Source organism: Coffea arabica, chromosome 3c, assembly GCF_036785885.1.
Source record: "Coffea arabica cultivar ET-39 chromosome 3c, Coffea Arabica ET-39 HiFi, whole genome shotgun sequence".
NCBI lineage: Eukaryota > Viridiplantae > Streptophyta > Magnoliopsida > Gentianales > Rubiaceae > Coffea > Coffea arabica.
This window is the reverse complement of record NC_092314.1, coordinates 11,767,177-11,820,380: the sequence shown is the minus strand read 5'-3', so window position 1 is coordinate 11,820,380 and position 53,204 is coordinate 11,767,177. Positions and strand designations below refer to the sequence as shown.

The following is a 53,204-nucleotide window of genomic DNA, read 5'->3' as shown; positions in this document are numbered from 1 at the left end:
ACGTATTTTTGGTTATGTGTTATCCTAATCTAAGATTACTATTGAAAATTCTTTTTTTTTTTTTATTTCCAAGATCCGCTTTAGTTTCTAAATGTATTATATATATATATATATATATATATATATATATATATATATATATATATATATATTGCATAAGGATTTTTTAGTTGGAAGCCTTCCTAGACCTCCAAGCACTTAATTCCTTTTTCGTAGATTTTCTATTTATTTTAATTCTTAAAATGTAATGAGTTGATTTCAAAATCTTGATTGTCGACTATATGCTCATCATTTAAAAATTTTAATTATTTCAAAACCAACAATTTGATGATAATACACAACTTCAACATTAGAGAGGAAAAAGAGATTTTTTTGATACACATGTATTTTTGTATTATCCAAATCTAAAATTACAAATGTAAACTCTTTTTTCTTTATCTCCAGCATTCACTCTGGTTTCTACATGTATTATATGCGTTTTCTGATATCTATAGCTACATAAATTGCATAAGGGTACATATTATAATACATGTCAAAAATTAATATACAAGAAAATATTCAACATAAAGAAATTGAAAACTAGTACTTATTATAATGCAAGCATATATTTTTCTCATATCATGTACTTTCCATGCTATAATGCAAGCATAAAATTAGACAAATATCCTAAATAATCTAATATCCAAACATCATCTATATCTATATGTATTGCAGAGAGGGTTTTTAGCAGAGACCTTCTCAATAACTTCCAAACTTTTCATTCTTTTTTCTAAATTTTTGTATTTGTTTTAATACATAAAATCCAAATAAAAACTTTAAAATAGTGGGTTATAACTAATTCTATCACTAGTCAAATTTAAAATTTAAAACTTTCTCACTATCTCCTTTATAAACCGTTTATAGTTTGTTATTTATACTTTAAGTCCTTTTTACTCATTAATTAAATAAAATACATTTGTCAAGTCAAAATTCTCAGGGATAATTGATTAGTCTCATTTAAAAATTATTCACCCCATTATATCTTTATCACTTTAGCTCCTTTTATTCCTTCATTAAAGAGGATTAACTTATCTAGCCAAATCCTCGAGATAATGTGATTAGTCATATTTTTTAGCTATTCACCCAATTATTTCTTTAGCACTTTCCTTCTGGGTACTATAATCATTTGTCAACATCTTCTAATGATATACTCGATTACTCTTATTTTTTAATAATTTATGTTACAATTACTAAATCAATTTTCTTGCAGTCTTAAACTTATCCTTTTTCTTTTGTATTCAGCAAGCTTAGGACACTTTAATAGGTTTGTTTTTTATAATTTTTATAATTTTTATGTTGGATTTTATTCAGTGGGTTTGTTTTTTTAAAGTTTTAAAACTTGAATGTTGAAATTATACTCTAACATTAAATTGGAGCATGTAAATAACAATATGACATTTTATTTGCACTTAAAATAAACTCAATATTAATATCGTGCAAGCATCTAGATGACTTTTCATTTAGCAAGTGTACACCAAAAAGTGCATGTAAAGAAAAATTTATGTATAAATTTTAAATTAATAAAGGTGTATCTAGAAGGTTGTTTTTGGTGGTATTTTAGCAAAATTTTGATAAAAAGGTTGTATTTCACCAATTTTGCATCCGAAAGTTTACTTTTTCTCGATGATTGCAATTCTAGCTTTTTATTTGATTAAAAACACTTTAAAATGAGGCAGCAACTTGGAAAAATAATTCTAACTTTTTATATGTCCAAAAATACTTAAAAAGTGAGATGATGAATCCTAAATAGTAAAAGGATTAGAAAGATAGGACTGTAGGGTTAGAGAAGGTAAAGATTAGGGGAGAGTTATCAAATTAGATGATTCATGTGAATTTGGGCAAGTTATAATTAGGTTAACCTATATATTTCTACTTAGTTAATGGTTCAAAATAGACGAGTCGTTAATGAATATAGTTTTATATGGGTTTGGATTATCCAATCACCCATTCACGGGCCACTACTAAATTTTATTTACTTTTTCATCCACATTTTGTTTAGCAACAAAATAGTAATCATATCAATATATCAAATTAATAAATCAGTTTTTACCTAAAGAAAGAGGAAAAAAAAATCACTTAGAGGAGCCTGAATGGTTATCATAGTGAGTTTCAAATTTTGTCACTTTACGACAATCTAAAAATAATTTAAGTATTAATGCAAACAATCAATTAACATTCACGAAATTTATTAAACTTTTATGAAAGGAATGGAGGAAGTAGGATAAAATTTTAAAAAATAAAATAATAGAAATTAAAGAAGAGAAAAAATGATGAATACATCTTTGCAAAATTTAGAATATAATTATTAGAGTAATTTAGATTTACCCATTAATGACTGAATTTGAATCTACGTCTAATTTAATTAAATCAAAATAAGTGCTCCAAATCTGTCAATTTCATACCCACTAATTAATGGGTTAATTTGGTTACCCATTTGAATCTAATTAAACTACATACGCAAACTCATTTGTTAATAGGTGAGCCAAGTAAATAGGTTACTATTTACATTTATAAATAGATGAAAATAATAGTAGAATAGGAGACAAGTGGGCTATAAAATTGAGTAAGAGATAGGGTAATTGAGTGGGAGCGAAATAGAGCAAAGAGAAAATAGGATTTGGTGAAACGAGAAAGGGTTGTAGGGATATAAAAAAATTGGGTAGAAAATGAAGGAACAAAAAAAGGTTGTAAAGATGCGAAAAAGTTAGATTTATAAAGTGAAAAGGATAGCAGTGGAGAATACGGGGAATATCGAGGAGACATGAGGTTGAGATGTAAAAAAAGTGGTGCTAAGGGGGAGAACATGAGAGAAATAGATAATAATGGTGTGTTTGACCATATTTTTTCCTCCCTCCTATATAAACCCTGCAATGCACGGGTCAAAATACTAGTATACGTCTATTTGATATCCATGCAAAGTTATGACATGAATTGCGATCCAAACCGGTTTAAAATACTGAAGATTTGTTGAGATCAAATACAATTGTGTGTGTAGTATTTTTTTTTTCAAATATTAATATGTTATATAATCAATTAGAAAAATTCTATAGTCGTCTTAGGGTATCATGTCCTTAATGTGTATCTTTCAGTGATGATAGTAACTTGTACTCTAAACGATTGAAATTGTAACTACCTAAATATCAAAAAAATTTAATATTTGAGTATTCAAATATGAATTTAAGATTAAAGTATGATACAATAAGGAAGCGTGGAATCTTTTAACTATTTTATCCTACTAACTCTGCAAAATAATCGGTCACCACAAATTTCTGAACTAGATTTGTGTTTCATGTGACTCGTATATCTTTTGTTTTCTTTCTAGAAACGGGACTAATTAGGTGCCCAAGGAACATTCAAAAAACAGGATATTAATACGGCTGCTAATTGCAGACCCCACTGGATTTTTCTATTGCAAAGCATCTTAAAAAGTCATGTCAATTGAAGCTAGCGGACAAATCAAACGGGGAAGAAGAATTCGCGCTCAATTGGATGGATGAGGTGTTGTTTGTACTTTAATTTAATTTAATTGATGGACCAGAGTCACCGCCCTTCGTCACATAACACGCCTTAATTATTTATATTTGTCCCTAACAACTCTTTTCTTTATCATAACTAAAGTTGTAATTATAGATCTTAATATTATTCAAATTTAATGAATTCACATTTTAACATATTCAGTTATATTGAATTATAAAAAATAAAATATTTAAATTAATTAAATAATATAAAAATTTTTAAACAAAATAACTCAAAAAATAAACAGTAATTTATTTATTTATTACTTAATATAACACGTACTTAAATGTATCAAATTAAATATCTAATAATTTAATAATTTAAATAAATTTAAATTATAAATTTCATATTTTAATTTTTAATTCTCAAACTTCAATTTTATTAAAAGGTGTTACCATCCTTACCACAACAAGCTTCTAGATGGTAGAATCGCAGCCCTTGCTTTTGGCAGTTCTCGCAATGTATGTTCTTGAAGCAAATGTCCGCTATAATTGCACGAGACATTAATATATTATTGTCTGCGCGACGAAACAGTCAAAAGATGATATGATATTGATTGAAACAAGTGGACAAATTGAATCAGGATGCGTAATTGACCTGCAAGTCTGGGTAGACTCGGAGGGATCAACATTTGACTATGACTTGGATGAGGTAAGCACAAAGGTAAGCATTTTCCATTTTTATTTTGGTTTTCATTTCTTGTACACTCGTAAAACTTTTTTCATTCTACCCCACGCACATATAATATATAATGAAATGTAAATTTTTTATGAAAACATATAAAATATATATAATGAAAAATAATTATAAAAACATATAAATTATAAAAATGGCCAATCCAAATGTTTATATTTATATTTATATAATGAACATATATAATTCATTCTACCAATATATACACAAACACACATATATATATATATATATGTATAATGAAAAATAAATTTCTTCTTCTTCTTTGGGGCTCACCTACAAACAACAAAACTCCGCTCCACTCAATTCTTTCCTCCGTGCCTTGTGTTTTTTTTTTTTTTATAAAAAAAAAATATATATATTTTCTAAGTTTCACTAATTATTTTCATCTCTTAATGTTTTTTATTCATTTACTAATACTACCTCACAAAAGGCAAAAGGGTATAAATGAAACAAAATTATTATCTCACTTTCCAAAAGACTTTTTTAATGATATTTTCTCTAACATGGGCTGAAGTTACTATCGAAATCTTAAGTTCAAAAATTGTTAGTGCTATTTTTCAAATCTTAGGGAAAGTGAGTGTAACTGTCAGAAATCTCAGGAGCGATTTCTGCAATTATCCCTAAAAGCATAGACCAAGACTACAATAATCCCTCATCAGTCCAGTCCATACTTCTTCTTCAGGCCTCAGCTACTTAACGATGAACTCTGCCCCACTGAACTCTTTCCTGTCTTGTGTTTTTGTCTGAAAATGGCGGCATCAGAAGAAGTCAATTTAACAATAAAACCTTCTTGAGGTTTTTAACAATTTCATTTAGCTCCTTTAAAAATTTAAAAATTGCATATAGTTCTATAGTCATTTAAAATGATAATTTTACTATTAAATATTTTAATAAAATTCTCTTATTTGGTATGCTTATACTTAGAATGAGTTTTAAAAGTCAATTTAACAATAAACCTTTCTTGAAGTTTTTAACAATTTTATTTAACTCCTTTGAAATTTTAAAAATTGCACAAACTTTTCTAGTAATTTAAAATGACAATTCTACCTTTAAATATTTTAATAAAATTCCTTTGTTTGGTATGCTTATACTTAGAATGAGTTTTAAAAGTCAATTTAACAATAAACCTTCCTTGAGATTTTTAACAATTTTATTTAGCTCTTTGAAAATTTTAAAAATTACACATACCTCCCTAGTCATTTAAAATGACAATTCAATATTTTTTTCCTATTTTATAAATCTAAATAGATAATAAAATAACATAAAAAATATCCTATCGTAATGATAAAATTGTTATTATAATTATTTATCAAATAATATATATGGACATAAAAAAATTGGCACATTTTCTTATAACCATACTAGATAATTTTATAATTATACAGAGAAGTAAATCAAAACTCATTACACAAAGGCAATTTTGAGTATTCATTTAAAAATTTGATCAAATCAATATTATTTTAAGATTTTATTACTAAAATTATCAAATCAAGGGATACAAACCTCACAGTGAAATTGTTAGAAACCTCAGGAGGTTTCTGAAATTATCCCTAATGTTTTTTTTTTTTTTGTACAAAAAACTCCAAAAAGTGGCAGTTGAAACGGGGGCCAATAGTCTCCTACATTTGCAAGTCCTCCCGCTGACCCACCAGCCGCCGGCGGCCCCAGGTCATCACTAAAAGCATAGATCAAGATTACAGTAATCCCTCATCAGTCCAGTCCATACTTCTTCTTCAGGCCTCAGCAACGAAACAATAAACTCTGCTCCACTCAAGTCTTTCCTCTGTGTCTTGTGTTCTTGTCTGAAAATGGCGGCGTCAGTGAAAGTGCCAAGAATCAAGCTGGGGTCGCAAGGTCTTGTAGTTTCAGCTCAAGGGCTGGGCTGCATGGGCATGTCAGCCTTCTACGGGGCGCCAAAGCCCGAGCCTGATATGATCAAACTCATCCACCATGCTATTAGCAGAGGTATCACCCATCTTGACACCTCCGATCTCTATGGACCTCACACCAACGAAATACTCATTGGCAAGGTACCATATTTGCAAATTTCTGCTGTTGTGCGCTATGCATAAACTCTTGTACTTTTAATTTCTAAAAGAGCATATTTGTAAATATTTTATTTAGGTAAATTATACTTAACCCCCTGCACTTGAAATCTTGTCTCCCTTTGTGCCCCCTTAATTTTTTTTGTCAGCACTTAAACTCCATTTGTTTAAATTGTAAGTATTATTAGTCAAATAAGACAACAATATTCTTCATTTCTTCTTCTTCTTCTTCATTTTTTCATGCAATTATTTTTTCAGATGTTTGTCCTCACTTGTAAACTTTGAATGAATTATTTTGGATTTTGATTTTGGTGCATTTTTGTATCAAATGGTTTTTGCTATGAAGTTATTGATTTATTAGGAGCTATGCGTTGTATATTTACACAAATTCTGCTAGTTAAACATTCACTTGAGCAATATAATTCTCTATGGATGCATTTGATAAAATTGAAGTTGAAGTTTGAAAACTGAAATTTGAATTTGAAGTCTGAATCCATTAAGTTGTTAAATTGTTAAATATTAAATTTGATACATTTAAGTGTATGTCGCATTAAGAGATAAAGTAAATAATTCATCACTTATTTTTTTAGAACAAGTTTTGCTTAAGAAATTTAGTGTCATTTAATTAATTCAGATCTTCAATGTTTGGTTATCAAATGAGTCTGAATATATTCTGATTTGAATTTATTAACTTTAAGTGTTGAATTGGATTGTCAAACAGGATCTATAATTATTAGGTAACCAAGCAAAAAACATGTTTAGGGTATAATAGTAATTAAATTTCAATTTGTCTCGCTATTCTTTGGTAAAGAACTCTTTGATTCATTACTATATTTTTCTTGCCGGGAATCAAAATAATTGAAGTTTTATCTCTACCATTGAGATATGTTACCTTCTAAAAGGAAGGAAAGGGAAGCAAACAAGGGGGAAAAATAGGGAAAGGGCAAAGTGATGATAAATAAAATTGGAGGTAGCAAAAGAAGTCAGTGAATTATTACAAGGGGTTAAGTGTAAATTATATTTATTTTATTAGACTATTTAACCAAAAAGACTAGACTCTTTTAAGGCACCAATCAAAAGTTCCAATTGCTGGAAATAACATAAAAACTTAGGTTTGTTTGGTTTGGTGTTTTTGGAGGTGGTTCATGAAAATTTTATTATAGTTTTTTTTCTTTCTTGAAAAAATATACTTGTAAGAGAAAAAAAGTGGTTGAAAAAAAAATTGAGAGCCTTTTTTTTTTTAATTTTTATAAATTGTTTTCTAAATAGCTTAGTCACCCTAATTTTTCAATATTCCGACAATGGCATCCATGTGGTGTCAATTGTCAAACGTGCAACAAAGTTGAGAAGAGAAGGTTGTAGGTCTAGCGCATACTTTGAATAGCTCTATCCCATTAGAAGTAGCCACGTAACACGAAGGATTAGAACTCTTCTACCATCTCTTTATTTTCTTTTGTTTTTTCCTTCAAAATTCTACATCATAATGGAGTTGGTAAAATAGTACTATTTTCGTCTTTGAAGTTAAAATTGTCATCAATTTATGGAAAGTTTACTATTTCTCTGATAAGGGATAGTAAAATTTACTTTTTATGAGCGGTAAAGTTTTAAAGATTATGAAAAGAGAATTGTATAAAGGAATAGAAGGGAAAAGAAAGGTAAGAAAATGGATGGATTGTGTTTGGATTGATTTTGGGTGGGGAAAGGAGAGGAAACGGAAGGAAAAGGAAATGGATGGATTGTGTTTTGCTCAGACATCACACAAAAATAGACGGAAACAGAGGGAAAGAAAATCTCGTTGATGATTTTCTTATAAAATGCCTCAAGCACCCAAATTTAAACTTGAGTAACCATGTATTTCATAGCTGTAGAACTTGCCATTTGTGAAACCTGCTTTAGATATGAATTGTGGGATGCAACAGCAGGCTAGGAATGTTTGACTAAGCAACTTATGTAAATATTTTATCGATAAGTAAAGTTCCTCTTTTGCTGTTAAAAAAAAAGAGAGAAAAACCATTCCTTTAAACAGCATATTTAGGTTTTCTTTCTTTCCCATCCATATCTAATCCAAATAAGACAAATGAGAACTATTTTCCTCTACTCTCCTTTCCTTTCTTTTTCACTAGGATGTTTTATTTATTTATCTTTCCTTTCCTTTGATCCAAATGGTTCCAAAAAGGGCACTAATTAATCTACATTGATCAGTTCCCTATTTTTGTATTAATGTGTATGTGCACGATTCTGTGTACGTTCATGTTGTGCTCCAAATCTTGTGAATGAAAAAGCTAGATTGTAAATTTAAGTTGAAGAAACATAAAACAAAAAGAGAAAATGGATTGGGTCCTTTAAGAGTATCAGACTTCTAAACTCCAAGGATTACATAATTTTCATATCCTTTGCTACATAAAGAAGTGGCATAGCCTTAACAATGAAGTGTTGGAAAAACTCCAGAGGGACTGTGCCATCCATGAAATCACAAATCCACTTGCTATATCATGCAATAATGTGTATGTCCTTGATGATTAATATACTGAAACCATGGTTCTAGGCCTTGAAGGAAGGAATAAGAGCGAAAGTGGAGCTAGCAACAAAATTTGCAGTCAATTTGCAGGATGGGAAGTTTGATGTGCGTGGTGATCCAGCCTATGTAAGGGCTTCTTGTGAAGCGAGTTTGAAGCGGCTTGATGTTGACTGCATTGATCTCTATTATCAACATCGAATTGATACACGTGTGCCCATTGAAGTCACGGTTTGCGCCATCTTGCCTTTCTTGTATTTTAGCTCCACCTCATTCTTGATGAAACAAAAGTTTGATCAACTCCAAATTTCGAATAATTCAGTTTCATGTCCATTTCAATTCTTCAAAAATTGCACAGAAAAGTTAGTCAACCTTATGGTCTAGGCTAATCTGCAGTATGGTATAGCTGATTTAGCACCAGGCATCCTGAAAAGTGGAAACAATGAAAATATCTTATATTAGCTTGACAGTCCTGCTGAGGGATATACAGATGGATATCATGCTATACATTGTACAGCTTTCCTTTAGAACCAAGAGACCTGAGCATTCTCTTTCATTTGAGATAGGCTATCCGGTTGTGTAATGATATGCTATTTACTTACCTTGTCATTCGTTTTCAGTTGGTGCCAAAAGCACTGCATATAGAAGTTTTTTAGTCGATATCTAAAAACATGGTACTTATTTTGTTCAGAGTACAGATTTTTGTCTAATTGTGAAAGCCAGCTGCAACTGCCCCATTGACCTCTCCAAGCAATTCAAAGATTTCAGCAGCTTACTTACATTAAGCTTTTATGAAACAATTTCTGTCTTCTTTTTCTAATGTAGTCAGCAAAGAATTGTCTTGTTTTTCCTGAGTATTAGGAAGAAACTTTCTTGCAGTTTAATGACTCAAAATACAGGCAGGTATAAAGGAAATCAAGGAAAATTGACAACTGATAATTGATATGTACGGCCATTATTATATATAGACGAAGTCAACAATGTCATGTAATCATATTGGAGGAGCATTTTGTTGGCATGGTCCAGTAGAGCTAAGTCATCCGGTGGGCTGTACATAGAGAAGTATCACTGGATGCTTATTGCCATTTTTATCAATTAGCGATTTCAGTTTGACGTATACTTTGTCCACGACTTCGTTGAACTAGTGCAACTTTTACTTTTTTGCACGTAATATTTTGATTATCTGCCTAAGTATTGAATGTAATAAATCAGCTTTGCATTTTCTTGTCCATTGAAATTCTCTAGATAGGAGAGCTCAAGAAACTGGTTGAAGAGGGTAAAATAAAGTATATAGGTCTGTCTGAGGCCTCAGCTTCAACAATTCGAAGAGCACATGCTGTTCACCCAATAACAGCTGTGCAGTTGGAGTGGTCATTGTGGACCAGAGATGTCGAGGAAGAGATTATTCCCACTTGCAGGTAGTGCATATATTCTGCTGCATTTTCTACATGGTCTAGAAGAAATATGAAGTTCTCAATTCAGTTTTTGGTATAATCTTTCAGAGAGCTTGGAATAGGGATTGTTGCATACAGTCCACTTGGAAGAGGATTCTTCTCTTCAGGTCCAAAGCTGGTTGAGAATTTTACTGAAGGGGATGCCAGAAAGGTATGTGACTATAGCCAAAAAGATTAGTAGTTTCTATTGTAGTATAGTCAGTGGCAATCTTGCTCAATATCCCTATTCTTATTCATCTGTTATGTTGCTGCACTATTTGATGTCCAATAATTTGGTTGATCTTTTCTAAAACTATCTAATTTAATTAACTTCTATCCAACAGAGCTACACAATAAGCTTTTTTCTATCTGACAAGTCTTGTAGTCTTGGATTCCAATAAGTGCAGTTTTTGGCTTTGTTAGAAACTGAACCTTTCGTACAGACAGGATAGAAATTTTGTGCTCTGTATTAGTTTTTGGCATTGTCAAATATCATGAGCAGTGGGAGTGTTCTATTTTATGGTGCAAGAACATCCTAGACATGAAAAAGGGAAGAAACTATGGCATTTTTTAGTAATAGTCTCTTTACAATTTTGAGGGGAAACGGACTTACATTGCAATGTCATCGTCTGGTCTTAGGCACAAAAGTTATATATTGTCCTCTCAAATTGTTTTTTTTTTTTTTCCCTTTTTCTATACATCCTCTAACTGAGTTTGGTTGGTCACAAGTTCACATGATAATACTGTCTAGATAGTATGAAAATGTATTGGATTTCCATTTTGAGTTTCCTCTTTAATGGGAAATGTATCTCAGGATCTACCTTCTGCAATTGATGTTTCTTGGAGTACTCAATCCACCTTACTGGATTGTTCTTTCCCCTGAACTTTCTACACCTCAAACAATACTATCGATGATCATATTGTCTTCATTTGTTGATGACACATGCTTTATTCCATTTTTGAATTTCTGGCATTCTAGTTGCTTAAATTTTGACATTCATTCAATGCAGAATATGCCAAGGTTTCAAGCGGATAATTTGGAGCACAACAAGAAGTTGTACGAGCAGGTCAATGCCATTGCTTCAAGGAAGGGTTGTACTCCATCACAGCTAGCATTGGCCTGGGTCCATCACCAAGGCAAAGATGTTTGCCCCATACCGGGCACTACCAAGATTGAGAACCTCAATCAGAATATAGGAGCTTTATCCGTAAAACTGTCCGCAGAGGATAAGGCGGAACTCGAATCTATTGCTTCAGCTATCAAGGGTGAGAGATATGCGTCTGAAGCTGGCACTTGGAAAACTGCTGATACTCCACCTTTGTCAACCTGGAAGTGCACATGAAGACGTACCTTTGTTATGGCAATAATTTCTTCTAGCTATGTGCCTGATGGTGGATTTCACTATATTGAGAGTTGAGTGATATGTGTTTGTTCCAATAAATTTCGTCATACTATTGTCTCCTCGAGGGTTAAGGCAATTAGAGTTTTTTCAGAGAGGTTGTACTGAATAAAGATCTGGTCATGTAAAAACGGAACATAATTTTGCTTGCAGTTGAATGCATTAAAGGTTATCTATTCTACTTTTGAATGCTATTAGTAATAGTTCACGTGCTTTGTACGCTATTGTAATATCTTAATTCTTAAAATAATTCCTTCAGCTATGTGCCTGATGGTGGATTTCACTATATTGAGGCATACTATTGTGTCGAGGGTTAAGGCATGCAAAGTTGTAATAAGAAGAGTGGAGTTTTTTTATGTGGTTGTAATGAAGTCATGTAAAAGCATAATATAATTTTCTCTGCAATTGAATGCATTAAAGATTAGCTATTGGACTCCTTAAATACTATAGTGGTCCATTTTATATGTGCTATTGCTATGACACTTATAGATTGTCAAACAGCATTCAATTCAAGGCTAATTAAACGCAAGGTTAATTACAATTACCTCTCTTAAGGTTTGGCCAAACTACCAAATGATCCTTGAAATTTGGTCAAATAGCAAATGCCCCCCAATTAGTAACTTCCGTTAAGTATCATAGATGGAATTGGTGAAAAGACAAGATAACCATAAGCATTATTAGTTGGACTAGTGCCTGTATTGTATTTTACAATAGGAACGAATTTTCAAACACCCAGATATAATTTTATACTCTAACAAAATCATAATTCCTTCCTTTTTTTTTAATCTTCTTCATCTCTAACTTTCTGAAAGCTTGAATATGGCAACCATGGCAGCAGCAGTCGAAGTGGATCTTTGTCACTACCGGCCACTAACCTTCAATGGTGGATCTTTGTCAAATTTGCAACTGGAACTTGAAATTTTGTGTAAATTATGATTTGATCATCAATTTTGGCCAAAAGTGACCACAAAACCACCAAACAAGTCTAAATTGTTGTATCTCGTATTCTCATCACTACTCAAACCAAATTCCACAAAATTTTTATGAAAAATATATTCATGATAATTAGAATAAAAACCAAACAGTTGCATCTCCTATTCTCATCACCACTCAAACCACATTCTACAAAATTTGTATGAAAATTATTTTCATGACAAATAGAACACAAACCAGCCAACAAGTCAACAAGAAAACATCAAGATCCCTTTATTCAAGAGCCGAAGAGACGAAAACCATTTCATTTTAAATTTTTAGATCACTAATAACAAAAAGAATCCATTTCACTTTAGATTCGCAAATTCCTCATATTTACCATGTAGAAAATTGGCACGGGGCATTTAGCAACATTGATTTGTACCAAGTGGAGTAGAAAAGTGACAAATCGTCCATGCAATTATGTGCCTTTTTGTGCTTGAAAGTTAACACATGGTATTATCCCAATTGAACCCTGTACACACTTATTGGTTATGAAGAAGTCTTTCCAGCGAAGGTTGCTGGCAAATTAATATGTTATCCCAATTGACAATCCTAACTTCAACTTTAGCCATTAAATTAAAAGGCTATTTAAATCTAAACCCATTGCAAGGTGAAGCTCTCAACTCGAAAGCACTTTCATTTTTTTTTATTTTGGTATACTCTCCTTTTCTTTTCTTTTTTCATAATTTTCATTTAATTTCTCCTCTGTTTGTTATTGCAAAGCTCTTTTTTTTTTCCTAATATTTTATTATTGTTATGTTATTTTGAATCTTTCTTCTATGGGGTAACAACTAGTGAAATTGACTTTTCATAAAAATTTGCAACTCTTTTCTTTTTCTTTTGTGGTTTTTGGGCAGTCAATTTCTTTTAGTATATTTTAGGAAACAAAGAAAAGAAAAAAAATGTTATTATTACTTCAGGAAAAAGTCAAAGAAATTAGTGATGACACATGCGTAATAGTTTTGTTATTATAAGGGCATTTTTGGCCTCTCATAATAGTTTTGTTGCTGACATCATACCTTGAATAACGTCTTAGGACAGCAAGGAAGTTTTTGATAAACGTTTGCTTAGTCAAGGGATTAGACTGTTATTTGATTTAACCTCAAGGTTTGACTGGTAGTTTGGCTAGACCTTAGGGGAGGTAAATGTAATTAACCCTAAACACAAGCATTATGAGTAAACATTTTATGCTCGGAACGTTTACATCAAAAGCAACCCCAAGGCTACAGAAAGAAAAGGTCTAAAGCATGTGATATTTCTAGAACTTCAGGGGAGGCTTGTAATGCTGACAAAAAACTTCAGGGGAGATTTATGAAATTATTCCTTAAATTAAATTAAAGGACCGACAACAACTGATATTTGGTAAAAAAAAAAACAACTGATGAAAAAAAAACAACTGATATTTGGTAAGATTTTAAGCACTCCTCGCTAAGTTAAAAAGTTAAAACTTTACATACAAGCAAATGGTCAAATTCAGTTTAAAATTGTGTTGTCATCTTCCGCCTTAAATGAAAATCAAACATCGAATGTATTCCCAAAAAACAAAAAAGGAAACGGCTCACCTTTGCACTTACGTCATCCAATTCCAATTTGAACATTACATCATCCATCCATTTGAAACAAACTCCTATGGAGATTTTTGTGAATTGTTTCTTTATTTTGATGTTGGATTTGAATTTATTTCAATTCTGGTTATCAGATCTAAAAATTTTTTGGATTTGGGATCTATTTCAATAGATCTTATCATCATTATTGGAGTTTAAAACCGTTTATTAGCAAATCTGACTATTGCAATATGCATGAAAGGGCGACAATTTTAAAATTTCTTGTATTTTTCATATCTTTTCATAATTTTTCAGATATATTGCATTTGTTAAATTACAAATATGCAAGTTTTAGTGCATATTAAATTTGCCATTAAGGTAGCTATGTAAATCAAATCATGCTGACCGATTTTTAGCAATTCGTTAATGAAATCTGTTTTTTATAAAAAAAAAAAACTTAAATGTAAATTACTCTTCGCCGTTTTATTGTCCACTTTTCAATTGTCAATAACTCTTTTAAGATATTTTGCAATACAAAAATCAACTGAAACCAGTAGACTCTGCCATTAATAGCAGTATTCCTATCATGTTTTTGAATATTACTCATACATCTAATTCATCCCATTTAGAGAAAGAAAAAAGATGAAAACAGAAAGATATAAAAGTCACAAAAAACACAAATCTAGTTCAGAATTTGGCGGTGACCAATTGTTCTGTAGAATTAGTAGGATAAATAGTTGTCAGATTTTATAACCCCTTTTTGGTCAAATGTTATTTAAATTCATAGTTGGATGGTGAAATATTATTTTTAATATTTAGGTCATTACAATTCCAGTAATTTAAATTACCAGTTACTATCATCATTGGAAGAAGCACATTGAAGGAATGACACTCTAAGATGGCTACAGAATTTTTCTAGTTGGTTATACAACATATTAATATTCGAAACAAAATTCTAATCACACAATTGTATTTGATCTCAACTAGCCGTCACTACTTTAAATTGGTTTGGATCGCAAGTAATGCCATTACTTTATGTGAATCAAATATGAAAAATGCATGATATATATGAGGGAAAAAAATAAAATGTACTAGTTTTCAATTTCTTTGTGTAGAATATTTTCTTGAATATTAATTGTTCACATATTTTAGTCAAGGTTATTAATCAACCTGGACCTAATCAACACCAAACCTAGGGCAAATTTGTTGAAATATTGCCAAAAAGAAGTTCAAAAAATATTTTTGAAAAGTTTAGTTCCATTTTTCTAGCTAGGCCTATTGTGTTTCTGACATGCAGTGGACCAGTTTATTAGTTCCATTTTCTTTTTATAAAAGGAACCTGCCATATGTCAGACACATGGCGAGCCACATTTAAAAATTGGTTCCTATCTTAGAACCCACCGTGTAGGGGTGGCAATCGGATCCAAATCAGGTTGTGCCGGTCGGGTTAAGATCCGGGTATAACAGAAAATCCACTGATCCGAACTTGACCTGTCAACTCGAAACGGGTCAGGATACCTAATCCGAACCCGAAAATTTCGGATTGGTAGGTCGACGCGAATGACCCGAAACTTAATTTCAATTTACTAATTTACCACTGTAATTTCTAATAAAACCAATTTTGCACAAGACTAATTGCATAATCAAATAATAAAAATTTAAATAAATAATCCCAAACCAAATCTAAAATAAATTAAAATACCATAAAAGTGTTTTATCCCAAATCAAATATAAAATAAATTAAAACAGTATAAAAGTAAAAAATAATATAATACATTATTTGTCCAAACATAATAATTTCAACTTCACAAAAGTTAAATAAATTCATTTAGGATTAAGTGATTAATGCCTTTGGAAAAAAAGAATAACTTAGTTTAGTTAGATAAAATAATTTTTATGTTTATTAAATTATTTTTAATTTGTAAACGGGTTATCGGGTCACCCACGGATTGTCCCAAATTCGACCCGTTTTCTTTTCGGGTTCACCGGGTTCAACCCGATTCTGACCCGAACCCGTAAAACCTCAACCTAAACCCATTAATTTCGTGTTAAGTTCGTATCGTATTTTCAGATCGTGTCGGAAATTACCACCCCTAATCAAATTGCCATCCGTGATCCATCCACTATAATAAGGGTATTTGGAGGCATACGAAAGTGGTGGGCTCACTGCTTCTGAACCTTTACAATTGGGTCCTAATGTGCTATTTACGTAGTGGGAATTTGTTTTAGGGATACGTACTAAGATAATTTTTTAAAAATTAATTAAAAAGAATAGAAATTTAATTATTGGAATTTCATATTGCTATCAATTTTCTCCTCCAACAAAAACATATAAATCATTTGTTTAACAAAACCTTATCGATAGTACGTCTTAGTTGCAAATTATAGAAAAGGGTTAGCTATATTGCCAAAACAATTATGTTCTTGTCAGGGCAATTTCACTCTAAATAATAGTAATACCCTCACAGACCAAGAGTAATCATATTTTGTATTGTAAAGATCCACAGAATAAAACAAGCGCCAAAATTGAAAACTAATCTAAAGTGGGATTTGGCTCATCTCTAGTTGATTCTCTCTCCATTTTCTGCAGTACCCATCTAGATGTATGACACGTATCTTCATTTATAAACAAGAGTTAGGATTAGTTAAATTTAAATTGACCTTGTCCCTTCTTAGTAATTGAAGACGTGTTTCATACATCTAAATATGCATTATACGAAATGAAGAAAGAACTCACTAGAGAGGAGCCTACGGGAGACCGATGGGGATAGAACCACCACCGGACCCTATGCACCCGTCTGGATTTCCTACTCCTACTCCTACTCTAATTAGAGGGAAGCTCAACTGAACCTACGGGAAATCGATGGGGATAGAACTACCACCGGACCAGACGGATGCAATATGCACCCGTCTGAATTTGAAGTAGAGCCACAAGAGTGGCATTTTGGTGAGAGGCAAGGTTTCCCACCAAAGCCTTAAGGGCTTGGTGGTGGGTTGTTACCCTTACTTTCTCATTTGCCTAAAGTTAACTAAGCATTCGCCAGCATGTGTGATGAAAGGGGGGCATGACTTGAAAAGACAGTTAATATCCCTAACCTATAACAGACTAATTGTGACATGATTTGCTGTAAAAAATCATAATCTCAACCTTCGGAAGTTCTGTAAAAATATAACATACTCATTAATAGTCTTGATATACTAAGCACAAAGTGTTATCAAGTAGTAATAAAGAGAAATTTTCCATTGATTCGCAATAAATAGAAGGGGAATTTACCCTAAAGAGAAGCGAAAATAGATTACGAGCTGAAGTCCATTCTCATCAATTTATCACAAGTATTCAGAACAAATCATAGTTGAAACTAGAAAGCAGAATGAATGCAGATGCGAAACACTTCCTGAAATTTGGGCCTTATAAGATCCATACCATGTGGATTGAGCTGAGAGGGAGTCCAGAATGTGGGATGCGTCTACTTTTCAGCTTGAGAGGGGTATATGGACTTACGTTTTGTCCCTCAGAGCCCACTTTTTAGGACGCTGTTGAACCCCTTTTCCTGTTTGTTTTGGTAGTTTCAATATTTAATCAATTATGTGTTTCTTTTGTTTTAGGCCTGGCAAAATGTCATTCCTGTTTTATTCAATTAAATTTCATTCATGTATTTAGAAAAAGATAGATTACCTTTTTTTTGTTCTTCCATCACGAAGAATTCAGTTAATTGCTCTTTTTTTTTTTTTTAACTATGAAAATCTCCAGATCTCTTTGTTTTTCTTTTTGATTATACGTTAATTCGCCCAAAATTCATTGTATTAGTTGTCTAGATTCGCTTGTCACAGCCTATAAATAAAGGTATTGGCCCATTATACAATTGTAAAATTTATACACATTTTCTCTCTAATTTGGATAGTTTATCCCTAGCTCTATATATCCTAGGTAGGAATTCAAAAATGGAAAATTAAATATTCATACAAACAAATCACCTTTAAAGCTCTTTGGAGAATCAATAATTTTACTAATGCCCTTTCCAGCAACTAGCTCAAGCAGCAGAAAAACCAAGTTGCAGACATCCTTCTTAAAGGAACTTATTAAGTCTCATACTTCATTCTTTGCAAAAATTCTCCAATTTGAAGAAGTAAAATATGATTCTGAAAATTTAGCAAATCTCAAAGTTGGATATCCTAAATCCAAACCTAAGATTGAGCATATATTGAGCAGAAAAGAGATGATCATATAGGTTTCCTTTCGACATGAATTTCTAGACCACAAGTCTGTTGGGCTGTCATATTCTTCCAAGAATGATTGATCTCAAACATAAATTGTTAATCAATTTTGTCAAAATGATGAAGTTTGAACCTCAAATAGGAAAAAAAAGATAACAAAATACACCAACAGCAAATTGTCACATGTTTGAAAAGAAATAGTACACAACCATCACTAAATGCAGCAAAACGAAATTACACATTGGTCGTACAAACCTCATTGGTCGTTTCCACCATATTTTGACAAGAAAAGAGCCATCGATCCTTTCAATTTTCACCTCAATCTTCCACAAAAGCACCAAAGAAAGCCAGACCACACAGATGACAATCACACTCCCTGATGATATATCATCAAGAAAAAATAGAGCAATAATTAGTTGTTTGTACTACTGAAGTAGTACAAAAAAGCTACCAAAATGTCAATATAAATTAAGCTCCCTTAAATGAAAAAAGCATGATTATTTCTACAAGCCAATTAATGCTAACAACAAAAAAAAATTACCAGACATTGCACCAGCTCAATCTATGATGATGATCTTCAGGTTCTCATTTCCATTATATTCCTGTGCTTCTTCAATTTCCCTTACCAAAGACTTGACGCCATCTCCACACCCATTCATTTTAATGGTTTCAAGAGTAGATATACGCCCTAAACAAGAAGGCATCATTTCCAATTTAGAAATGCTTCGGAGTTTTAATTGCTGAAGGCACGGGAAGTAATCATCACTGTCAGGGTCTGCCTCTGTCCACTCAACAATCTGTACATATTCCAAAGTCAAGACCCTGAGTTTAGGGAATCCTCCTTCCATCAGCTCCCATTTTTGGCCCTCCGTCGACTGGGCTCGTAATTTGAGGACTTCAAGATTGGGTAGTTGTTCCATCAATGACATTTTTCTACAGGGAAGAGCCAGACCGCTAAGGCTCAACTTCTTCAAATTCATGGGAAAAGAAAGCTCAACATGCTCCCATGAACCTGAGGAGTAACTGCCCAACCAGGCGAGTGATTCTAGGCATGCTAGTCGACTCATGTTGCAGCATACTCTGTTTTGTTCCCCCAAATCGAAAATTTTAAGTCGGCGAACGTTGGGAATCCTTCTCAACAAGTTCTCTCCCTCTTCGTCAAGATAAAGAAACAGAGCAGAGAGTGTCTCTAAATTAGAGAGGTTTTCAACACCGCTGTCATCGGAGGAGAGAGGAATAACGACGCCAGGCCTTACATGTACATGCCTCAACTTCTCCATGTTCCAGATGCTATCTGGCAATGAAACCGCCTCAAAAGAATTTAGACTGAAGGTTTCCAAATGTGAGAGCTTGGCTATAGATGGTGGAATGAATTCCATGAACAGAGCTCTAAGGGCTAAGTACCTCAAACAAAGAAGTGATTCGACTTCAGCTGGAAGCTCCTTCAGCCTTAGGATAATGCCCTCTAAATTCAAAACTTTAAGATGTTTGTAGATGCAAAAAAGGAAGGAGATGTCACGCAACTCAAACTTATCTCCTAGAGTAGCATCATGGAATAGCAGAGTATCTAAATGTGGACAAAAGAGCTTTGACTTTATAAAATCCTCTCCATTGGAGCAAATGGACAACCGAGGTAGGTTGGGAGGCTCATTAAAGGTAGAAAGCTCATCATATCCTCGCAAGACCTGAAGAAATTTCTTTTCTTTCGCCTCGCCTTTACAGAACTCAAATATCAAATCGTGAACGTAACAAGTTTTGACTCCACCAATGGATCTGTTTTCACTTACCATAACTAAGTTTCGGCCAATCAGGTCCATCAGATATTCTTCTGCAATATCCTCTGATCTCTTTCCTTCAATTATTTCCACAAACCCTTCTGCAACCCAGAGACACATCAACTCCTTGGCACCAATTTTTTCATCCTCTCGAAATGCAGCAAAATACAGCAAGCATGCCTTCAAGTGATATGGTAAATGCCCATAACTGAGCTCCATCGACTTTTTGCATTGTTCTGCATCAGCCACCGTGGTTGAAGTGAAACTTTCAGCAAATTTTTCCCAAACACAAATATCATGCTCTATGGTTGCTAGTACTCCAGCTACAACAACAAGTGCAAGTGGCAATCCCCTGCACTTTTTGGCAATCTCCATTCCCAATCCATGCAATGCTTGAGGACAATCTTCTTCTCCAAATACCTTCTTCTGCAGTAATTCAAAACTTTCTTTCTCACTAAGCGGGTGAAGATAGTGAGGTTTCCCCCCATATTCAACCTGTAAAGCCACATTAGAAGATCGACTCGTGAAGATGATTCTACTTCCTTTCTTATCATCCGGCAATGAAATTCCCAGCTCATTCCATACCTTAATGTCCCAGACATCATCAAAAACAACAAGATACCGATTCTCCTTTAGCTTTTTGTAGAGCTTTTCCAGCAACGCATGTTCATCCAGATTTTTTAACTTATCATCCTTCCTGGAATGTTTGCCATCAGAGCACAAAATTTGAAGTAACACATTTTTCATGTTGTAGGCTTGAGAAACAGTACACCAAAGACGAATGTGGAAGTTACAGATTACTGAACTATCATTGTAAACTTTTTTGGCTAAAGTCGTCTTACCAAGCCCAGCCATTCCCACAATGGGAACAATTTCCACCTGATCCGCTCCCCATATAAGTCGTTCAATTACTTTTGCTGCATCATCATCAAGACCAACCATGACTTCATGGGTTATTGGCATTTGACCTTTTGATAGCATGCGGTGGGAAGTCTTGCTAACTTCTGGTGCTCTTAAGCTATGAAAGGAAGGAATAGTTTCAATAATGCTTGAGCCACTGATCTGATCCTTAAAATGTTCGATATGGATGTTGGTATTAGCCAGCATATCATAACAGTCAAGGGCATCTGTGGACTCTGAGAAGCTAACTTCTCCTCCTTTCACTCTGTTTAGAGAAGGCGAGCAAATTATAATGCCTGCCTCACTAAGAAGTGAACCAATTTTTTCGTTTTGTTCATCCATTTTCTCCTGCTGCTCCCTTAAAATGCTTCTCAAAAACCTCAGTCCTGCATAGAGTATTCGCATTTCATCTTTCATAGAATCCATAAAGCTAGAGCTGCAGCATAACAGCTCCCAGAGACAACTTATGAGAGAATCATTGAAGTTGTTTAATATCTGCTTATCCATCATTCTATCATGCAATGATTTTGAGGATCTTGTAGCTCTAAGAACTTCCATAAAAATCTCATAGACTTGAAAATCTATAGGTGTGATTTTCTGTTGTTGCTCATATACCATGCAGCACAAGTCAAGATTGTGCAGATCCTCATCTTCCCGAAAAGAACACATGTAAGAGAGGCGTGCTGCGTTCAAAGCCACCACTTCAAAGTGAGCCAATAGCGAGGTAGGAATATCTGCAGTTCCTCGCAATTTGGCAAAGGGAATGAAGCTTTTCAAGAATGTTAGCTTTGCTTCAAGGGCTTGGACTTGAGCACTCAAAATAGCATAAACAAACGATTCACTAATTTGCGGATGCATATAGTCATTTGTCAAATCTGCTAGATTTTGCAGGATGAGGTCTATGAATTCCATTAGTTCATCATCTGTCATACAAGAATTTGATTGCAATGACCTGCTGCTTGCCAAAGCAAAGTAAATTTGGATGATTTCTTGCTTAAGTAATTTGATCTGTTCCTCAATTTCGAAGAACATTCCATATTCGTCCGTTTCTGATCTATGGGAAAGAGAGTGAATATCCTCCTCATATTTGTGAAAGGTATCTTCGATGCAAGATAAGAAAGATGGAAGACTCACCTTCTTCACAACATTGTCAGATTCCAAGTACAGATCGTTGCTTTGGCTCCACTTTCTTGCACACATAACAAATGTTTTGAGAAATTTCATGCGTTCGATTGCAGCAAGAACACCGTCAGGAACATACCGGTCTTGGAAGCTGTTCAGGAGCGACTCTAGATCAAGTAAGACCCGATCGATGCTGCAAGTGGAGGCCATCTCCATCTCTTTTGGAGGGATTTTCGTCAGTTTCACTCTCAAATTTTAAGAGAGAGACAAATCTCACTAACTGCAGAGCTAGCAAAGTATTTCTTTCCTGAAAATTGCTTATTTGTTTCTGGTGAGAAGGTGAAGAAGAGTATTGAGACAACCAACCATTCAAGTAGGTGGAATTGGCATCAAGGTGGACCCCAGGCAATGATAATCAATTATTCAACTATGTGGAATTGGAGCTAGGCACGTATTGGGTCAAATTGGCTTCACCCAAAATCCAAATTTATCTTGAACTAATTACAAATGGAGGAAATTGATAAAAATTAGTTGACTCAACCACTGGGCCAATGGCTCAGTGGCTACAGGGAGGGACTTAAGTCCCTCCTTGGGCAAGTCCCTCCCTTAGGCTGTTGGTGAGGGTTCAAATCTCACCAGCAGCGAAAAATATTTAAGAATTGTGCCATAGTACTTTCTTGATCTAGTTGGGTCTGTATACCCACTAGTCCCTACCACAGCCTCCTTAGGCTTCCCCTTCCCCTAGATTAAGATAGAGTAGGTTATACAAATGTATCGTTGCTGACAAAAAAAAAAAAGATAAAAATTAGTTGACTCTGTCATCAACATTTTATTAGGGAAATTTGATATGGCAATCTCTCAGGATTACAGCGAAATGCATTCTTGAAACATTTTCTGTTTTTGGTTTGTATTACAAATATGAGTCTGTCTTAGTTTCCCTAGTCATTACAAGCACATTAATTGGAGTTGATCAAAATTTTGTACGCATTCAAACAGAGTAAGAAACAAAAGAACAGCAAGGTAAAAGAGAAAATGCTGGATTATCATAAAGTCATCTTGTGTTTAGTAGAGTGAAGAAGTTTTCATTGACAAGTTTATTATTTTTGGACTATTTCATACTCCTCATATTGGAGTTGAGAAGGACCACTCCATTGGCAAAGAGTCCCTGCACCTATACTGCAAAAGCGTAAAAATTTAACTTGATTTACTGCACCTAGGGGTGGCAATTCCTGATACGACTCGAAAACACGATATGAATCTAATACGAAATTAATGGGTTTGGGTTGAGGTTTTGGGGGTTCGGGTCAGAATTGGGTCGAACCTGAAAAGAAAACAGGTCATTTTCGGATCAACCCGTGGTGACCTGATATAACCCGTTTACGAATTAAAAATAATTTAATAAACATAAAAATTATTTTATCTAACTAAACTAAATCATTCTTTTTTTCAAAGGTATTAATTACTTAATCCTAAATGAATTTATTTAACTTGTGTGAAGTTGAAATTATTATATTTGGATAAATAATACATTATGTTATTTTTTACTTTTATACTGTTTTAATTTATTTTATATTTGGTTTGGGATAAAACACTTTTACGGTATTTAATTTATTTTAGATTTGGTTTGAAATTATTTATTTAAATTTTTATTACTTGATGATGTAATTAATTTTGTGAGAAATTGATTTGATTAGAAATTACAGTGATAAATTAATAAATTAAAATTAAGTTTCAGGTCATTTCGAGTTGACCCACCAACCCGAAATTTTCGGGTTCGTGTCAAGTATCCTGACCCGTTTCGGATTGACGGGTCAGGTTCAGGTCAGTTTTTTGTTATACTTAGAACTCAAACCGACCCGATTGCCACCCCTAGGGCTGCAAACGAGCCGAGTCGAGTCGAGCTTTGAGCTAATCGAGCCGAGCCTCGACTAAATTTTACCAAGCTCGAGCTCGACGAGCCAGCAATTTTCGAGCTCGAGCTCGAAAAAAATAAAAAAATAATTATTTTATTTTTAAAAAAATAAATAAAATAATATTTTTTCTTAATAAATAATAAAATATTAAGGATATATACGTAATTTCACTATGAAAATAAAAAATAAAAAAAATATAGATATAATATACATAATTTTATTATTAAATAAAAATAAAAATAAAATATATATATATATATATACTCAAGCTCGCGAGCCGGCTCACGAGCTAACGAGCTTAATATTCTGAGCTCGAGTTCGAGCTCGAGTTTGACTCGAGCCGGCTCGAGCTCGACTCGAGATCGATTAATCTCGAGCTCGACTCGAGCTTGACTCGAGCGGCTCGCGAGCGGCTCGATTCGTTTGCAGCCCTAGCCTAATTGCACCTACACTTGTTTTACTTTAATCTTTGTAAATTGATTGTTTCTTTGAAAAATTTAAGCATTGTTACTGCATATAGTCACATCCTATTATTACATACATAAATTCTATGAAATAACACTTTTCATTTTCGTTACTATGGAAAAAGTAAAATGACATTAGAGGTTTTAGTTTAATGGATTCTTTCAGTTGAATGAAAATAATTACAACTGAGACAGGCCTTGAAAGCTTGAACAGACATTCCCTATTTTCTTCTATATTACCCGAACAGCGAAAACAAAGTTGTTAATTCCATCGTTTTGCACTCTAAAGTCGTTAATTCTTTCAAAATAGTGTGGGTTCACACACTATTGGTGCAGGTATAGGAATAACGCGGAGTTATATGTGTGGGACTATGAGGAAGATTAAAAAAAATAAAGAAACATTAAAATATGAATGATCCAAAAGACTTTTTATAGAGAGTATGTATATAAATATAGATTTATTTGGTTTATCTTTTCATATTTTTCTTTTAGCATGAATCTTCAAGCTAGCTCTCCAATTTTCTTCAATTGTTTTCTTTCTTGAGCAAACCACTAAAAATTTGACCACTTTCTCTTCTAATTCCCTTCTATTAATAATCATGACCATTGATCTGGGAGATTAATAACCGGGACCAACAAAGTAAAGAATTGAAGGAAAAGAATTTGAGGGCTTTAACCCTTGAAATTTTGGAAGTAGAGAATTTGAGATTTCTACAATTACTAGCATCAATTGTATTATAAAATATACGTATCATCACAGTTAGGCCTGTCGATCGGGACATATGTGTCGGGCTCTTATAAGTTCAGATTCAACTCATTTAATTTGTAACACTTTCAAACTTCGGGCCATGAGGTTCGGGTTAATAAATGTGATGATCATACTCAACTCACAAAATATTTCGGTTTTGAGCCTTATTTAGGCTTAGTTCAAGCTCAGTTATTGCTCCTCAATTTTCTTATATAATTACTATAACTATTGAGTTGTAAAGCTAATTTAATATTCACAAGATTACCACATTAAAACTAAACATGAACAAGTAATAGTTCTTAAAAAGCACATAAATCAAGAATTTTTTAACAATATTTATATCCAATTCGTTCAAAATACATGAAAAATAGTAATAAAACATGCGGTCATAAGTCAATACATTTTCAAAAGTTGAAACTTCGTCATACCTTTGTGACTTGAATCCAAACATGCTTGATGATTTATATTTCTAGACCAAAAAGAAATCAACCAAAAAATTTGCTCAACCATAAGAAAAGTTAGAATTTCAATTATGTAATATCAATATTGGCTCTCAAGAAAGTTAGTAGATATGTCTTCAAATGTATTTTTGTGTTTTGAAATTTGTATATATTTAATATTTAGTAATAATATATTCGAATGTATAATTATATTACATACATATCCTTATATATATAGCTAATTTAAGGGTTGGGCCTATATCGAGTTTGAACTTAATGAGGTCCAAACTCGACTCATATTTAATTCGGACATAATTTTTAGGCTCAAACTCATATCGGCTTAATGAAAGGTTGGGCTCATCGAATTTTTTTTGGGCAGAACGAGCCAAGCTCGGGTAGCCTGGCTCCAGTGACAATCCTAATCATAATAAATATAAACACTAAGATAATAAACATAAAGAGTAAAATGATAACGTTCAAAATTAATGAGTGCATTAATGTTACCAATATACAATGGTCAAAGAAAATGATTGGATTAAAGAAGTAAAAAATTCTACTAATTAGCAGCAGTACTTTTTTCAAGAGTCAGGACATAAATGCATACTAATTATTTATACTAATTTATCTATGTATCATAGATATATTTTTCAATTATCTTTTTATCTCATATATATTATATCAAAAAAACTGATAAAATATTTTTTAAAAAAATCATCCGAGATAATCTCCTATCTAGACGCAAGTATATGCCCCTTTCAGTGTTACTTGGGCCATTGGAAATTAATTGAAAGTCTTCTCATTAGTCTTTCTTCAACATTGAGGGTTTCCATTTGGAAAATGAGAGAGAAGGGGACTGGCTGCTCTTCGGGTCAAGCACGACCAGAGAACCCTCCCTTTCCTTGCTTTTTAACACAGGGTTCATGGCTAAGGCATACCCATATTTTTAAATGTTTGATATCAATTCTTCTTATTTACGTAGAAAACTTCCACGAGTTGACTGAGAATTAGGTCCTATTTGATAATTCAATTCAATTCAATACTTAAATTTAATAGATTCAGATTTTAACATGTTTAAACATATTTAATAATAAAAAATTAAACATCTGAATTAATTAAGTAGTACTATATTTTTTTGGCAAAATATATACTAAAAAATAAGTGATAAGTTATTCACTTATCACTTAATATGACATACATTCAAATGTATTAGATTTAATATTTAATAATTTAATAATTTTAAAATTTCAATTTCAATTTTATCAAATGCATCTTGTGTCATAGTCTCAAGAGTAAGAACTGAAATGCAAGCTAATACTGCTTTTGTTTGGATACCAAATTTTTTTAAATAATATTTCACTTCCATTACAAACACATTTTCAACTCACCTTTTTATATTTCCAACCACCTTTTTATCTCACATACATCACATCGTAAAAAAATACTACAGTTGTTATTCCAAATAATATTTTAAATAACACTCTATTCAAACAAACCCAGCTCTATTAGAAATCAATTCAACTCTTAATATTAGTCTTTCTTCCACATTCGGCGGGTCCATGTGCAGAATTCGATAGATTGAAGAGACCGGATACAACCACAGAGCTCTAGCTCAGTGGCCACCACCACTCTTGGTGGGGTGGGAGGTCAGGGGTTCAACCTTTGCCTTCCACCAAATTGTCACTTTAGGTGGCAGCCTTTATTGACTTTCTTCGATGGAGTCTCTACTCACATCGAATCCCCCTCCCCTTCCTCTTAGATTGGGATAGATTAGGTTATAGAAATTCTACCGTTTCGACAAAAAAAAAAAAAAAAGGAGACCGGATACTGTTCTGGTCAAGAATGGCCACCGGACGGTCACTTTTCCTGTTCCTTAATTGAAGCTTTAGCCTTTAAGGGGCAATGTTTTAGACGGGAGAAGATTTCATTCACAATGTGTAGCCGATCTCTAGCCTTGTGATTCTAATCTGCTCCATTTTTTATATGTGAGCAACTATATTCAGGTTTTCGCCTTTTCGGGGACCTGAACAATTTTGGGCAAATTGATATATGTCACAAGAACATTTTCATATTCTCTTGTGGTTAAATTTAATAATATTATAGACAGCTAATGAGTTGATAAGACTTTTATAGTGTTGTATTTATCTCTTAGATAGGACTACAATCGAACCTTGCAAGCCAGCTTTTTAGCAACAAACCTGCCTCAATATTGGCTGGCTGAGTTCAAGCAGTTTGATCAAAGTATCAAATCAAGTAGTTTGATTAAGAAAATACTCCTAAACCTCATGATATGTAGGCATTCTTTTTAACATTAACACTGATCATCTATTTTAAATTCCTTCAAGGAAAATATTATAATTAATATCTACTTACATATGAGCTCAATTAGATCAGATCTATGCAAGTGGAGGTCATCTCCATCTCTTATAATGCAAGGCACTTCCTCAATTTCACTCTCAAATTTTTAGCGTAGCACAAGGAGAAATATTAACAAATCTCGCCTTCTCCAGAGCTAGCATCTTTCTTGTGGAATTTTACATGTGAGCCTACCTACTTTTAAAATAGAGGGAGAAAAAACCACATAACTTCAAGTCCAATATTATATGCAATTTGTCCAATAAATAGATATTCATAATTCATAATGTCATATACATATGTTAACTAGAGGTGTCAATCACAACTCAATTATATTGATCCATTCAAATCCGTTCACTAATAACCGGTCCAAATTCGCCCATTGACATTAAATGAGTCTAAGTGAGTACCTAATTAAACCCATTTAATTGGTTGGGATAATTTCAAAACCTCCCTTGAGGTTTTCAGTAAAGTTTTTAGTAATTTCAGACAGCTCCCCTCATGTTTTGAAAATTACACATACCTCCCCTAGAATATAGGTTGGGTTTCACCTTGATGATGTAAGACAAAAAAGTATATTAATGCCCAAAATTGCCCTCATCTAAATTTCCTCAATATGAATAATCATTATTTTTTTAAAAAAAATCGAGAATATACTTGTATACTACAAAAATTATGAGTTTTATTATTTAGCCAATTTCTTGATATTTTTCATCTCCATGATTTTCTACATCTATCCAAACTTTTAAACTCTTATCACTTCTTCTTCTTTCGAACAAACTCTTTGTTTTAGATACCAAAATCCACCGTCGCAATTCTTACTTTCACAATCTTTACCACCCTATAGGTTTCTTCCATATATTGCCTACCAAACCGTTAGTAATAAAACTCATAATCCTTACCTTTTCCCCACTCAAATGGCCAAGTCCTCAGTTACCAAAATTCTTCTAACCTCTGCTCTCAACATTTGGATTGGTCATCCTAAATTAGTTACATTTTTTTTTTCTGAATTGACACAATTTTATTGAGAACAAGTTTGATGTCTATTAAGAGGAGCCAAACATAACATCAACAAGATGCAAGTTTGGGTAGTAGTTTTAGTACAGTTTATCAAATTATACTTTTCCATTAACCAGTAGCTTTTTTGTACTTAATAATATGAACAATTGGGTTGTTGGCAGTGATGATGGCTTCCATCATCATCAACAACAGTAGCATATTTAAGTCATAGAAGGAGAGAGACATCTACCTTGATTAGTATATTTGAGTGATAGAAGGTTACGATTCAATGATCATGGTTGAAATAGCTTGGCAACAATATATGACCTGGTCAAGAAGTATTGTTTTTCTTTTTTCTGTTCCATTTTTTTATCAATGGCTTGTCTTTTGAAAAATTATGAAGGTTATTATAATTATTGTCTATCATCAAGAGAGATAAGTGTAATATTAAAAACCTCAAGGAAACTTAGTGAAATTGTCAGAAACCTCAGAGGAGATTTCTGAAATTATGCTTTTAATTTTTCTTAACAGATTACAACAAAACTCAGCCAGTGTTCCAGCCTCGATAAAGCAGCTTGACAAGAAGTTGCAAAAACTTGATTCGCTACAAGCTTCAGTCATTTAATCAAAGATTTTGCCAACCTGAAAAGCAAATATCATAACAAAAATAGAAGATAGGAAATTAACATGCTAACCACAAATTGAACTATCCCTTCAAAATATAACTGCGTCACACCTTTATATTGAATTTATCCGCCGTAACTTCAAATAGCGGCGCTGCCTAATAATTGAATGACCATAGACAGTATAATGAGTGCATTTCTATTTTCTAGTAAGACTATTTCGCAAAAATTAGTAGAATAAAAAATGATATACAAGCTAATTAATTCCAATCACAAATAATTAATGAATCAATCCAGTTTATTTAGAATTAATTTACAATTATTAGGTTAAATTTCTAATTATTAGGGTACACATATAATTTTATTTATATTTATTTAATTGATGCAGGGATGGGATAGGGAATAGGGCGGCGAAGCACCACTGCCCCTGGTCCCATTTAAGGCGGGGGCACAAAAATCACCCGCCGCCTACCCTGCTCCGCTTCATCACCTATCCCTATGCAGAGATCTTAAAGGGAGCCTCCGAGAGAAAATGAGAGACCCCAAGTCCCATGTAAGCAGGAAAGGAAAGGTTTATAAGTGGTGATTTTATACAAAAGTTATTGGGATCATGGATTTGGAATTATATCACATCCAGAACTTGGGACATAACTCTATTGTACTTCATGATTACTACAAAATCCAGGACGTAACACTTTTGTACCTCAAGATTACTTCACAAGACGTCAAAGCTAAAATAAAACAGAAGTCCACGAAATATCAGACCAAACAACCAAACTTGCATTTCATGTGCTCTTCCAAGCCAAAACTAAAATAAAAGTCCATCAAATACCAAAACAAACTTGCTCTTCATGTGCTCTTCCAGGTTGACAAAGGTGGAGTGTCGGAAGTTTTCCAAGTGTTGGCGTCAGTCGCATATCTATTACCCTTGACAGCGGCAGCAATAGATTCGAGTTCCGCCTTATCCTCTGCGGACAGTTTTACAGACAAAGCTCCTATATTCTGATCGAGGTTCTGAATCTTGGTAGTGCCAGGTATGGGGCAAACATCATTGCCTTGGTGATGGACCCAGGCCAATGCTAGCTGTGATGGAGTACAACCCTTCCTTGAAGCAATGGCATTGACCCGCTCATACAAGTTCTTGTTGTGCTCCAAATTCTCTGCTTGAAACCTTGGCTGATACTGCATTGTATGAATTTCAACATTTAAGCAACTGTAATGCCAGAAATTCAAAAGGGAGCAAAGCATGTGTTGTCTACAAAAGAAGACGTTACGAATAACTTCAAGATATTCGATTATATTGTTTGAGGTGCACAAAGTTCCGGGGAAAGAACAATCCTGTAAGGTGGACTGAGTACTCCAAGAAACATCAATTGCGGAAGGTAGATCCTGATGTACATTTCTCATTAAAGAAGGAACTCAAAATAGATATCAAACACATTTTTGAACTATCAGGACAGTATTATCACAGTTAAAGGATGTATAGGAAAGGGAGAATAGCAATTTGAGAGGACAATGCACAGCTTTTGTGCCCTAGACCAGACGATGACATTGCAATGTAAGTCCATTTCCCCTCAAAATTGTAAAGAGACTATAAAAAAAAAAAAGAGAGATAGTTTCTTCCTTTTTTCATGTCCAGGATATTTTTGCACCACAAAATAGAACACTCCCACTGCTTGTGATAGTTGACAACGCTAGTGATATCTTTAAATCTAACTAAATACATAGCACACAATTTCTATCCTGTCTGTACAAAAGGTTCAGTTTCAAACAATGCCAAAAACTGCATTTATTGGAATCCAAGACTACAAGGCTTGTCAGATAGAAAAAAGCTTGTTGTGTCACTCCGTTGGATAGAAGTTAATTAAATTAGACAGTTTTAGGAAAGCTCAACCAAATTATTGGACATCAAATAGTGCAGCAACATGTAACAGAGAGACAAGAACAGGGATGTTGAGCAACAATGCTGCTGAATGTGGTAAAATAGATGACAGAATTTCATACTAACTATACATATACTATACTAGAAACTAATAATCTTTTTGGATATTCACAAACCTTTCGGTAGTCACCTTCAGTCAAATTCTCGATCAGCTTTGGACCTGAAGAGAAGAATCCTTGTCCGAGTGGACTGTATGCAACAATCCCTATGCCAAGCTCTCTAAAAGATTACACCAAAGTGAATTCAAAACATGTTTCTTCTAGACCATGTAGAACATGAAGCAGAATAAATGCACTACCTGCAAGTGGGAATGATCTCTTCCTCAACATCTCTGCTCCACAATGACCACTCCAACTGTATAGCTGTTATTGGATGAACAGCATGTGCTCTTCTAATTGTTGAAGCTGAGGCCTCGGATAGACCTATATACTTTATTTTACCCTCTTCAACCAGTTTCTTAAGTTCTCCTATCTGGGAGAAGGAGAATTTTTAACGGACAAGAAAATTCTAGCTGATTTACTATATTCCATACCAAAGTATAGAATCAAAATTATACATGCATAAACTAAAAGTAGTACTCGTTCTGTGCAGTGGCAAAACTTGGTCAAAGTATACATCAAATTGAAAGCACCATAAAAAAAAAATGGCAACAAGCAGCCATAGTACTTCTCTAGATGACATTGTCATTAACCCCACTTGTTACTTAGCTCTGCTGATGACATTGTCATTAACCCCACTTGTTACTTACCTCTGCTGGACCATGCATGACGTGATGCTAGGCCAATATCTTCTTTTTTTCAATTTTTTTTAGGAGTGGCATTTAAGAAGAAGGAAGGGAGGAAGGGGTATTAGAACTTGAGAATTGTATGTCCTGAGGCCTCAACTTTCGCCATTAAACCAAGACCTCCACAGCGCTTGGCTAATATCATTATATGACATTGTTGATTCTTCTAAACAAACTAACGGCAATACATATGAAAAATGTTAGTCATCAATTTTGCTGGATTTCATTCATACTACCGGTATTTTGAGTGATCATAGTGTAAGAAAATTTCTTCCTACCATTCAGGAAAAGTAAAATATTCTCCGCTGACTGCACTAAAAAGACCATACAGAAATCGTTCTACAAAATGTTCAGTGTTATAACAAATGAGCATCATGTACTTAAGATATCAAATAATGAATGCCCATCTGCATTGCTTTTGACACTGACTGAAAAGAAGTGATAAGGTGGATAAATAGCATATCTATACTGAATCAGATAGCCTATCTCAAATGAAAGACAGAATACACAGGTCTTCTGGTTCTAAAGCTCTCAGGGCCTCAGCAGGGCTGTCAAGCTAATATAAGACAACTCTTTTGGATGCTTGTAATTTTTGGGATGCCCGCTGCTATCAGCTTTATGATTGTGCAAATTAGCATAGACCATAAGGGCAACAAACTTTTTTCTGCAATTTTTGAAGCAATTGCAAAAGACATGGAACTCAATTATTCTCCACAAATTTCAACTACTTTGATCAAACTTTCATTTCATCAAGAATGAGGTGCAGCTTAAATTCAGGAAAGGAAACAAGGAGCAAACCGTGACTTCAATGGGCACATGTGTATCAATGCGATGCTGATAATAGAGATCAATGCAGTCCACATCAAGCCGCTTCAAGCTGGCCTCACACGCTGCTCTCACATAGGCTGGATCACCATGTATAATAAAATTCCCATCCTCAAAGCTCAATGCAAATTTTGTTGCTAGCTCCACTTTCTCTCTCAATCCTTCCTTCAAGGCCTAAAACCATGCTTTCATAACATCAATCATCGAGGACATACACATCATTGCATGTTATAGCAAGGCGATTTGTGATCCATGCATGGCACAATCAATCTGAGTTTTTCCGTCGTTTTCATTTTTAAGACTAATATACTCCTCCTTCCTATTGAATATGGCAGCATGCAGAATGAAAATTATGTAATCTATGGACTTTAGAAGTTTGACTCTCTTAAAGAGGCCAATCCCTTTTCATTTTTCTGTTCTTCTTCCTGTTCCTTCCAATACAAATTCACAGTCAACCTTTACCATTGATGAGATATGATGCAAAACATGAACATATACAGACTCGTATACGTGAACCTCAATACAAAAATAGGAACCTCATACTTAATCAAATTATTAAGGTGGATTGAACGGTGCCCTATTAGGAACCATAAGGGTTCAAGGGAAGGAAAAGGAATGAAAACATCCTAGTGAAAAAGAAAGAAAAGGAGACCAGAGGAGTAAAGTTTTCCTATTGTCTTGTTTGGAGTAAGACATGGATGTGAAAGAAAACCTAAAGATGTTGTTTGGTTATCTGATAGAAAAGAAAGGAATCAAATCTGAAGCCTAAAATTCGGGTATTCGAGGCATTTTAGAACTAAAAAGAATTCCTTTTCCTCCGTTTCTATCCACTTTTGAATGGAAATGTAATTTTTTCCACATTTGAATGGAAACAAAACTCAAGCAAAACAACCAATCTTGTTCCTTCCTTCCTTTCCCTTATCTCCTCTCCTTTCCCTCCTCAAAATATCAGTCCAAACACACAGAATCTTGGTTAATATTCCATCATAATAAAGATCCAAGCTTTTTGGATTGACAAATGGACTTTAATCGCTGGCAAACAAAATTAAGAGGGACAAAGTGATACAAGCTTTTAATTGCCTGGGATTAAGTGTGATTTACCTGAATATAAATTTACAAATATGATCAAGGTTACCTTGCCTATGAGGATTTCGTTGATGTGGGGTCCATAGAAATCGGAGGTGTCAAGATGGGTGATACCTCTGCTAATAGCATGGTGGATGAGTTTGATCATATCAGGCTCGGGCTTTGGCGGCCCGTAGGAGCCTGACATGCCCATGCAGCCCAGCCCTTGAGCTGAAACTTCAAAACCTTGCGAGCCCAGCTTGATTCTTGGCACTTTCACTTCTTCTGAAGCCGCCATTTTCAGACAAGAACACAAGACACAGAGGAAAGAGTTGAGTGCAGCAGAGCTTGTTCTTTAGTAGCTGAGGCCTGAAGAAGAAGTATGGACTGGACTGAGGGATGCCTTTATCACTTTATGGTAGGAACGCGTTGACCGTTCCTACCGTAGAGAGCAGCACGAGAGATAGACACGTGTGAAGGACAGAAATGGAGGCCACATGGTCCTTAACTTCGTGAGCGATGGGCCGATGGCCGACGCGCACGCAAGAGTAACAAAAAGTCAAAAACGAATGCCTCGCGGTATACGACAAAAGTCAAATAAAAAGAAGGGATAATTTCAGAAACCTCCCTTGAGGTTTTTAATAATTTCATTTAGCTCTCTCAAAGTTTTAAAAATTACAAATGCCTCCCTTTTTATTTAAAATGACAATATTATTCTTAAATATTTTAATGAAGTTCCCTTATTTGGTATGCTTATACTTAAATGACTTTTAAAATCATTTTTTCATTCTTTTTCTTTTTTATTCCTTTTTTTTAAAAAAAATTTGCCAATAAAACTATAGAGCTATCATTATTATCTCTAGTTTCTATTATAACCAAATATCAAACTAGTGATTTTTTTGATGATTTAACTTATATGTAATATAAAGTTTTTGCAGATCTTTGTTTTCTATTTTTTGTTATTAAAATTAATAATAAATCCAAAAAAAATTGCCCAAAACCACTACTAAATTATAATAATTTCATTACTCGAAAAATTCATAAATTCAAAATAAATTATTTCAACATTTTTTTCTATCTTACAAATCTAAATTCATAATAAAATACCATAAAAATATCCTATTATAGTGATAAAATTATTATTATAGTTATTTATCAAATAGTAGATATGGACATTAAAAATTTGACACATTTTTCTTAAGTTATACTAGATAATCATATAATTGTATAAAAAAAAAATTAAAACTCATTACACAGGATAGTTTTAGGTATTCATTTAAAAATTTGACCAAGTCAATATTATTTTAAGATTTTATTACTAAAACTATCAAATCAAGGGAGGTAGGTATAATTTTTTAAATCTCAAAGGAGCTCAGTGAAATTGTAAGAAATCTCTGGAGAGGTTTCTAAAATTATCCCTAAAAAGAATTGTGTTGAGTGAGGGATTAGTGGGGCAAATACGAAAGAAGGTGGTACGATAGTGAAGTATTTGCACCATGCTCCACTGAAGTACGGATAATGTGACTAAGCCCCCTTTTAAAGTAGTTGTGTGATTAGCTTGGAAAAACTGTTTTAGTGCCTACAAAATAACGATGATTTTCACATATTCTTAGAACTAGCAATAGAAAATGGGAGTGGTCGAGGATAAATATTTTGTTTGGTTATATCATACTCTGAGAATTCCATAACAATTTGCAATATATATGATTGCATATAAAAGAAATTGAAATTGTTAAGCAAAATAACTGACTATTTCGTTAGGTTGGAGTGTGATTGGTTAGTGAATCCTTTATAATTTATATGGTGGTTCTATTAGACGTGAAAAAATGTAAGTAAGTGTTGTGTGCATAGCGTTATAGTAGAAACGAATCACTGAATCGAGGTCATTTTTGGTTTTGGTTATGAAACATAAAAAGATATTTGTAGAATACCTGACTAGGTTTTCGTCAATCCTAAAGACCAATCATAAAATGACATATGTATTCATCTTCATGTCATTATTTCGTGTTAAGAAGCTTACATTTATGTTATGTGTTTTCATGACTTCCTCCAAAGTACAAACTTGTCATATACTATTTTTTTTAAAGTTGCAATGTGCAATTGCAAAAAACGCGATTTAAGATATTAACGAACAAAGTGTTAATCCCAAACACATGAAATTTGTAGCACATTAGAATATTGTGGTATAACTGCAAAATTGATGATGCAAATTGTAGAATATTCCGCCATGTTTGAAGTGTGGTTAAGGAAAGGAATTTGAACATTGTGAAAGAAGTGTGCAGGAGTTTTCGAACAACCCATTCAAATGTATTATGGAGACAGGTGGAAGATACAGAATCGTATGCATACAACTAAGTGACCTAAAAACTTTTGGTAATTGTAGGAGTACATGACATTTGTGAAATGCATTTGCTTTGGCCATTGAGATCAATTGTAATGACTTTAGAAATAAAAGTGAAAGAAAAGGTGAGTAGAATTAGTAGAAGGCAATAGTCATGGAAAGAGCAAAGTAAATAGATGACTGTACCACAATAGGGTTTTGTCCGATTTTCAGTTATACAAAAATATAAGTGATATGATGTATAGTAAATTGTAGAACAAGCGTAAAACATTTTTAAATTCCATCGATGAATTAATTAAAGCTCCTACATTTTGTAATAAGTGCATTGCATTTAGCATAGACACGTGTAAATGAGTTAGGGGGGAACGATGCGTTGGGTGGTACGCGAAGAGAAAAAAATATATATATACATATAGGTAAAATTGAGTGTATAAATTTTGTAGGTAGTAATGTAGAAATGACTAAGGGTGTGTTTGGATTGCTTGTTTCCGTCGGAAAATATTATCGTTTTTCGTGATCACATTTTCCTATCACATTTTGTTCTCATATATATCAAATCGCTATAGTAATTTTTCCATGAAAAATGATGAAAAATGCAATCCAAACACACCCTTAGTTTGTGATTTGCAACTAAGTGAATGGTTAATGTTCAGAACTTGACACATAGAGACACCCAACTTTAACTGCTTAGCTTTTAAATTAGGCCTCGCGTGTCCTCTTTGCCAGGCACGAGGTCGGTGGCTGCCACTCCAAAACCCTTTTCCACCACAAGCGATGACACATTGGACAGAACACGGCGTGTCCATTATTATTTTTGACACGCACCGTTCCCACCGTAAAGGGATCATAGGGCCTGTTTGGAACCTGAGTTTTTTGGGAGTTTGTCTAAAACTTTACTGTAGTGTACTGTAGAAGTTTTTGAAAAAATTTTGTAGAAATTTTTGTAAGGTGAAAAACTTTTTTGTAGAAGTTTTTGAAATGTTACTGTAGACGTTTTTTGGATTATTTTTTAGAGGTATTTTTAAAACATATTTTTGAATATTTTATAATTTATAATTTTTATATTTTTAAACATTTATGCATTTATAATACATTTATAAATATTTAGAAATAAATATATTTATATATTTATATAAAAATATATAAATGTATTATATTATATGTAATACGTAATATAAATATATTTATAAATTTATAAATGTATAATTAATATAAATGTATAAATTATAAATGAATATTATATAAATGTATAAATTATAATTTATAAATGTATATGATGATTATGTATAAATGTATTAATATAATTAATATAACTATATAAATGTATTAATATTATGTATAAATGTATAATTAATATTGTTTAAATATTTATATGCATTTATGCATTTATAATACATTTATAAATATTTATAAATAAATATATTTAAATATTTATATAAAAATATATAAATGTATTATATTATATATATAACATAATATACATATATTTATAAATGTATAAATGTATATATTATAAATGAATATTATATAAATGTATAAATTATAATTTATAAATATATATGATGATTATGTATAACTGTATTAATATAATTAATATAAATGTATAAATGTATTAATATTATGTATAAATGTATAATTAATATTGTTTATAATTTATAATTTTTATTGTTTAAATATTTATATATATTTATGCATTTATAATACATTTATAAATAAATATATTTATATAGTTATATAAAAATATATAAATGTATTATATTATATATATTGCATAATATAAATATATTTACAAATGTAATAATTGTATATTATTATAAATGAATATTATATAAATATATAAATTAATATATTATAAATATATAATATTATGTATAAATGTATTAATATAATTAATATAAATGTATAAATGTATTAGTATTATGTATAAATATATAATTAATATTGTGTGTTAATATTATGTATAAATGTATTATGTTATACATAATACATAATATAATTGTATATAAATATACATAAATATATATACATAAATGTGTAATATATATAATATGTATTATATATATTAAATATATAATATATAATATTTATATAAATGTATAATTACATATTTATATTAATATTAATTTATATGGTATATAATATTTATATAAATATGTAAAAATATATTTTAAATAAAATAAAATATTTATAATATGTTTAAATAAATATATAATATTATAAATATTTAATATATATAATAAATTTTTGAGGGTGAGGGACTAAAAAATTAAAAAAAAATTTTTGAGGTTACCGGCGGTGCCGGAATAGGTGATCGGCATCGGGAGAGGTGGTGGAGGCGGTGTCTGGCGTGGTGGGTTGGGTGAGGGAGGAAGAAAAGTTTTTGAGAAATTTTTTGTGTATAGATTTTTGAACTGTTTAGGTAAAAAACTTTGAAAAGTTTTTTGGGTTCCTGTAGCAAAAGTTGTTAAAAAACTAGTAGCTAAAAAACTTGGTAAAAAACTAGGGTGCCAAACAGGCCCATATTGTCAAAAGCGTATGGCATAATCAAAGCTTTGAAAGGAAGACTCGTGAAAAGATTCTACATTGACGACTATTATGTCAACAAATGTTATGTCACTGATTACATACATCCATGAAATTATAAAATTATCAGTATTTTTGTAATGAAAAAATGACTATAATATTGAGATGAATAAGTATCAATATCTTTGTGATCAATAATATTTTTGATCACACACAGCCTAAGCATCAATATTTTTGTGATCAATGATGCACTTTTCACATGTAAATATATATTAATATTAGATGTGTCAAAATGGGTGATTTGGACGGATTTCTATTTAGTAATAAATATAATTGGATCAACCCATTTATACCTATTTAATAAATATATATTGGTATACTCAATTACCAATTTATGACTCATTTGAAATTCCATTTATTATTATTATTTTTTATTTTTCGCATGTTGTTTGACAAGAAAGAACTGTATTTTATTGTTATTAGATTCGTAGGAAATTCAAATTTATTTTCTTAATACTTACTAAAATTTGAGTTTAAATGTATATTTATTTTTAAATGGGTATAAATTGGTGAGTCGAGTCAATCCACTATCCACCAATGAAATGGATTTAATTAGGTACTCTCTTAGACCTATTTAAAGTTACTGAGCGGATTTTGGCGGGTTATTAGTGGGCGGATTTGGACAGGTTAATATAATTGGGTTGTGATTGATACTTCTAATTAACATGTGTATATGAAATTATGAATTATGAATATCTATTTATTGGACAAACTGCATACAATCCTGGACTTGAAGTGATGTGGTGTTTTTTTTCCTCTTTTTTAAATCTGATTTTAGAACACCAAATAGATCAATCCAAACCATAAAAAGGATACAAGAAAGAATGAGGGGATGGCTGGTGAGGGATTAGTGTTGTCCGGATCTATGCTTTGAAGAATGACCCATGGCCGCCGGCTGCTGATGATAGATGAAAACAATTTATGAAAAAACAAAAACACAAAAACAAAAATTTTTTGTTTTTGAGAAGGTTGAAAACCTTAGTTCCTAATAGGGTGGGATCTAATCAACAGCCCTTTGGGCTGTTAGTCACCATTAAAGACTTTAAACCATGGTGGGATGGGAGGTTAAGGTTCAAACTTTGCCTCTCATCACCATGCCACTATATGTAGTTTCTTCAAAATCCATACGGGTATATAGTGCACTTGGTAAATCTGATAGTGGTTCAGTCTTCATCAATGTTCTAATTAGTCCAGTTGGACCTCCCCTCCCCCTAAAATAAGCTAGAACAGGAGTCGAAATACGTGTGGAATAGATGTTATCGATTGACCAAAAAAAAAAAAAAAAAAGGGGTGCGAGCTAATCGACATATCCAATCCATGTTGTGGACTATAAAGCTTGGTAGACCTACAATCACAAGACTGTCATAATGGTCGGAACTGACCCATTGAAAAAATTGGGTGACCAAAGAATCTAGAAAACAAATTTCTACTACTCCTCTCCATCCGACCCATTATTAGTTTCATGTTTTCACTTTTTTGATAAGTCAAAAGAAGATCTAAGATCAAAATAAAGTAGGAGAATTTGTTACCCTCTAGATTTGCCATTTGAAAAGTACCTTCTCTAATTGTGAATGCACATTTATGAAATCAAATATCTTAAATTTGAAGGCTACTTGTTTAAATTCATCTGATGTTATCTTAAATTTATGCATATTGATTACATGTTTGCATGAAAAAGTTGAATTCTCGAAAAAATGGCTCTAATATTAGGATAAATATCTTTGTGATGAACGGTGCACTATTTACATATCAATGTATATTGACATATATGTGTGAAAAAATCCCAGTTTAGTTCACCAATGAGTTTTCCAATCTGTCTTTAACTTCCAAGTTGATTCTTGGCACTTCCATAGCTTCCAATGATGCAATTTTCAGGCAAAAACCAGGCAGAGAGGAAAGAGTGGACAATTTTAATAGACACCTAAGTCTTGGTTAGACTTTCGGACTTGGATGATGTATGCCCAAAGGTAAGCAAATTCCTGTTTCTTTTCTAACGTTGTTATCATATTGGGTGCTTAATTTTCCAAAAGTAATTTTTTTTTTTTTTGGGTAAGCTCTATCACTCCGAAAGAAATTATGACATGCTTGCGAAATATAAAAGTTCAAAGGGAAAAATGAAACAACGACGACAACTGCAACATCAAATGTTAGAGAAGAGACTAAATAGTTTGACAAACAATGAATAATTTCTTTTATATATATAGCAGCTAAACTAAATAGCGTACCAGCTTTTGTTGTAGATCCAAATTAACTTGCAACAACAGTTGAAGAAAACGCTATTGATTTCAGCTCATTGCAGTCAATACTTTGTTGTCCCTTTTCTTTTCTTTTCTTTTTTTTTTATAATTCAGTTACCTTTTCTTTTTGAAAAAAAACATATGCATAGAAAATGAGAATTATGAACCTTTTTCAGGGCAGATTACTCTTTACCCCCATGTGATTTAGTGTTTTTATACATAATTCCCCTATAGTTTCAAAAGCTATCATAACTTTCTCATGGTTTGGATCAAAGTGTCAAAGTGACAAAATTTGCAATTCATAACGAAATCACCTAAAATGTCAAAATATACTCCTATATAAAGTTGAAAATTATTTATTAACCACAAGAAGGGTTATGTGTATATTTTGAAAATCATAGGGGGATTTTATGATAAAGCATTAAATTATAAGAGAATTATATGATAAAATATAAACCCATACAGAGTTAGTATGTCATGTATATTATGTTTGTATATTTTGATCACGTCAACCATTTTAATTTTTAAATAAAGGTAATTTCAACATTTTAATAGGTTTCGTTACTAATGATAATTTCTGACACTTTAATCCAAATCATGAGGAGGTTATATATAACTTTTGAAACCACAGGGGGTTATGTACAAAAACACTAAATCATAGGAGGATAAAATGTAATTTGTCCAAAAAAATGAAAAAATATAACAGAGTTTCTTGCCAGTCAAAAACCAATCTTTTTGTGGCAGTACCTTCGTACATTATCCCTATTTTCCAAGTCCCAATGCAGCAAATTCATACATGTTTGAAAAGAATTAGCACACAACCATAACTAAATTCAGCAAAATGAAATTACACAAAATACGCCAACAGCAAATTATGTGAATAACCCCTATGCTATCGTGCAGATTGATAAAATGGTGCACGATGTACGAATCTCATTCATTGTTTCCACCATATCTTGATAAGAAAAGAGCCATCGATCCTTTCCAACTTTTACCTCCATCTTCTACAATAGCACCAAAGAAAGTCAGACCACACGGATGACCAATTACAATCTCAAGAGGAAAAACTAGCGTAGCACTCCCTGATGATATCATTAAGGAAAAATAGAGCAATAATTAGTTGTTTGTTCATCAATTTCAATGTGCTTGTGCATGCGCTACAGGCAACTGAAGTACAAAAAAAATTACCTGATATTGCACCAGCTGATGCCCTTCAATATTTTTTATAAATGATCTTCAGATTCTCATTTCCATTATTTTTCTGCTCTTCTTCAATTTCCCATACTAAAGATTTGACACCATCTCCGCAAAAATTCACCGCAATTGTTTCAAGAGTAGATATAACCCCTAAACAAGCAGGCATCATTTCCAAATTAGGAATTCCGCGGAGTTTTAATTGCTGAAGGCACGGGAAGTAATCATCACTGTCAGGGTCTGCCTCTGTCCACTCCACAATCCATGCATGTTCCAAAGTCAAGACCCTGAGTTTAGGGAATCCTCCTTCCATCAGCTCCCATTTTTGGCCCTCCATTGACTGGGCTCTTAATTTGAGGACTTCAAGATTGGGTAGTTGTTCGATCAATGACATTTTTCTACCAGGAAGACCCAGATTGATAAGACACAACTTCCTCAAATTCATGGGAAAAGAAAGCTCAACATGTTCCCGTGAACCTAAGAAGTAGTCGTCCCTTAAGGTGAGTGACTCTAGGCATTCTAGTCGACTCATGTTGCAGCATACTCTGTTTTGGTCCCCCAACTGGAAAATTTTAAGTCGGCGAACGTTGGGAATCCTTCTCAATATGTTCTCTCCCTCTTCATCAAGATCAAGATGCAGAGTAGAGAGTGTGTCTAAATTGGGTAAAATAGAGAGGTTTTCAACAACGTTGTTGTTGGAAGGCAGATGAATGACGACGCCACCCCTCAAACATACATGCCTCAAATTCTTCATGTTCCAGATGCTATCTGGCAATGATACCGTCACACCAGAAACGAGACAAAAGGTTTCCAAATGTGAGAGCTTGGCTATAGATGGCGGAATGAATTTCATGTACCAAGCAGTAAGGGCTAAGTACCTCAAACAAAGAAGTGATTCGACTTCAGTTGGAAGCTCCTTCAGCCATAGGTTAATGTTCCCTAAATTCAAAACTTTAAGATGTTTGTAGATGCAAAAAAGGAAGGAGATATTAAGCAACCGACGCCCATATCCTGGAGTAGCCTCGAAGAATAGCAGAGTACCTAAATGTGGACAAAATAGCTTTGACTTTATAAAATCCTCTCCATTGGAGCGAATGGACAACCGAGGTAGGTTGGGAGGCTCAATAAAGGTAGAAAGCTCATCATATCCTCGCAGGACCTGAAGAAAATTCTTTTCTTTTGCCTCGGCCTTACAAAACTCAAATATCAAATCATGAATGTAACAAGTTTTGACTCCACCAATGGATCCGCTTTTACTTACCATAACTAAGTTTCGACCAATAAGGTCCATCAGATATTCTTCTGCAATGACCTCTGATCTCTTTCCTTCAATTTTTTCCACAAACCCTTCTGCAATCCAGAGACGCATCAAATTCTTGGCACCAATTTTTTCATCTTCTTGAAATGCTGCAAAATACAGCAGGCATGCCTTCAAGTGATATGGTAAATGCTCATAACTGAGCTCCAATGACTTCTTCCACTGGTCTGTACCAGACACCGTGGTCGAAGTAAAACTTTCAGCAAACTTTTTCCAAACCAAAATATCATGATCTATAGTTGCTAGAATTCCAGCTACAACAACAACTGCAAATGGTAATCCCCTGCACTTTTTGGCAATCTCCATCATGAATCCATGCAATGCTTTAGGACAATCTTCTTCTCCAAACACCTTCTTCTGCAGTAGTTCAAAACTTTCTTTCTCACTGAGTGGGTGAAGATAGTGAGGTTCTCCACCATATTGAACCTCTGAAGCTACATTAGAAAATCGACTCGTAAAGATGATTCTACTTCCATTCTTGTCATTGGGGAATGCAATTCTCAGCTCATTCCATACCTCAATGTCCCAGACATCATCAAAAACAACAAGATACCGATTCTTCAATAGCCTTTGATAGAGCTTTTCAAGCAACGCATGTTCATCCAGATTTTGAAACTCATCCTTCCTAGAATGTTTGCCATCAGAGCACAAAATTTGAAGCAACGCATTTTTCATGTTAAATTCTTGAGAAACAGTATACCAAAGACGAATGTGGAAGTTACAGATTACTGACCTATCATTGTAAACTTTTTTGGCTAAAGTTGTCTTACCAAGGCCAGCCATTCCCACAATGGGAACAATTTCCACCTGTTTTGATCCGCTTACAAGTCGGTCAATTACTTTTGCTGCCTCATCATCAAGACCAACAATGACTTCATGGGCTATTGGCATTTTACCTTTTGATAGCATGCGGCTGGAAGTCCTGCTAACTTCTGGTGAGCTTAAGCTATGAGAGGAATTAGGAAGACTCTCTATAGTACTTGAGCCACTGATCTGATCCTTAAAATGCTTGATATGGATGTTGGTATTAGCCAGCATATCATAACAGCCAAGGGCATCTGTGGACTCTGAGAAGCTAACTTCTCCTTCTTTCACTCTGTTTAGAGAAGGCGAGCAAATTATAATGCCTGCCTCACTAAGAAGAGCACCAATTTTTTCGTTTTGTTCATCCATTTTCTTCTGATGCTCCCTTAAAATGCTTCTCAAGAATCTCAGTCCGGCATAGAGTATTCCCATTTCATCTTTCATAGAATCCATAAAGCTACAGCTGCAGCATAACAGCTCCCAGAGACAACCTATAAGAGAATCATTGAAGTTGTTCAATATCTGCTTATCCTGCACCCTTGGTGTACGTAATGATGCTGGGCAGTATGAAGCTCTAAGTACTTCCATATAAGTCTCGTAGACATGAAAATCAACAGCCCTGATCTTCTGTTGTTGTTCATATATCATGGAGAAGAACTTAGGATTGTGCATTTCGTCAGCATCATCCCAATAAGAACACATGTAACAGAGGCGTGCCGCGTTCAAAGCCACCACTTCGAAGTGCGCCAATAGCAAGGCAGGAATATCTGCAGTTCCTCGCATTTTGGCAAAGGGAATGAAGCTTTTCAAGAATGTCAGCTTTGCTTCAAGGGCTTGGACTTGAGCACTCAAAGCAGGAGAAGTATACGATTCACTAATTTTCCGATCCATATAGTAATTTGTCAAATCTGCTAGATTTTGGAGGATGAGGTCTATGAATTCCAACAGCTCATCATCTGTCATACAAGAATTTGACCTGCTGCTTGCCAAAGCAAAGTAAATTTGGATGATTTTTTGGATGATTTCTTGCTTCAGTGATTTGATCTGTTTCTCAATTTCGGGGAACACTCCATGATTAACAGTATAATAGTCATTTTTGTCCGTTTCTAATCTAAGGGAAAGAGAGTACTGAAAGTCCTCCTCATATTTGTGAAAGGTATCTTCAATGCAAGATAAGAAAGATGGAAGACTCACCTTCTTCACAACATTGTCAGATTCCAAGTACAAATCATTGCTTTGGCTCCACTTTCTTGCACACATAAGAAATGTTTTGAGAAATTTCATGTGTTTGATTGCATCACGAACATAGTCAGGAACATCCCGGTCTACATCAAGTAAGACACGATATATGCTGCAAGTGGAGGCCATCTCCATCTCTTATGCAGGGAATTTCCTCAGTTTCACTCTCAAATTTTAAGGGAGAAACAAATCTCACTAACTGCAGAGCTAGCAAAGTATTTCTTTCCTGAAAATTACTACTTCTTTGCTTTTCTTATTTGTTTCTGGTGAGTGGGTGAAGAAGAGTATTGAGATTATCAAGGTGGACCCACATAGTGATAATCAATTACTCAACTATGGTTGGGTTAAATTGGCTTCACCCAAAATCCCAAATTTATCTTGAACTAATTACAAATGGAAATTGATAAAATTAAGTTGACAATCTGTCATCATCAACATTTTAATAGGGAAATTGGATACAGAAAAATGCATTCTTGAAACATGTTCTGTTGGTTCATTTCGGTAACCAATGTTATATTAATTGGAGTTGTCAACATGGATGGCCTATTTTAAAACTCTAAAAAATTCAAAAAATCTCATCCTCAAATGCATGCTTGTCTACTCTTATGCAAGGAGTTTCCTCAATATCACTCTCAAATATTAGTATAGAATAAGGAGAAATAAATCTCACCTTCTCCAGGGCCAGCAAGTCTTTCTTTCCTCAAATTTACGTTCCTTTTATTTTATTGTGTTTTATTATTATTATTATTATTATTATTTTTGGTGGGATAGTGAAGAAGAGAAATCAGACACTCAATTGTTTAACAAACAAGAAACAGAATATCAGCAAAGTAAAGAGAAAATGCTGGAATTATCATAAAGTCAACTTTATGTTTAGAAAAATAAAAAATTTTCATTGGCAACTTTATTATTTTTCTACTATTTCATACTCGTGTTGTAGTTGAGAAGGCCTACTCTGGTATGGTCCATTGGCAAAGGGTGCCTACACCTATACTACAGAAGCACAAAAATTTAACCATAGCAGCTCAATTCAGACTTGTTTTACTTTAATCTTTACTTGATTGTTTCTTAAAAAAAATTTAACCATTGTTGCTCCACATAGTCCCATCATATTATTACATGCATAAATTCTGTGAAGTAACTAGTTTCCTTTTAGTTAATATGGAAAAAGTAAAATGACTTTAGAGGTTTTAGTTTAATGACTTTAGAGGGCTTCTTTTAAAATTGTGGAAGCAGAGAATTTGGGATTTCTGCAATTACTAGTGTCAATTATATCATAAAATATATGCATTACCATAATAAATGTAAACGCTAAGATAATAAATATAAACAGGAAAATGATAACGTGCAAAATTAATGTTACCAGCGTGCATTAATGTTACCAATATACAATGGTCAAAGAAAATGATTGGATTAAAGAAGAGGAAATTTCTACTAATTAGTTGTAATACTTCTTACAAGAGTCAAGACTTAAATCTAAACTAATTATTTGTACAAATTTATCTTCTTGCATAATAAACATATTTTTTAATCATATTTTTATTTCACATATACCATATCAAAAGAGTGATATAATTTTATTTTATTTTTTGTAAATTATTCTAAATAATCTCATATCCAAACACAAGTATATGCCCATTTCAGTGTTACATGAGGCCATTGGAAATCAATTCAAGTGTTCTCACTAGTCTTTCTTCCACATTCGGGGGGCAATGTTTTAGATGGGAGAAGATTTTATTCACAATGCGTAACCGATCTCTGGCCTTGTGATTCTAACTTGCTCCATTTTTTATATGTGAGCAACTATATTCAGGTTTTTGGGACCTGAACAATTTTGGGCTAATTGATATATGTCGCAAGAACATTTTCATATTCTCTTGTGGTTAAATTTAATAGTGGTATACACAGCTAATGAATTGATAAGGCTTTTATAGTGTTGTATTTATCTTTTAGGTAGAACTACAAAAGAATCTCGTAAGCCAGCTTTCTAGCAGCGAAACTGCCTCAATATTGGTTGGCTGAGCTCAAGCAGTTTGATCAAAGTATCAAATCAAGTAGTTTGATTAAGAAAATACTCTTAAACCTCATGATATGGAGGCATATTTTTAACATTAGTACTAATCGTCTATTTTAAATTCCTTCAAAAAAAATATTATAATTAATACTCCCTCCGTCTCATATATTTAGTCATGTTTGGGGATATGTGCTTTTTATGCATAGTGCATTCCACCAAAAAAATTTTCTTTTGCTCCACTTTTGCCTTTAATCATGTGTTGGTCAAAGTAAAAAGTTGAAAACAATCCCATTATATTTGTCTTTATACATTATTAATGAAGGGCATAAGGGAAATTTTAGAGTATAAAATAGTTAGAAATATCAAAATTTGGAACAGCCAAAAAAGAAAAGTATGACACTTTCAATGGGACGAAGGGAGTATGACACTTTTCATTGTTCTTTTTCTTTTTGTTGAAAATTCAAGCATTGTTGTTCAATAAGCATGCTACAAAAATAAATCTTATGAGATAGCTAGTTCTTATTTTCAAAATAAAATAGTAAAATGACTTCAATCCCTAATTACATTTCATGGGCCGAGCGTCCTTCCCGTCTAATCGCTTTGTAATCCGAACCAGTTCTATTGGTTCGACAAAAAAATTAAATTATAACTGTGTCCCGGAGGTACCGGACTTAGTACCTAAGTTAAAAAAGAAATCATAGTTTTAATTGAGAATTAGAAAATAGTTAAATGTCTAAAAGACTTTATTTAAATGTAATTCATTACTTGTTAAGAAAGATCACATTACCATCAATACTTGCATATTTAAGGTAAATTTTTTTTAAAATATCACTTATTCTCAACAACAAAAGCTAAATATATTATATAATTAGCAAGTTAACACTTTTATATTGTTGAAATAGTAAAGTATGTCATCTCAAATATAAATATTTGATGAAAGATGATTAGATATTCCTCTATTAATTTTACTTTTAATGGACAAAATTATAAGTATACCCTTGTATATGAATTGGGTTGGGTATCTGCGATTTTCAAAGCCTTTGAATTGTGAGAGGACGTGCTCACTTGTCAATCTGATCTACTACCTGAACTACATAATAAAATTTGCGGTTCAGATCGGATCAATGTTTACTATTTTTTTGGATTTATCCGATCAAAATAAACAACCTATGTTACATAAACTTGCAAATCCTTATTATTGAGGACCAGGTTAACTAGTATCAACATTAATTGGGTAATCATGATTTCTAGATCCAAATCTTGTCTTCCGTTTCTCACTTCCTTCTTGTAAAGTTTAGAGTCCTCTCACTCAATTAAAAAATTTTTAAAGAATTTTAGAGCGTTCAGCATGTAATTGGCATCAAAATGGACCCACGCGACGTTAGACGGATATGGGGCAGGTCCTTCTGAGGACCGCTCCTGAACGGTCCCCTCACAAGACCGAACGTGAGGCGAGAAATGGTCCAAGTCAGCAAGCCTTCAGGTGAGACCAAAATGACGACGTTCTATTAATTTAGAAGGGAAAAAAAAATCTAAAATCGTATCTGGTAACGGCAAGTTATGGAACGGCAGCAACGTTGGTAAGCGTCCTCCCGCCCAAAATGAAAGGTTGAAAATGAAGGTTCCCACTTAGACCCTCTCCCAAACCCACGAAGCAGTTGCCACTATTCGAAATTCATAACTGTCAAAAACTAGGGCAATAGACGAGAGGAGAAATAATAGAGAAAAAGAGGAGATTGGCAAGAACAGTGTGACATTGGAGTCAAGCTGTGGAACTGTGGCATTGTTGAAGGCTGAGCAGAGGAAGCAGAAGGAAGAAGTGGTGGCAGAAGGCCAATTTTGTTCTTCATGTTCCAGATGCTATCTGGCAATGATACCGTCACACCAGAAACGAGACAAAAGGTTCCCAAATGTGAGAGCTTGGCTATAGATGGCGGAATGAATTTCATGTACCAAGCAGTAAGGGCTAAGTACCTCAAACAAAGAAGTGATTCGACTTCAGTTGGAAGCTCCTTCAGCCATAGGTTAATGTTCCCTAAATTCAAAACTTTAAGATGTTTGTAGATGCAAAAAAGGAAGGAGATATTAAGCAACCGACGCCCATATCCTGGAGTAGCCTCGAAGAATAGCAGAGTACCTAAATGTGGACAAAATAGCTTTGACTTTATAAAATCCTCTCCATTGGAGCGAATGGACAACCGAGGTAGGTTGGGAGGCTCAATAAAGGTAGAAAGCTCATCATATCCTCGCAGGACCTGAAGAAAATTCTTTTCTTTTGCCTCGGCCTTACAAAACTCAAATATCAAATCATGAATGTAACAAGTTTTGACTCCACCAATGGATCCGCTTTTACTTACCATAACTAAGTTTCGACCAATAAGGTCCATCAGATATTCTTCTGCAATGACCTCTGATCTCTTTCCTTCAATTTTTTCCACAAACCCTTCTGCAATCCAGAGACGCATCAAATTCTTGGCACCAATTTTTTCATCTTCTTGAAATGCTGCAAAATACAGCAGGCATGCCTTCAAGTGATATGGTAAATGCTCATAACTGAGCTCCAATGACTTCTTCCACTGGTCTGTACCAGACACCGTGGTCGAAGTAAAACTTTCAGCAAACTTTTTCCAAACCAAAATATCATGATCTATAGTTGCTAGAATTCCAGCTACAACAACAACTGCAAATGGTAATCCCCTGCACTTTTTGGCAATCTCCATCATGAATCCATGCAATGCTTTAGGACAATCTTCTTCTCCAAACACCTTCTTCTGCAGTAGTTCAAAACTTTCTTTCTCACTGAGTGGGTGAAGATAGTGAGGTTCTCCACCATATTGAACCTCTGAAGCTACATTAGAAAATCGACTCGTAAAGATGATTCTACTTCCATTCTTGTCATTGGGGAATGCAATTCTCAGCTCATTCCATACCTCAATGTCCCAGACATCATCAAAAACAACAAGATACCGATTCTTCAATAGCCTTTGATAGAGCTTTTCAAGCAACGCATGTTCATCCAGATTTTGAAACTCATCCTTCCTAGAATGTTTGCCATCAGAGCACAAAATTTGAAGCAACGCATTTTTCATGTTAAATTCTTGAGAAACAGTATACCAAAGACGAATGTGGAAGTTACAGATTACTGACCTATCATTGTAAACTTTTTTGGCTAAAGTTGTCTTACCAAGGCCAGCCATTCCCACAATGGGAACAATTTCCACCTGTTTTGATCCGCTTACAAGTCGGTCAATTACTTTTGCTGCCTCATCATCAAGACCAACAATGACTTCATGGGCTATTGGCATTTTACCTTTTGATAGCATGCGGCTGGAAGTCCTGCTAACTTCTGGTGAGCTTAAGCTATGAGAGGAATTAGGAAGACTCTCTATAGTACTTGAGCCACTGATCTGATCCTTAAAATGCTTGATATGGATGTTGGTATTAGCCAGCATATCATAACAGCCAAGGGCATCTGTGGACTCTGAGAAGCTAACTTCTCCTTCTTTCACTCTGTTTAGAGAAGGCGAGCAAATTATAATGCCTGCCTCACTAAGAAGAGCACCAATTTTTTCGTTTTGTTCATCCATTTTCTCCTGATGCTCCCTTAAAATGCTTCTCAAGAATTTCAGTCCTGCATAGAGTATTCCCATTTCATCTTTCATAGAATCCATAAAACTTGAACTGCAGCAGAACAGCTCCCAGAGACAACCTATAAGAGAATCATTGAAGTTGTTCAATATCTGCTTATCCTGCACCATTGGTGTATGTAATGATGCTGAGCAGTATGAAGCTCCAAGTACTTCCTTATAAATTTCGTAGAGATGAAAATCAACAGCTCTGATCTTCTGTTGTTGTTCATACATCATGGAGTGGAACTCAGGATAGTGCATTTCCTTTGCATCATCCCAATAAGAAAACATGTGAGAGAGGCGTGCTGCGTTCAAAGCCGCCACTTCAAAGTGCGCCAATAGCAAGGCAGGAATATCTGCAGTTCCTCGCATTTTGGCAAAGGGAATGAAGCTTTTCAAGAATGTCAGCTTTGCTTCAAGGGCTTGGACTTGAGCACTCAAAATATACGATTCACTAATTTTCCAATACATACTGTAATTTGTCAAATCTGCTAGATCTTGTAGGATGAGGTCTATGAATTGCAACAGTTCATCATCTGTCATACAAGAATTTGATTGCAATGACCTGCTGCTTGCCAAAGCAAAGTAAATTTGGATGATTTTTTGGAAGATTTCTTGCTTCAGTGATTTGATCTGTTTCTCAATTTCGGGGGACACTGCAAGATTAACAGTATTTTGGGTATTTTTGCCCGTTTCTAATCTAAGATAAAGAGAGTGAATATCCTCCTCATATTTGTGAAAGGTATCTTCAATACAAGATAAGAAAGATGAAAGACTCACCTTCTTCACAACATTGTCAGATTCCAAGTACAAATCATTGCTTTGGCTCCACTTTCTGGCACACATAAGAAATGTTTTGAGAAATTTCATGTGTTTGATTGCAACATGAACATCGTAAGGAACAGTCCGATCAAGTAAGACACGATACATGCTGCAAGTGGAGGCCATCTCCATCTCTTATGCAGGGAATTTCCTCAGTTTCACACTCAAATTTTAAGGGAGAAACAAATCTCACAAACTGCAGAGCTAGCAAAGTATTTCTTGCCTGAAAAAGTACTTTGCTTTTATTTTATTGTATTTTATTATTATTATTATTATTATTATTATTATTTTTTTTGGTGGGATAGTGAAGAAGAGAAATCAGATACTCAATTGTTTAACTAACAAACGGAACAAGAAACAGAATATCAGCAAAGTAAAGAGAAAATGCTTAAGGAATATGAACAGAATTATCATAAAGTCATCTTATGTTTAGAAAAATAAAAAGTTTTCATTGGCAACTGTATTATTTTTCTATATTTCATACTCGTATTGTAGTTGAGAAGGACTACTCTGGTATGTTCCATTGGCAAAGGGTCCCTGCACCTCTACTACAGAAGCACAAAAATTTAACCATAGCTGCTCAATTCAGACTTGTTTTACTTTAATCTTTAATTGATTGTTTCTTCGAAAAATTTAACCATTGTTGTTGCTCCACATAGTCCCATCATATTATTACATGCATAAATTCTGTGA

The 53,204-nt window shown here is 33.5% G+C and overlaps 5 protein-coding genes across 7 annotated transcripts; 1 reads left to right on the top strand and 4 right to left on the bottom strand.

Annotated features, from left to right (window-relative positions):
* The first annotated feature begins 5,919 nt into the window (after nt 1-5,919).
* LOC113734654 (auxin-induced protein PCNT115-like) lies at nt 5,920-11,820 on the top strand. Its single transcript, XM_027261279.2, has 5 exons — nt 5,920-6,281; nt 8,842-9,042; nt 10,057-10,229; nt 10,314-10,416; nt 11,255-11,820. Exons 1-5 carry the CDS (start codon nt 6,060-6,062, stop codon nt 11,585-11,587), a joined length of 1,032 nt encoding a protein of 343 aa, XP_027117080.1. The 5' UTR covers nt 5,920-6,059; the 3' UTR covers nt 11,588-11,820.
* Nucleotides 11,821-18,457: 6,637 nt separating this feature from the next.
* LOC113734652 (putative late blight resistance protein homolog R1A-3) lies at nt 18,458-22,531 on the bottom strand. Its single transcript, XM_027261278.2, has 2 exons — nt 18,920-22,531; nt 18,458-18,754 (listed from the first exon to the last, which is right to left on the bottom strand). Exon 1 carries the CDS (start codon nt 22,389-22,391, stop codon nt 18,936-18,938), a length of 3,456 nt encoding a protein of 1,151 aa, XP_027117079.2. The 5' UTR covers nt 22,392-22,531; the 3' UTR covers nt 18,458-18,754; nt 18,920-18,935.
* Nucleotides 22,532-30,354: 7,823 nt separating this feature from the next.
* LOC113734651 (auxin-induced protein PCNT115-like) lies at nt 30,355-34,718 on the bottom strand. The gene is made up of 5 exons (XM_027261277.2): nt 34,401-34,718; nt 33,239-33,439; nt 31,955-32,127; nt 31,773-31,875; nt 30,355-30,896 (listed from the first exon to the last, which is right to left on the bottom strand). Exons 1-5 carry the CDS (start codon nt 34,626-34,628, stop codon nt 30,564-30,566), a joined length of 1,038 nt encoding a protein of 345 aa, XP_027117078.1. The 5' UTR covers nt 34,629-34,718; the 3' UTR covers nt 30,355-30,563.
* Nucleotides 34,719-42,181: 7,463 nt separating this feature from the next.
* LOC113734649 (putative late blight resistance protein homolog R1A-3) lies at nt 42,182-46,298 on the bottom strand. Of its 3 annotated transcripts, XM_072082249.1 has the most exons (3): nt 44,737-46,298; nt 42,680-44,628; nt 42,182-42,495 (listed from the first exon to the last, which is right to left on the bottom strand). In XM_072082249.1, exons 1-2 carry the CDS (start codon nt 46,179-46,181, stop codon nt 42,705-42,707), a joined length of 3,369 nt encoding a protein of 1,122 aa, XP_071938350.1. In that variant the 5' UTR covers nt 46,182-46,298; the 3' UTR covers nt 42,182-42,495; nt 42,680-42,704. The 3 variants fall into 3 exon arrangements, with proteins under 3 accessions (XP_071938350.1, XP_027117068.1, XP_027117069.1); XM_027261267.2 differs by having other exon boundaries at nt 42,182-42,573; nt 42,680-46,298; XM_027261268.2 differs by having other exon boundaries at nt 42,680-46,298.
* A 3,453-nt stretch (nt 46,299-49,751) lies between these two features.
* Nucleotides 49,752-52,698, bottom strand: LOC140004580 (putative late blight resistance protein homolog R1A-4). Its single transcript, XM_072082943.1, has 2 exons — nt 51,208-52,698; nt 49,752-51,099 (listed from the first exon to the last, which is right to left on the bottom strand). Exons 1-2 carry the CDS (start codon nt 52,641-52,643, stop codon nt 49,752-49,754), a joined length of 2,784 nt encoding a protein of 927 aa, XP_071939044.1. The 5' UTR covers nt 52,644-52,698.
* Nucleotides 52,699-53,204: the final 506 nt, after the last annotated feature.

Coding starts and splice junctions, on each gene's coding strand:
- LOC113734654 (XM_027261279.2), top strand. CDS start 6,060: ATGGCGGCGTCAGTGAAAGTGCCAAGAATCAAGCTGGGGTCGCAAGGT. Junction 6,282..8,841: donor ACGAAATACTCATTGGCAAG/GTACCATATTTG, acceptor CCATGGTTCTAG/GCCTTGAAGGAAGGAATAAG. Junction 9,043..10,056: donor GTGTGCCCATTGAAGTCACG/GTTTGCGCCATC, acceptor GAAATTCTCTAG/ATAGGAGAGCTCAAGAAACT.
- LOC113734652 (XM_027261278.2), bottom strand. CDS start 22,391: ATGGAGATGGCCTCCACTTGCAGCATCGATCGGGTCTTACTTGATCTA.
- LOC113734651 (XM_027261277.2), bottom strand. CDS start 34,628: ATGGCGGCTTCAGAAGAAGTGAAAGTGCCAAGAATCAAGCTGGGCTCG. Junction 33,440..34,400: donor ACGAAATCCTCATAGGCAAG/GTAACCTTGATC, acceptor GCATGGTTTTAG/GCCTTGAAGGAAGGATTGAG. Junction 32,128..33,238: donor ATGTGCCCATTGAAGTCACG/GTTTGCTCCTTG, acceptor TCCTTCTCCCAG/ATAGGAGAACTTAAGAAACT.
- LOC113734649 (XM_027261267.2), bottom strand. CDS start 46,181: ATGGAGATGGCCTCCACTTGCAGCATATATCGTGTCTTACTTGATGTA.
- LOC140004580 (XM_072082943.1), bottom strand. CDS start 52,643: ATGGAGATGGCCTCCACTTGCAGCATGTATCGTGTCTTACTTGATCGG. Junction 51,100..51,207: donor AAAAAAGTTTACAATGATAG/GTCAGTAATCTG, acceptor CAAACATTCTAG/GAAGGATGAGTTTCAAAATC.